At 38.5% G+C, this 72,089-nt stretch overlaps 1 long non-coding RNA gene across 1 annotated transcript; it reads left to right on the forward strand.

Moving 5' to 3' along the window:
* Nucleotides 1–17,996: 17,996 nt before the first annotated feature.
* Gm42397 lies at nt 17,997–35,107 on the forward strand. Its single transcript, XR_882209.1, has 4 exons — nt 17,997–18,130; nt 32,120–32,196; nt 32,897–33,023; nt 35,017–35,107. It is a non-coding gene; the product is annotated as a predicted gene, 42397 (long non-coding RNA).
* Nucleotides 35,108–72,089: the final 36,982 nt, after the last annotated feature.

Consider the following 72,089-nt stretch of genomic DNA (forward strand, 5'->3'; position numbering starts at 1 on the left):
GGAGGGAGGAGAGTCTGGGGAGGGTATTGGGGACTTTTGGGATAGCACTGGAAATGTAAATGAAGAAAATACCTAATTAAAAATAAAATCTATTAAAATTTCCCCTAAGTTTTTAGCTTACGAAAATGAAACACACACACACTTTGAAGTTAAGTTGCATGCCTGAAATACCTTGTAATGGTGAGAACTTGTTAATATCATATATGAGGACTTGTGACTTCTCCAGGATGGTTTCTTTAGTGTGTCTTTCCTATGCAATAACTGTCTTCCTCATTAGCATTTAATTAATATTTATAGGAACTGATAATTTCATTCATTCAAAGTCAATATTATGCTTGGATGTTTGTTAACTATTTTTTAACTTAATGGAAGCTTCTAGTCTTAGAAATTCATGTGAAGCTACGAATTTGGTCAAGGTATTATGACAACATACTCTACTCTAAGCATTATTATCAGAGTAGTGGGTTCAAAGATATATAAGCCCAGAACTAATCTCGAGAACTTTGTTGTCTAAGGCAATGGGTCAGAGGTCAAGTAAGTTAAGGCTAACATGGAGCTGGGAAGAAGATGCTCAAAAAGGTATGGGAAACATTTGTACAAATTGTCTTACTGAAAACATCTCTAGAAAGCTAGGTAGTAGCCGCTGTGTTTAAGGAGATGGGGGTCATTCTAAAGTCAGCATCAGTAAATACTTTCTATGTAGAAACTCTGGAAAACTACACCAGATACTCTTGAGGTTTTAAGAAACTGGTAATTCTATACCACGTGAAAGACTATAAACTCTTTCAAGCTGGATCAGTTTGCTACTTATGAGTTTTAGATATGCCCTGTCTCTAATAATCTACAGCTTGTCTATCATTTCCCTTTAACCCCACTGTATTATTACCAATTATAACTAAAAACTTTACCAAGTCAGTAAAAAAAATATTCCTCATTAACAGTAACTTGTAAAAATAATGAAAAATGATTCCTAATTACACCTGAGAGGAAAGGTTATCCATCCTATGTTAGTCAGAATATATTGAGATGAGATGCCATAACAAAATAGACCATGATTAGCCGCAACAACAGAGCCCATAATTTCAATACTACAATAGTTTTCATACATTCATTTTATTCATCTATTTCGTATTGTAGATATGCTATGTGCTCTAAACTCTTTTCTTTGGCACCAGCACAGTAAGTACATCAGTCTCTCTCTAGGACACTGTTGGCCACCAAAGACAAGACCTTACAATTCTGAGAACATCTCTCAGAATTGACCTCAACACTGAAGCCTATTTCATTAGGCAAAGCAATCCATTTGGCTATGTGCTGGGGAAGTGCAATTCTTAACCCCAAAGATGAGAAGGAACAGTCTGTCATGACCAACATTGTTACTGTAAATGAATTTTGCCTACTTTAGTGTCCTTAGAGGCTGGCCATTTGTGGGTATCTGCTACCTTACTTTTGAAAGAAAAGTATTTAATGCCTTGAAAATGAGCTTCCTTTTTGTGGGTAAACCACTAGATGTGGTCATTTAGGGAAGAAAATAAAAGCAAAGAAGTCAGTTTGCTTTTACAAAGAAATCATGAGAGTCTCCATATTTAATTGAAATTATTGTAGAGATGGATGCTAAATTTACCATTTAGTAATGGGAACATCTTTAAACTTTGTTAATGTTCAGGAAACAGCCCAAAAGAACACCCCTATTGTGGCATTTAATAAAAATTCAACAGCTTAGATTGCAGGTCATCAAGCTAAAATCATAAAGTGAAATGCAGGCTATTTTTTGTTAATGCTATTGGGATGCCGCCAGGACCACTTGCTTACAGACTGACTACCCGTAGCTACTTTCGTATGACAGTGTCCCAGTGAATAATTACAATCACCCTGCCTGAAAGCTGTTTATTATCTGAACTTTAGGGGAGATGTTTGTTAACTCATCATATAGGTTAAATCACATTATGATTATTCGAGTCAACCAATCTATTCATTCATTAAAGAAATATGTTTGTAGTTGTCATTATGTGCCCAATTCTGTTCATAATGCTGATGTATGAAATGGGTGAAATGGAGTCTTTCCCTAATGCAAATTATAGCCTAGTGGAGAAAACAGACATTAAACAAATTATCCTTTAAATAAATCTTAAATTTCATACTAAGTAACGGGAGGCGAAGAGTAAGGGCTGACAACTACATAGAATGAAGAAAATTAATTTGGATCGAGATAAAAAAAAAAAACTTGCATCTTCTTTGAGTGTATGTTTCTACAGCTGAGATTTAAAAATTCAAGCAAGTTAAACTATGAGACCAGCCTATTCGAAGTTCCTGGGGGAAATAAAGAATGGGTACTATTTACAAGGGACTGAAATACATTCAGGGGCCTATTAAGTCATAGTATGGTATGCTGTAAGAGGATAACACAGATAAAACAACGGTTGTAGCACATGATTAGGAGACAATATAAATGAGACTGGTTAATAGAGGAGAAAGAGATGAAAGAAAGGTAGATGCATTTCTGTTTCACCCATCTGATGGAGGTTCTTTGGCATAAGAACATAAAAATGAACTGGATTTAGAAAAATAATTTTTACAAAAGTCCGACAGACATTTAAGGACATTGCAAATATCTTATGAAGATAAGCTTTAGGGTGATAATATGGTCAAAGAAAATATGCACCATAAAACAGAATCTTGGGATTAAAACAGTGGATTTTTAGACACACAACAGGTGAACTGAAGGAGATGAATGTGTCCGTAAGAGGCTAGTATGCTTTTATCCCCCCAGGAAAGAGAGAATTTGAAGGAAGAAGTTGATTCTAGATGTATCATTAGGGAATTAATCCAGAGAGCCATGGGAATGACTGGAGTCACTTTCTCCAGATGTGTTGCTTTGATGGCCACTGGCAACAGTGGTCACCAGTAGGTTTCAAAGGCAACTTTTGAAGTTAGTCTCCACAGAGGGATCAGGTTCTCTTGAAAGCTAACAATGCTTTCTGCAGAGTACACCAACACCATTTTGTTAGTGTCTATCTTTGGGAAGACCTGGAGAGTAATTTGTTTCTAGAAATTCATGGGAACAGACTTAGATTTGCAACAATTTAAACTTGTAATTGACATTGGCATTTAATTTTGCTCCTAGATATTTTATGCCATATTAATGTCTTCACTTACTTATATCGAACAAATAAAAGCGTCTTACAGGCTGTTGAGTTGGTGCAATAGATAAAAGTCTTTACCAGGAAAGCTTGACAACATGAGTTTAATTCCTGAAACTCAGGGTGGAAAGAGAGGACTCTTGAAAGCCCTCCTCTGACCTCCACCCAGTCAGTGACACAGGTGCAGCAACACTTATTAATGTTTCTTAAATGCACAAGAGTCAGTGAGAACAGCCCCAGGAATTTGAGATAATCCATAAATGAAACTGGCTAACATGAAAATAAGAAATATGAAATTCATATAAGACTCCAAATTGGTGATGACTATGGTAATTTTGTCTCTGAAGAATAATTTAGAATTTCAAAAATGGTGGTGGACTTTCCTGTGAAAGTGTCTTGAAGTGTTTGCAAAACTTTTCCTAATTTTATGTTCAAGGCTTACTTAAGCTAGCACTTGCAACTGGGAGAAAATGATTAGATTGGTTTTTTTTGTTTGTTTGTTTGTTTTTTGTTTGGTTGGTTTTTTGTTTGTTTGTTTTTTTGCTGAGGCAAAGGTAGGCACAGTAAATAGAACAGCAGATGTAAAAGATTGTCTTTCATGACTATAGTAGTAAGCTTAAATTTTTTGTGAACGTGAATTTGGGTTGTACAAACTCTGATGAGAATCCACAATAGAGTGGTCTTTGTCTGTTTGCTTCTTTTAAAAACTTAAACTGATGATTCTTGTTTATTCTAGATAGAGTTGTTTCAAGAATTAACTTGCCTTAAAATATGATATCAGTACTATTTTAAGTGCTTGGTTTTATTTCTCCCAGGTTATGTAAGTCCCTGCTTGGTTAACCTTGATGTTGAAATCCTACTTCTGTTCAGAAACTTCTTGTCACAGTTTGGATGGTTTGTAGTACAATGATCCAAAGATAAGAAGGAGTGTGATAGCTGGAGAGATGTCTCAGGGGTTAAGAGCACTTACTTCTCTTGCAGAGGACCCACATTTAGTTCCCAGCATCCATATAGGATGGTACATAACCACCTGAGGATTCAGTACCAGGTTATATGATGCCCTCTTCTGACCTTGGAGGGCACCTACAAGCATATGGTACTCATGCATACACTCAAGACATGCACACATGTGCTAAAAAGACATATTTTTTTCTAAAAGGGAATGTGAATGGGGTCCATAATGGGACTCCTAATGGGAGTCCAAGCTCACATCCTTTAACAGTGCCCCAGGATCTGATTGCTTATCATTTCATGCTAACGTGGCATGAATGATCCTTAATATTGTCTTCTATACCTTCCTCTCATGGTCCAAGACAATTGGTTCTAGCTCTTCGCTTCAGTATTATGATGATAGTTTAACTGAACATCAGTTTATGACTTCTCATTGTTACTAGGTAAAAAGCAAAGCCATCAACATGACCCATGAGGCTTTGCTTTTGTCTCCCTCTAGCCTCTTCTAGGACACACTTTTCCCAATTTTCTCTACTTGACTTGTTTCATTATGCAAACCTGCCTTTGTACATCTTTCTCTCCTTTGCTCAGAGTATACTTATGTTCTTCCTAATCTTTGAAACCAATAAATCCTGTTGCATATGGAACTGAGGGTTTGGGAATTAAGGCATTATCATGGATTATCTACTTGGGCCTCACATAATCAAGACATTGGGTGGGAGATGGAGGCTGGAAGTTCAAAGTGGGAGGCAAGGCATGAGAAGCTGCAAGTTTTGTTTGGAAAAAATAATGAGACACAAAGCAGACAATGCAGATACTGGCTTTGAGAATGAAGGGAGGAGCTATGATCCTACACAGCTCCCAAAGCCTCCAAACACTTGAAAATGCAGGGCAACGGATTATGTCTTAAAGTCTCAAGAAATTATCAGCTCAGTTAGCTCAGTGAGACATATTTTAAACTTACGACCTCCCCAACTATAAATACCAGTGTCACTGTGAGCTGCTAAATTTGACAATGTCCTATGGCAGCAACTTACACAAATTGCATCCAACATCCTTCACCCAAATAGCTGTCTCTTCCTGTACCATGTCTTCAGGACAGTCCTGGTAGATACTCCTCATCAGGTCAGATTCTGCCTCCTGTTATATTCAAACTACTTGGAGGAATGCTTCAGAGCACATGCCCACATGTGGCCTTCTGGGTCCAAGAAATAACAAGGTGTTTATCTGCTACCTTGTGGCTTGTTAAACTTCACTGGGGAAAAATCATGACAAATTCACGGAACAAATGAATAAATGAGTGAATGAATGAATATTGTAGTGTGAATGTTTGGTACTGAAATAAATAGAAGACAAGAAAAGAAGTGAAGGGGTGTGGTATATATTCTGCATGTATCTTTGACCTTTCTCCCCAGAATAAACATCTTAGTAGGACAGCATCCCTTTTCTCTACAGACATTGCAGAGACAACTCATTTTCCCAGCTTTGTTCCAGTTAGGTTCCATGTCCTGGAGCCAGCCAATAGCGTCACTGGACTTAGACTGCAAGCCGGTTATGCTCACAAAGGAAGATTATATAATATATTTATGAATCTATATAATATATTTTACATATTTATATATTTATACATATATTTAAATAGGTTTATTAGTGTGTGTCTGTGTGTATTTCAATGTAAATGGACCATGTTGGGTGTCACTCTTCAATTATAATCTGACTTTTTAAACATATGTCTGAGTGCCTATGGAGGCCAGAAGATGGTGCTGGATATCCTCAACCTGGATGTATACAGGTGTTTGTGAAACACTTGATATGGGTTTTGGGAACTGAACTTGGGTTTTCTGCAAGAACAGTCTATGCACTTTTAATCACTTAGGGATTTAATTTCATCTTTTTGGTTGTTTCTTTGAACACTTTGCCCTGAACAGTGGTCCCAAGATATGATGGAAACTATAGCAAGACAGACATTCCTCTCTCATCGTGACAAAGGATAGGAGGTCTTGAAAACTGTGGGCATAGAGCAATGGGATTTATCCACTACACGCTCTGAACTGTATTTATGTGGGACATTTGGCTTGGCAATTATGGTGCCTTCAATCCATTGTCCAAACTCAAAATACTCATGTTTATCTTGTCCTTCCAAATACTGCTTGATAACATTGAGGAAGGCATAAAAAAATTTAAAGCATCACGAGATCGGACATTTTAGGGACAACAACAAATTACCTCTAGAGAATTTCAACAGGAAACACATTTTTGCCAAAGTTAGAGGATCAGGAAGAATGGAGAAGCAAGGGCAGAAAGCAGAAGCTGTGGGCAGCATCCAGGGTCAGGTGTGGAAGGACACTGTGTCTGTCCCCATGCACACAGACGGCACAGCATACTGCCCCCACATAAACCTCAGGCACTGTCTGTTGTCCCTTGGACACCATTCCTGGCACTACAGTTCCCTCTCCCCTAGGAGACTAGCTGGGACTTCCACTGCCATCTGCTGCCATGGGCATCTATGGTCCTCTGCTTCCCTTGTGAGCATAACTGGCTGGCAGTTTAAGTCCAGTGATGCTACTGTCTGGCTTCAGGACATGGGGCCTCACTGGAACAAAGCTGGGCAAATGAATTGTCTCTGTAATGTCTGTAGAGAAACGGGATGCTGTTCTGCTAAGATGTTTAATCTGGAGAGAAAGGTCAAAGGAGTGTCAATTATAAAATTTTAAAAATAATGAAAACCAACGTTCATTCAGGCGGCCTCTATTTTTGACTCAGTGTAAAGAGGGCAAATTTATCAATTTAGCGGATGAGAGCTTGTGTTGTCAGCTTAGTTAATTAAATAATAATTAATTAATTCTTTCTTTCTTGTGACCTTTAAGCTACTTATGAAACCTTTATCTGCAAACAGCGTGCCAAGCTGGGCCCTGGTTTTCAAAATCTACTATGTAGTATTCTGTAACAATAGCTATGTTCATTCTTTTGGCCAAAAACATTGTTCCATGGGAACCTTCATGCTTTGAGACCTGTTTTGTTGTTGTTGTTGTTTTAGCTCAGGCTCAGTTTTTGTTTTTGTTTGTCTTGGTTTTGGCTTTGTTTTCATGGAGGGAGGGTTTGCCTTACCTTCATCTACTGGCCTTGCCAAGAGTCAGTTTCTGTTGGTATATGCAAATAAGATCCCTAGTGATTTTCAACTCCACCTGGGATTTTTTGAAGCAGCATATAAAAGAGATCTATAGAGTTTCCTAATCAATGTTGGTTTGTTATTGCTTACCCAAGTGTTTAATAAACCCATCCCAGTCCTGGGCGTAGCTAGAAATACTTCATTGACTGTAACAGAGCTGTTCTTTTCTTTCTGACTAAAGTGGCCACATAAACTATAATTATGCACTGATTACAGTTTTGCTGGTCAGATAGCAGGAGGCAACGTGCACTATGCAACCTGCAGAATATCAGAGGAGGATTTGGTTGGAAAAATATAAAAAAGTTCAAGTTTAAAGTTTTGAAGTTCTTGCTTTTTTCAGAAAATGCAATGTTCTGAAGAGAGTTCAGGGGAAATGAAGTCTTGATAATTGTGGGTATGATACTTTAATTGGTAAAGTGCTTTCTTTGGAAGCCTAAGGGCCTGGTTTAACCCCAGGATTCATGTAAAATAGCCATGAATTGGGACTATTCACTCATAATTCAGTGCTGAGACGATGGAGAGAGGCAGGTCCCTGGGGCTAGCTCAACAGCTTAGGTTCTTGGTGAGACTCCAACCCCATTGCTTCAGACCACACATCATACACAGACACACATACATACATATACACACACCACCTACACACACACACACACACACACATCGCACACACATACACACATCTGGCACACACATACCGCTTACACACACACACACACACACACACACACACACACATACCACACCACATCACACATACCATAAACACACTACACACACACCCACACCACACCATATCCCAAAGACCATACAACACACATAGGCCCACATCCCACATATACACATTACCCCCCCCCCTCATATACCCTACATACACATATCATACACACATCATAAACACAAGAACATCATTCCTACCAGTAAGTTTAAATTCAGTCTCTGAATTATAGGAACCACTAAACTGTGCAACATCCATTTCTATTCGAATTTCCAGGTGGAGAAAATGTGATTTGAGAAGCAGGAAAGAGGTGCTGATTCTGATACCCCCCTCCCACGATCACACATGTGAACAGTCACATTCAAGGAAGCCACCTGCACATCAATGTATACAGCTTTCAAATCTCCCTGTGATCTCACCCTGCTGCCTGTCAGAAAGAGTGTCCTGGCCACGGCTGTGCGCATACTTCACAGGAGCTTAGCATAGAGAGGACATATTTAACAGTTTATAACTGTCTCAGTGACAGCGAGTTCTAATTTAAAACTCCTGTGTAATACTTGTTAGGATGTTTTTATATCAAAAGGCCAGCCAAGGTCTTCCATGAAAAATTTCTAGACAGTGAAAGAAAGTAATCCTTTTTAGTGATGTTTGGCTTCTCCTCTGCGGTAGGCGATCTTGGTTTCATATTTTATATTCATGGTTTGTTAGTGAAAGGTACTCCCTCAAAGACCTCACAGAAAAGAGAAGGAAATCACCACACTCTAGAAGGGAAAGGCACACAGAACAACTAAAAATACCCGCAGAAATTCTAAAACGCCTTGAAAAATTGTCTTTTGTTGTCTCAAGGGACTCCTGACTACCAGGCTGTTTGATGTGACTGAGGTGTGGGTTGGCATTGGGTCAGTTTTCAAATTTGTGTCTCATACAAAATAAATAACATGATCTGAAGTCACCTAGTTCCTGTCCCCAGAGGATGTGGCCACCTTCCCGCTGCACCTTTGTCTGGAAAGAATTCACGACTTATTACAGTTCCCTTGGGGTTGTGGTCAGAGGTAAGGGCAAGCTGCCTCTCACGCTTAGTCAGTGCTAACTTGTGTAGTTAGTTCTCTTTCTCCAGTGCTGGCCAGCACATTGCAAGAAATAAGGCATGTGGTGGCCTCTTCCCACTGTTGCTTCAGGGACATTCTTCATTTTCTCGTACAAAATCACGTATGTTGAAGCACAAGTGTACGAGGATTTGTGAACATGTGTAAACATGTGTGAGCATCATGCGTCTATTTGGACTGAATCACATAGAGAGTATCTTGGCTGCCTTGCAATTGTTCTATGCTTTCACAATATTGATGTGGAGTTGTGAAAACTATGTGCAAATGGCCTAAAAGATGGGCAAATGGTTTCCAGAAATTTTCCTATGCATTCAGTCATACCAAGTTACTTGAGAGTTGTAGTATCACAGATCTCTTAAAAGTCACCCATAGAGACTACTTTTAGGCTAGGAGGAAAAAGTAACAGTGACAAGATAGCACCTTACACTAACTGTTCCTGTTATTGTATATATGACAGGCTATTTTTTAACAACCAGACATGTCTTTCTGATTCTCTTATTTATCTATTTTTTGTCTTAATGTGTTGTATGCATATTTTATAAGCTGTGTCAGGAAGCCTTAGGATAAAATTATGTATGTGTATGTGGGTGAAGAATGCCTTGAGAAACGTGGTAAATAAATAAATAATACCTGATTTGTATGGGGCACTTTAATTTTTTTTTTTTTTTTAGACAATACATTTAACATCTTGTTAGTTCAATGGCTGGCATGCATTGAGATGGTTCTCATATTCTTTCTTTTTTAATATAATGAAAAATGGGAATAATGTTTAATACTAATGAGCTAGTGTTTAAAAGCACTATTGATTTCTTTTAGCCGACATTACATTTCTTTATAATTCATGCTTTACTACGATTTATTAACAAATATAGTTGGAAAATGGATATATTTTTTAAGATACCTATTAGGGAGTAGATCACAGCCCTGAAACACACAGGCTTTTCAAGTCTGTGTTAGTAAGAACTATGGGTGATGATTTTGACCCAGGCACGGGTAATGTTCATTTACGAAACTAAAGAATATTTTGGCTGTTTTCACCACTGTCTGCTCCCTAAAGGGTCGTTTGTAGAAGTTGCTACAATGCCCTGTGGCTCTGTCTGATCCACTGTAGTTCATTAAACTCTAGTTTCTTGTGTTGGGCAATGACAAATCTTAGTTCACTTTTATGCTTTCAAACTTTCTCTGTTCTCTATCTTCTCTGACCATTCGATCCCTACCAATTCCTTCATATGTAACTAAAAGAGTTAGAGATGTGTTTGTTCAAATACTAAACATTGGTGATGGAGATACCTGTCTGTGACACCTGAATTATGTTAGTACATTCTGTCAATTCATAAAAATAGAGAGGAATATTTCCTGACTCAAAGAACTCCCCACTAGGACAAGGTTTGTGCTTCATAAAGACTAAAGATAAAATATCTCCCCTGGTACCTGAGAGAACCCAAAGTCTGGACTCACCACATCTCCTCAGGACTATTTACTTCCAGATACTACTGTCCCATTCCCTTGGCAATTGGTGGCCACTATGATTCATTAGCTGTGTTTTGTATGTATACCCCTCACCTCTACTATTCCTGCTGGGCTGTGAGTGCTGCCAGTATAGAAGTGGGACACCATAGCATTTTAATGACTCAGTATCTTGCCCATGACACAGGCAAACTATTATTAGAGAACTATGTTTAAGATTCTCTAGATGAGGAACAAGGCAGGTTTGACACTCTAGAATGCTTATGATTTTCTGGGAAGGTCCCACACATTCTACAAGGGCTCTTTATTATATTCTCAGAATAGTCCTGTGGATAGACAGTCTTCCTCCTAATTTATGGATGGAAACTCTTAAGACTAAAAGTTTGGTACATTAACTAGAGCCAACTAGAGAAGAGTGGGTGGCATGATATAGTCTTTTATTCTGCTTTGCAATCACATTGCAGTGTACAAACAGGAGCTAAGACAGAATTTTATATACCAGTGCTCACTCACAGTCAATTCTTCATGGAGTGGTTAGGGAAATTTAGTAAGGTATAAGACAGAAAACCATGCTGTCAGATTCAAACACATCAGGTTCAAACACATCACTGGCCTCATATTATACTCAGGATAAAGTCCCAATATACAAGATCAGTTCTTCCTTCCTTCCTGGCTTCCCCTACAACTCAGATTCAACCCCACTGACCTGTCTGCCTTTTACCGTGTCTCTCAATCGGAAGTCACAGCGTCCCTTGCGCTAATCCTCTGAAAACCAGGGTGATATATTTTTGCTTCAAACAGATATTTTTCTCTCAAGTCATGCCTGGTCATTCCCTTCTCTGCTTAGCCGTCTCACCTGCTCAGAGGGCTTTTCTGTTCCACCCTGTAGCACCTGCTCCTTTTTCCCATTTCCTCACTATATAATCACCATGTTTTTCTTCTGAGAGTTTCACCATTGGCAGGTACCACTGTATGTGGGTATCTGAGAGTTTCTTTGCTTCTATCCCTAGCATAAGAGCTGAGAAATTCAGTAACTGTCCCTGTTCATGGTATTTCCCCACTGCCTACCTGGCATTCCATAGGTTTGTAATAAACCAAGTAAAAATTTAATGAACTGCTATTCTGTCAGAAGTGCGTGGGCAACTTTGATCTTTCTGCCTCACTGGATTCTTCCTTTCCACTTATGAAAGAGAGAGCATCATGTGGGGTTCAGAACCCCAAAATGATTGAACATTGACATCTGATCCAAGAGAAGGTACCTGTACTGAGTAGGACAGAAGCTCTAAAATAAATCTCCAAAGGCATGCTCAATTCCAAGGTGATTTTTACATTGTTAGAGGGCAGTGGTTTTCAACCTTCCTAATGCTGTTACCCTTTAATACAGTTCTTCATGTTGTGGTGACCCCCAACCACAAGTTATTTCATTGATCCTTCATAACTGAACGTTTGTTGCTGTTATAAATAGTATTGTATATAGCTGATGGGCAGGATACCTGATATGCAACTGCAAAGGGCTCACAACCTGCAGACTGAAAACTCCTGTTCAAAGGAAATTGGTGCTACTTTTAACTATACCAAGAGTAGTCTTATCTGGCCCTAAGATAAAAATTTATTTATAAAGCTAAAAAGATAAACTCCCATATACTAGTTAATAAGTTGTGAGTGTTGTGTACAATGTATACTATGTCATTATATATATATATATATATATAATACCATATATATATAGATGCATATGCCCTCATCTAGTTTCCTTGAGATACAAATTCTTCTCCCGAATCCATGCTGATGTCAAGTGCCTTGTGGTTTTGAAGGATGTGTGCCACGTGAGATGTGCTTAGATGGATAGAAATAACATTTGCAAACAACCGAGCCTAGCTCTGTTGCCTGAGCCAAACAATCAGAGTCAGGTTCAAAGCTACCCATCTCTGTCAGATCTCCCCACTCTCCCCACCCTTCCACAGCTTCATGTCATTCCCAGCACCTCCTCCCTAACACCAATATACAAAGGCACACACACCACAGGGCAACCTCAAATCTATGGAGCACAGCCAAGGATTTGAGGTTGAGGTTTCCTGTGCCAAGTGCTCTCCTGCTAAGCTCCAAATACAACACCCTTTCTTGGCTTTGCTAAAGCTTCCCAACAAATCTTAAACCAGATACACTCCTTTTAATCCTATTGTTACTGTCCTGCATGGTGCCAAAGTAAAGACAAGCTGTGCTTATAAAATGGGGACACTAAGGAGGTATAAGTAGGATACAGAAAACATACTTAGAGCTATTCCCCACAGGGTTAAAGCATGATCTCTCCTAGCCAGGCTTCCTCCTTCCCAGCTCCCCCTTCCTATGCAGTAGTAAGTAAATAAATGAGCCAACAAGGACCCCTCTACTGTGTTTTCTTTTGAGAGGATAGTGTACTGTAAAGGCTTTGTGGTTTCAATTTAATTCACAGAGAAAGCCAAAGCACCTACTATGAACACGACGCCGAGGCTGCACATATATCCTCCGATTTACCATTATCACGCCCCCAGTGAAAGGAGACAAGAGTGAGCCAGGGACCGCAGCTTACAGAAGTTTCATTGATTTACGATCAAACAAACATTTATGGGAATGTGACTGCCATTCAAAATCCAATACCGAGGGCTCAAACATCCAAGCTTTTACTCGCTTGCTTCTAATATTCAAGAATGCAAATAAATTAATAAATACATACATAAATAAGCATGCATGTCCTTCAAGTGATGAAGGAAAGACGCCAACTTTATACATTTGTGTAAGAGTGATGAAACTAAGAAGAAGGAAACCAAAAAAGACAAGAGGCAGGGAGCTGCAAAGATGGCAGAACTGGGCAAACATGATGCCAACATTAGATGTGCTGATATGGCGTGCATCCGATTGCTGAAAGTCACAGGTGTCTGTTTTACCTGCAGCCTGCCCCCTTCATGCAGGTTGAAAGCCTTTGAAGCAATCAAGCAGTAAACTGGTTGATAGGATGTGGCTTCCTTGCTGACCCTACTCTGTTGGGAGAGAGGATTCCTAGTGAGCAAGACCAAGGGCTGATGAATTAGTGCTTTTTACCAGCAGGGGTTCTGCACCCCTTCCTTTCTGAGGTGAAGTCACCCAATATAACCTCCATCTCAAAGGCTGTGACAGCTCTTTGTCACACAGAACTTCTGAGGGGAAAACTAGAAAAAATGGATAGGAAATAAATATGAAAATACAAAGGTAGGGGGAAAGAGTTGATTTTCAGAATTACATAGATTGACTAACAGGGGCCTGAACCTGTGCAAAAGTTGAGAATGTGATCAATTCAATTGCACATATTATTAAATCTGCCGCCTTCGGCAAAGGTGCCACCCAGCTGCCACCAGTATAGCTCTTCCAAGTGGCTGGCATAGCAAGTATAATTCACTGGGTAGCGCGACTGTACCCAACTCAGACAGACATCCTGAAAACATGCCATATAGACACCCATCTCTCAAATTTTAAATGAGGGCTCCTTGAGGCATAACAACAAAACAAACGATCTTTCCTCTCCGTGTGTCTTATAAGATGAGTGACCTTAGTCATGAATCTGAACTTCATTTCGGATACAGAGAACCCACTGGGACCAACTCCATTTCAGAGTCTCTGCTTCCACAGATCCTTGCACGATGCTTCCCATGCGTAAGTGTTAGATACAGTTTGAAGCCTCCTTTTCCCACAACTGTTGCTTCGGAGCAATTTCTTGGATTGACATCTGTGCATTTCTTTCCATCAAATCCAGAGATGCTAAACTGACAACCCTCTGGTCAGATATTAAAATGTACAATCCCTCCTACTCTTGTAACGCTTGGATGATGTGCAGTTATTGTTCTGAAATCCAGTCATTGGAGTTGAAAGATAAATATTATTCCATATCTTATTGAATAAAATATATTATATCACAGGTGATGGAGACAGATTGACTCAATAAATTCTAATAGTGTATGCTGAGAAATAGTGGCAATAAAAACGCTGATGGCCCGACCCGGGGAGAATATTGAATGTCATTAACATGCCATTTCCTCTGTTCTGATCTCCCCATCCTGTTCTTTACACTGTTATAATCTCTGTCGCAGGGTTTTCCTTTGGCTCATCAGCCTGAGAAAAAGAGTGTCCATTTTTTCGCTGCCTTAAATTACCCAGAACTCTGCTGACTGAAGAAATGAAGTAGCAGCATAAAGTGCAGAACACTGGTGTGGAATGTCTTCCTGATAATGCTCCCCAAATGGGATGCTACTGTGTTCTACCGCTTGGGATCACCCCGAAAGTTTGTTCACATTCTCTTTTTATAACTTCATTTTTTCCCCCTAGTATGTGAATCCGTGTGGAAGGATGACTGGGAATTTAAAGACAAAATTTTAAGAGTTTGTTAGGAAGTTTGTTCTAATTCATATTAAGAGGTTATTTTTAAAGATATTAATTACATGACTCTTTTTTACACAAGAAGGCGAAATAATTGTAGTTTAGATGTTTGTGTTGATTCTGATTTTCTGGATATTATCTGGGAGACAATGCATCCCCCCCCCCCCCCACACACACACACTTGTGTGTGCACACAAGGAAGCAGGCATGTAAGCACACATATTGTGTTAATAGTACTTAGGTTTTTAGCTTACGATACTTATATTAATAAGAATTATATTGGGGGAGTAGCAATAGTCAAAGATAACATCTTACAAGACAAGGTCTCACAGGTTTCTAAAGTGTAAGACTCAATTTTAAGTAGTTGGTGCCCATAGAAACTCACTGTCTTCCTCATGTCTGTCCCAAAAGGAAGTTCCTTCCTCTGTCCTCCACATCTGACCAGCACCATCATTCAATCTGCAACCCAAACCAGACATTTACATCATCTATGCCTCCTTTCCTGCTTGTCTCCCCCCAGCCAGCACCCAGCAAGCTTTCAGGTATCCCCTTAGTGTTGTCAGGATCTCTCCAGTTCTCCAGACCCCAATTCTGTTCTCAGTCTACATTGCTAGCACCTCTTCTTCCGATGACTTCAGCAATTTCACAGAACATCCATATCCCAGCATGCTCCAGTCTTGCATCCCCAGGCTCCTCCATCTGGCACAGTGTAGGACATTTGACCACTGTTTGTTCTGCTGGCCATTCCTTCTATGATTCTCATCCCCAGCAGCTTATCCTTGGCTTGCCCCAAAGTTTTCCAAACGGTCCTTACCTATGAAGACTTCATTCAGATATGTTTAAATTTCTACTTTGAATTCATAACGAAAATCTCAAAACTATGACCTCTTTAACGCTAGAATGGTCTCAGAGCTTCCAGTGGTAAATTTCTGAAACTCCCAGGGCGTGATCAGATTGTGTATGGGCAGACTCAACTTTGTGATTTAGACAAACCTAACCCACGATACCTGGGACAATACGGCATCTAAGATAAATGCTCGCTTCTTTGACTTATTTATTTTATTTCTCTAACGATTGGTTGAGGAAAGGACTAATGATTGAGGAAGCCTCCAACATTAACATAACAGACACCTTAATAGGCAGTGACAGACATCTTGATAGGCAGTGTAAATTTAACTGTTCAGTGAGCTTAGATCTCTTCGTCCTATCACAGTATGTGGAAAGTATTGGAAGATGAAGCCAGCTACTCACAACACAGTGCTAGAAAGGGTGATGCAGTAAGGGGACATGCCATCATAGAAGCTATTGCTAGTGCAGGAGGCTTCTCAAAGTGACAAGGCAATAACAGGTATCACCCCTGAAGCATATAAACTCCTGGCCACCATGGGCTTCTCAGATTGTGGCAGCTGTGCTTGGCTATCTCTTAGCATCAAGATGAGAGACATAAGAACTACTCAGGGCTTCCTGAGTTTATTCTCCTCTCCTCACTGATAGAGCTGCTATACCTACATAATGGTCATTGCCAAAGATCCTAGACAATGGGTTTCTGGTCTTTACTTATTTTTTCTCTTGGTATTTCCTCTGACTGTAGATCTATATAGTACTGCCTGACTGTGTCTTGGCCTGAGTGACAAGGTGCCCTCTGGGGGAGGGGCGGAACATAACAAAAGCTTGCAGCCTTTTAGTCACCTGGTAGGTTACACTGACACTTCATCTATTTTACACTCTTGCTACACAGTGGCAGGAATGAGGGGCTAAGAGGAGGCTTTCAGTAGTTAGAATATCAGAGCCAACTGGAGTACCATGTCTAAAAGTTTCCGTGTTGCAGAGTTTCCTTTTGCCACCCAAGTACAGGAATACATTTGTAAATGAACGAAGGAAACTGATATGAGAATATCACGACTATCACAAATTCAATATTATTATGTCTAGTATTATTATGTCTAATCTTTCCCTCAACTGGTTGTCTCTGACGTAAACTGAATCATGTCCAAGAAATGGATGACGAATTGTGACATTTTATTGAAGTTGCCACCCTAAAATCATTCCAAACATTTCCATATATATATATATATATATATATATATATATATATATATATATATATATAGAGTCATTCTATTATTGTTTGCCCATCTTTTCCTAGGAATGCTGGATTCTATTATTCCCATCATGGTCTTCCTGGGGCAGTCACATGCTGCCTACAACATCTTGCGCTTCTAAAGCTCATCATCTCATTCCATCCTTAAACGTATTTCCACATCATCACCTCCCATTATTGTGCTGGTGAGCACTCCTGGATTCCTGTGAGCATCCTGGGGGAAGGATGCCTCTCCTTCAGTGTACTGATGTCAGCTCTGTAAGTAATATGACCTCTGATCCTCTCTTTCTAACTCAGCCATCAGTGGAGGGGTGGGTGGGAGGGTTCAGTCTTATATAGAACAGAACCCTACAAGTCCTGTTTCTTGTGCCTTTATCTCTCTTTTATATTATCTGTGTGATGGTTGTCAACTTGACCACATCTGGAATAAACTAAAACCCAAGTGACTAGGCACACCTGTGAGGAATTTTTTTCTTAATTAAATCATTTGAAGTGGGAATAACTACTTTTAATCTAGACCTTTTGAGGTGGGAAAAAGCATATTTAATCTGGGCCAAATCCTCTGCTGGCAGACTATTTAAAAGACATGAAAAAGGAGGCTTGCTCACTTTGCCTGCTTGCTCTTATACTTGTTAGCAAGTCCATTATTTTACTGGCATTAGAGCCTACTTCTTCAGGATCCAAGTGTGTACTAAAGACCAGCTGAGACATCCATCCATGTAGACTGAACTACGAATAGGTTATCATCAGAACCTCCTTTGATGGGCAGTCATTGTTAGGCTAGTTGGAACACAACCTGTAAACTATCATAATAAATCATATATGAACATATATCTCATACACACACACACACACACACACACACACACACACACACACACACACACAGAGAGAGACACAGAGTGATTTCTGTTCTTCTAGAGAGCCCTGACTTACACAGTCTGTAATGACAATTCTTGTCCTATCATTTCTACTTAAGCTCCTGTGGGTCATTGATTTCCCAAAGCTTCTAAAAGACACCTTGCAGTGCGTTAAAATCACCATCAGGGCTATGCAGAGTGCCATCTCCTGAATTCCTGCAGCATTCTCACTTTGGTAAGATCTCTTTATCCAAACTCATATTTTGCTCCACTTATTTTAGTACCTTTTGAATTCCTCCCATATATAGTCTCTCAACTCTAATGGGCCATGCTGACTACATTTTGTAGCAAATTCTCTTCTCCTTGCAAAAGCTGCAATTTTCCAAATAGGTAATATGGAAGCTGTACTTGGTGGCCAGAGGTGAACCAGGGAGCAGAACTTAATGGAGACACACCCTGATCTGTAAGGCAGAGGACTTCATAGTCTTCACAAAAGAGGGAAGCTTTAACTCATAATGGGAAGGACACAGCCATTTCCAAAGTCATTGAACAGTCCATGGAAATAAAGATTGCAGCATTATGAGTTCAAAACTACATATTTCCTCATCCTATCCATGGGTCTTTCTTCATCTGAGGTGGTCTTTCCTTCTCCTCCTCCTCTTCCTCCTTCCTCCTCCTCCTCCTTCTCCTTCTTCTTCTTCTTCTTCTCCTTCTTCTTCTCCTTCTTCTTCTCCTTCTTCTTCCTCCTCCTCCTATTCCTCCTCCTCTTTCTTCTTCTCCTTGCTCTCCTCCTCTCCCCCTTCTCCTCCTCCTCCTCTTCCCCCTCACCCTCTTCCTTCTTCTGTACATTTTAGTAATATTTCTGTCACAGAGACCCAGCATATAGGGATGCAGGGCTGGAGAATTAGCTCAGTGGTTAAGAGTACTTGTTGTTCTTGCAAGTTCCATACCTGGCACACACATGAATGTAGCAAACAGACATACTTGCAGGCAGACCACTCATCATATAAACTAAAATAAATCTAAAATGAAAAAAATAGAAAATGTTTTTTAAAAATTCAATATTGAGAGCTCTTACTCAGATGGTTAGGTCTCAGTCTAGTTTTCAAATTGTTCCTCCAGCTACAGAAGAAAGCCTCTTTTTCAGTTGCCAAAAGTATATGTTTTTCACTTTAGACCCTTAACTATTCATTAATAACCTTTAGCATCTACAAAGCCTCTATTATCTCCAACCACATCCCTTATTCCTATAATTACAATTTTTCTAGTGCCACCCACTTGACACATTATATTGCTAAAGCATTCATTTTAGTTGGTATGTCACTAAAGGTCTTCACCAGAGTTACGAGTTGCCCATTTCTTACCTATCAAGAAGGGTGGTATTTATAGTCTTATCCAAGAGAACTGTGATCCAGCTCTTAAATCCCATCTGAGAACCTCCTGACTTCAACTATTCCAAGTTCATTTTAGCAGGAACTTTCGAGAGAAAGTTGCATGTTGGAAGTTCATCTGGGAGAACCTTTGAAGTCAACAACTGAATGCAATGAGAAACACAAGATAGATCAGAGAGTAAAACTGATGTATAGCATTACAAAACAATAACAGTTCTACCTGTGTCCAGTAATCATAGCTTTTACTTATATCATTTTACCCCCTTGGGCCCATGGGTACAATGATGTGAGAGCTTCTGGGTATCTTCTGGCTCATCTAAGCTTATCAAGTATGGACCAGGATACTGAAACAATATAGACGACAGTGGCACTTAACTCCTGAATCATGTCCTTAGTTCTAGAGCTGATCTGATGTTGAACCACATGAGTTCATCTTGCAGAAGGAAGGCACTTATTCACCTACCTCCTTGAATATTGATGACTGCAGCTACAGGATATGGTTATATCTTCAGGAAATGACTTCAGTGGAAGAGAAGCACCCAGCTAAGCCCAGAGCCCCTTCCAGCAAGGCAATACAAATCCAGGAACTTGGAATATGCATGAGCAAGCTTTAAGTCCACTCTTTCAGTGCAGATATTCCCAAGTGACACTCTGAAAATCCTCCTGAAATATTTCTAATACCTTTGATGCCTTTTAAGTAGTTTCTCTTCCTAATTACTTCCTTTCCTCTTACTCTGTCCCTAGAATCTGACCTTGGATACTTTTCATGTTGTGTAGTCACTAAATTTATATTAGAGACATCATTAGAAGTCACATTAAGTACATCTATGTTAATGCTAGCAATAGCCTCATCCAAAATGAAATATTTATTTGACTTAAAAGTTATATTATAGCATGTAAATTAAAAACATCATGGACAAAACATCCCAAGAATTTAATAGATTATGTTGCGATGAAAGGAAGCTACAAACCTGAGTAGGCTAGAAATTCTTGTCTATAGGATGGCTTCTGGCTATTCTTCCCTATTCTTGTCTTCCTTGCATCTCAACTTATTTCCCCACAACATGTTCAGTTCCTGTTGGGTGTTCTGAGAGTATTTAATCTTCTCTCTTATTTCACTGAAGAGAGTTAAGTGGAACAGAAGAGGCTCTTCTAGCCGTTCTGTCAAGGTAATTCACATCTCACAGAACCATCTCTTGAACTGGTTAAAGGGATGGTGGCACAGTTTTACAGCCAGTTTTTTTTTTTTTTTTCAGGTTTCCCCTCCTGTTCTAACAGCTGTGCCTTCCCCTAGCCTGACTCCAAACTTCAGTTTGAGAAGTGTTTCCATGATGTTAGAGACACACCAGTGCTAGGCAATTGCTCTGCCTCTGAAGTATGCCACTCAAGTAAACTTGTAAAGGTGCTTAAAGTCATAGGAATTTATGGAATATGGTGTGATAATTTGTATGTAATGTATAAATATTAGATTGGGCATTTATGGTTTCTTTCTCTAAAGGAATTCTTTGTTTTCTGAATCTTTAAGTCCCTTATTAATTGTCTTATTTTATTTTTTTAATTAGGTATTTTCTTCATTTACATTTCAAACGCTATCCCAAAAGTCCCTCAGCCCCCCCCCCCACTCCCCTATCCACCTACTCCCACTTCTTGGCCCTGGTGTTCCCCTGTACTGAGGCATATAAAGTTTGCAAGACCATGGGGCCTCTCTTCCCAATGATGGCCGACTAGGTCATCTTCTGATACATATGCAGCTAGAGACACGAGCTCCGGGGGGTACTGGTTAGTTCATATTGTTGTTCCACCTATAGAGTTGCAGACCCCTTTAGCTCCTTGGGTACTTTCTCTTGATCCTCCATTGGGGGCCCTGTGTTCCATCCAATAGCTGACTGTGAGCATCCACTTCTCTGTTTGCCAGGCACCGGCATAGCCCCTCACAAGAGACAGCTATATCAGGGTCCTTTCAGCAAAATCTTGCTAGTGTATGCAATGGTGTCAGCGTTTGGAGGCTGATTATGGGATGGATCCCTGGGTGTGGCAGTCTCTAGATGGTCCATTCCCTTATTAATTGTTTTAAAAATAAAGTATACAATATGGTGTTGTGACCTCTATTCCCTGAAATTCAGAGTGACAGTGCTTAACTCCTCTATGATGCATGTTTTTATTTGTATCTCTTATCCAGTCTGCATCCATCTCATCTTGTACCCTTCTAGCATCCTCTAGCTGTTGTACACTTGACTTCTGCAAAGTGAAGCTTTTAGCTACCACATGTAAGTGAGCAGATGCCGCATTCCTTTCTGTTCCCTCTTTTGCACTTAGCTTATCTCAAGTTCCAAAGACAGAGAGAGCTTTAACACTGATGATAAGAAACAAATGAGGTAAGAGTAGGGGGCCATGGAGCAGTTATTGTACAAAACACTTCATTGTTGATTCATATGAGTACAGATGTTGAAACCCAGACTTACAATGTCAGCCTAACTTTGTGTCAGTTATTTCAGAATTGTGCCAAGGTCTGTTAACCAGGGTCTTCAGGGTTTCTTGGTGGCCTGTCAATTAGCTTGGAATTTTGATGCACAGGGGTAATTATGTAAACAACTGATTTTTACCAAGAGTAAATGTGCAAACAATGTGGACTTCCTGAATGCCAATGCCTAGTTATGACTTGGTTAAATGTTATGGCTGGTGCAGTGGATTTGAGTGAGGACTAGGTATACTCTTGGTACCCTTAAATCAAATCCAGTAAGAAATTCTTCCCTTCAACTGGTCCTGTCATAATCAATAGTTATTCTAGTAGAATTACCTGTTGTTATTTCCATAATAGCCTTCAACTACTTCTTATTTATAGATTTTACACTATCAGATATAGTTCTAGGGTGTGAATTGTCCAGTGGTTTTAAGAAAGGCATTCCAAGATGTGTGCTATTGTGATGGTTTGTATATCCTTGGACCAGGGAGTGGCACCATCTGGAGGTGTGGCCTTGTTGGAATAGGTGTGACCTGGTTGAAATGGGTGTGTCACTGTGGGTGTGGGCATAAGATCCTCACCCTAGTTACCTGGAAGTCAGTCTTCCACTAGCAGCCTTTTGATGACGACATAGAACTCTCAGCTCCTCCTGTGCCATGCCTGCCTGGATACTGCTATGATCTCACCTTGATGATAATGGACTGAACCTATGAACCTGTAAGCCAGCCCCAATTAAATGTTGTTTTTTATAAGACTTGCCTTGGCCATGGTGTCTGTTCACAGCAGTAAAACCCTAACTAAGACAGCCATATAACACTGTCAGTGTTATATGATAGTTGTTTTCTGGAAGAACAGAATGAGATCCTCACAATATATACTCTTTCTAAGAGGGAAGATATGGGCCAACTATTCCTGCAGAGTGATTGATCATCTCTTCATTGGGTGAATCATTCTTCCCTGGTTGAGTTGGACCCAGGAGGCTTTTTCTTAGGTAATTCCATTCTCTAACCATGCTCTGATCACAATGTTGATTAATAACCAACCTAGGCCTATATTCAAAGACTAACTCTATTATCCTATTACTTGCTCAGAAATGAACCTAAGGCCTAAAGAAGGACAAGGAACAACTCTTGAACTAATCATACTCACTGGAAGATAAAATACCTATTCTACTTGTATGGAGCTATCTTATTATATAAAAGAGATTTTAATCAAACAAAGTGAGTGTCTAGCAATAGAGATAGGGGATAATCCTTGATTATGTGCCCTGAATTTGTGGACTTGACAGGACATTTAGCCTGTTTATTCTCTTGGATAAATGGGCAAAGGATTCTTGTTTAATTCGTTTGAATTGGTGCTCAGGTCATTTTCATCTAAAAATATTCAGGTTAAAAATAGATTATTTACTGAGGAACCGACAGACAGATTTCCAGAGTGGTTGTACCAGCTTGCAATCCCACCAACAATGGAGGAGTGTTCCTCTTTCTCCACATCTTCACCAGCATCTGCTGTCACCTGAGTTTTTTATCTTAGCCATTCTGACTGGTGTGAGGTGGAATCTCCAGGTTGTTTTGGTTTGCATTTCCCTGATGACTAAGGATGTTGAACATTTCTTTAGGTGCTTCTCAGCCATTCAATATTCCTCAGTTGAAAATTCTTTCTTTAGCTTTGTACTCATTTTTTAATGGGTTATTTGATACTCTGGAGTCTTCTTCAGTTCTTTCTACATTTTGGATATTAACCCTCTATCAAATATAGGATTGGTAAAGATCTTTTCCCAATCTGTTGGTTGTTATTTTGTCCTATTGATAGTGTCCTTTGCCTTACAGAAGCTTTGCAATTTTATGAGGTCCCATTTGTCTATTCTTGATCTTAAAGCATAAGCCATTGGTGTTCAGTTTAGGAAATTTTCCCTTGTGCCCATGTGTTTGAGGCTCTTCCCCACTTTCTCTTCTTTTAGTTTCAGTGTATCTGCTTTTATGTGGAGGTCCTTGATCCACTTGTACTTGAGCTTTGTACAAAAAGATAAGAATGGATTGATTTGCATTCTTCTACACGCTAACCACCAGTTGAACCAACACCATTTCTCAGCTATTGAAAACAATGAATTCATGAAATTCTTAGGCAGATGGATGGAACTAGGAAGAACAATAATATCAACCAACCAGACTCCCCAGAACTCCCAGGGACTAAACCACCAACCAAGGAGTACACACGGAGGGACCCATGGCTGGCTCCAGCCGTATATGTAGCAGAGGATGGCCTTGTCAGGGATCAGTGGGAGGAGAGGTCTTTGGTTTTGTGAAGGCTTGATGCTCCAGAGGAATTTGAGGACTGGGAGGCAGGAATGGGTGGGTGAGTGGGGAAACACCCTCTAGAAGCAGGGGGAGGGGGAATGGATTAGGGATTTTCCAGGTGGGGGAAACCAGGAACGAGGATAACATTTAAAATGCAAATAAAGCAAGTATCTAATAAAAAAAGAAATTTAAAAAACACCAATAGATTATTTCAGTAAAATGTGCATACGACATGTCTACTATTGCTTATTTTGTCCCCCTACCTTAAGTTCATCCCTTATTTATGTCACTCTAACGTAGGAACATGACACTTCCCTAAAGATGTGCTTCAGGAAGGTTGTCCTCAGCCTGCTTCTGTTCCTGAAAAATCTGCTGTGAGCAGTGATAAAACCTGACCTCATAGAATTGATAAAGCTCTATCCATTTAATGGCAACATAAAAACACTGTGCATACAATTTTTATTTTTCCCTTTATCCATCTCTCTATCATCTATCTATCTATCTATCTATCTATCTATCTATCTATCTATCTATTCACTTTACATTCCCATTGCTGCCACCTTCTTCCTTTCCCACAATCCCTTTCCTCACCCTCTCCCCTTCCCCTCTGAGAGGGCAGATGCCACCTCTGAGTACATCAAGTCTTTTGGAGGCTAGGCACATCTCCTCCCACTGAGGCCAGACAAGGCAGCCCAGCTAGGGGAATATATCCCAACAGATGGGCAACAGCTTTTGGTATAATCCCTGTTCTTCAGTACATTTAAAAACTTTACATTTTGCTCTGACTGTGTCTAGAAGATTGCTGGCTTCTTTATTAAGATTTCCAGTCTGGGGAGCAAGCAATACCAGATACAATCACCTCCTGGCATCTCCCTTGAAGGTCATCCAGCAAGCACGTGACTCTTGACTCTGCTGATTACTAGGTGTGTGATCCAGGCACCAGTTTTCATTTGCTCATTCTCCATTGCTTAGCATTTAGTGTAGAGCTTAAGATATCCCTTTGAGTAGATTTTTATGAAGCTTGGGTGTTGTAACAGGAATGAATGGCCTGGCTATTCAAAAGTCTCAATAAACATGTCTTACCTCTCCTTCCTATCCATGTAGTAAACTCCTTTTACCTTGATCCATTATTGAGAATTTTTCAGTTTCTGTCTTACCTGCTGTTATGCAGGCATAGTTTTACTAACTAGACACTCTCAGCAGGCCAATGCAAATACCATCTTTGAACCAACAACAAAGCATCATTATAGAAGTTGATGCACATTTACTCTGTCTCATGTCATCTGTGAAATTCCCAAAGTTGAAGCAAAAGAAGGTACCAGAGAGGAAGAAAAATGGCAAAGGCTTTATAAGGCTCTGAATTCCATTTTTAATATTCACATCATAGACACCATCGGATGGTGTTGATGGAAGCAGGTACAAATGTTGTCAGTAGTTCATTAGCAGTGTGTGGCTTGGCTACATTAATCCAAAGAGGAATAAGTCCTAGAAGGGCAGTCTTCAGACTTCAAATGAGTCCCACAGCACTTTTCTACTAAAGTTAAGTTGTGATTTTTTTCATCCTCTCTGGAGCTCCTGCTTTGAGCCAAGGATACTGTTATATGCCTATCCAACTTCTCCTCTATGATGCCCAGTTCTACCCCTTAAAAAAATACCATTTATCTCCTAAAAGGAAAACTGATATTTATGGCAAGGGTTTTGACATATGTGAATATAATGCATATCAGATGAAGATCAATATGGTATGGAAAGAACCGACATGGTATGAAGGGATACAATGTTGATATAAAAGATTAAGTGTGCAGGTTGAAAATCACCACTAAAAATAGCTCATGCAGATTTTACTAAATTACCCATCAACAAATTAGAACATATTTAAGATAACAAATAATTCAAAAGGAGAGAGAAAATGTAAAACATTAAAGCAAATGGGGTAAGAGACCAGAAAAGGTAGATAAAAATTCAACCATTTTAATGATTTATTGTTAATTGCTTACACAGACCAATTTAAGAATAGAGCAAAAGCTAAGTGTTTGAAATTAAGCATCATAGCATCATACGTCTACATAATTTATGGGTGGGGGATGAAATTGTATGAAAAATTAGACAAAAATTTTAATGGAAGTATATAAAAAATTTGTATGTTCAACTAAAACAATGGATAGAAATAATTTGTAGCATATGTAATAAAAGAACAATATTCCTTTTAACATCCTGAAATAAATCAGATAAATAAAGATCTATCTAATTATAAATGCAAAAAGATAGGGCTTTAGGCTGAGAGCCTTAATGTCAGCCACTAAATCAAATATACCAGGAGAAACTAAAAGAAAAAGAATTGCTAGATATATGGATAAACAGGTAGGTTTGCGAACCTTTTGTTAAATGGGCATGGTATTCCCATCAAATTGCCTTTTAATAATTGAATTTATTCCTATAGATTAGTGTTGCTGTCAGCTTTGAGAAAATTTTTTCTCTGCAATAGGAAGCTTTGTGGGGACTCATAACCTGTTAGATAGCTGAGAATACATGGCTGTTGACTGATTAGTCATAACTGGGGAATCTATATCATGCCCTGGAAACCTCAGGGTTAGGGTGAAGTTAGGATTAGGAAACGTTTCAAGATAGATAGATAGATAGATAGATAGATAGACAGATAAGAAGAAGAAGAGGAAGAAGAAGATGAAGAGGATGTAGAAGAAGAGAATGAAGAGGAAGAAGAGGAGGAGGAGAAGGAGAAAGAGGAGGAGGAGGAAGAGGAGGAGGAAGAAGAAGAGAAAGAAGAAGAAGAAGAAGAAGAAGAAGAAGAAGAAGAAGAAGAAGAAGAAGAAGGAAGAAGGAAGTATAGGCTGATGTGTGAGGAAGAGCACTGTACAGCACTGTCTTCCCAGCATGGCATGGTTATGGCTCTCAATTCAGTTAGCTGCACAATACCTGGACCAGATTTGTCTGTCCACGGTATAGACTAAGACATGTTTGCTTACAGAAACTGACTGGACTGGAGTGATACACACATGTTAAGACAACGCAGTTTTCATGAACCTTTGCTTTACTGAATCTAGATTTCTTTTTATTCCTTCTTCATATACAAAATATGAAGAACTTAGGCATGCCACAGAATTTATTAAAATACATCTTGGGTATAAACAAAATTAATGACTGATAATAATTCATTTGTATATAAAATGAACCAGCCAGGCAGTGGTGAGCATGCCTTTAATCCCAGCACTTGGTAGGCAGAGGCAAGTGGATTTCTGAGTTTGAGGCCAGACTGGTAAAAGTGAGTTCCAGGACAGCCAGGGCTATACAGAGAAACCCTGTCTTGAAAAAACAAAAAGCAAAAAACAAAATAAACAAACAAACAAAAAACCCGAAGAGCATCTAGTAAAATGCTGGGATTGGGAATCTAAATTTTGAATTATTCTTATATATGTTGCCAATAAATTACCATTTCATTGTTTCATTATTAGATTTTTGGAAAGAATATGCTGTGATAATAGCATTTTCTTTTAAAAGAGCTTACTTACTTAAGTAGTTATGTTTGTTTGTTTGTTTGTTTGTTTTGGAGAGGAATGAAAGCCACTAAATGGTGAACCTATTGTCATTTTCTCGACAAGAAGATATTTACCACGGGGGAGGATTGTACTGTAAGTGTGGAAGGTGGAAGGAGAACTAGGTGGTACACTGAAGAAATGCTTAGTTGGGTGGAGGGAGGCTCATCGGATGTCATGCACAGAGGGCTTAAAATGGACAATCTCACCTGCAATCCTTTCATGTTCCACAACTGTATAAGTCATCTTTCTGCCACTGTCACAAATACAAAGGAGAGAGACAGAGACAGAGACAGAGACAGAGACAGAGACAGAGAGACAGAGAGAGGCAGAGAGAGACAGGCTGAAGTTCCACTATCTTCTGCAAGACAAGCCTCTAAAGGCTTAACTGTCTCTTGCTAGTTTTCTGTGTTAATCTTTTACAATTTGATGCATATTCTGATCAAACTCATCCCTCTACCTCTCTTATCACCTCCAATTAGGTCCCTCTTCCTGACACTAACTAGTCCCCTTCCCACTACTCTGTCTTTTTCCTTTGTAGCCCATAGAGTTTAACCGGGTCTACCCACATGAATATGAGTGTAGAGCTTTCCAGTAAGGCATGAGTAAGTCACTAGAGGCTACAACATGCAAGACAGTGACTTTGCCTCCCTGCAGGTCTCATCTATTAACGATGTCTTCATCATCTCCCACCGGCTAGCCACCAAGCCTTTGAAACATTGGCCTATGGTTAATACTTCCAATTGAACACGCAGGTGCAATTTGGTTCACAATGTTTCCAGCTCCTATCTTGTGCTCAGGAGCTACAAGAGCTGCAGGCACAGCAGGTGCTTCAGGTACACATTTGATGGAGCGAATGTGCAGAAGTTAAAGTCATGGAGTCGGTCACAGTCATACTGTAAATACAATCCCAGACTGCAGACTGGGGATTGCACATCCCTGGAAGTATTTGATACTTACCTTACTCTTCCTAGTCAGGTGCCCAGGCCTCAGCCAGCACCTTGGTTTAACCCTAACCTCCAACCTAAGTCAGCAAACTCTTAAAAATATCAGTTTCTGGCCTCTGACCTCCTGAGTTTCTGGTTTAATTAAATCGGGGTGCGGCCTCCATTGGTATGTTTTTAAAAGCTCCCCAGGTGTTTTTAATATGCAGGCGAGATTAAGTTTGCAGCTTTGGGACTCCCTGGGTAGGGCCACAGGTTGCCTTAATTTCCAGACCTTCTCTTCATGATTTGAACTCAGCCTTCAGTATTGTAGTTTGCCTGGCTCCCTCTGCACCTCCCTGGAACTCAGAGTGACTGCCTGCCTCTGCTTCCCTATTGTGAAGGTGCACTTCATCCTCTGCCTACCTAGATAAGTCTGCCACGGTAAGCTGTCCTGACAGACAGAGGCTGCCAGCTGGCTCTTGAGTGCTCCATAGTCACTCCATCCATAGCAGTGACCTTGAAGCCCAGAGTGGCCTCTAACCCTACCTGCTTTCAATGCAGACAATAGAAGCGGAGTTGGCCTCTTAGCTCTTCCCTCAGGTTCTGTATTTTCTGTTTACTGGCTCCAAGGCTTAGAGCAATGCCTGGTGAGATTCTACACACATGCGCTCTTTCTTTTCTGCTGCCTCGCTTTCTGTTTCAAAAAAAAAAAAAAGAAAAGAAATCTAATAATAAGGAAGAAAGAAAACAGGGTCAGAGATGGAGATTCCAGAACACATTTCCCCCAAGATTTCCCTTTATTATAAGACATAAATATTTAAATTTAATATATTTTATGGTATGTTTTATGTAAAAATCTAATGTATTATTAGCATTCCATAAAAACTAATGCATTATAAGGATTCTATTAAACATTTAATATTTATTAATCAGAGTTTAATGTAAACTATTTAATTTGACTAACTGCACTACCTATATTTTTGATGAAATTCAAAGAAAAATCCATTACCTTTATGGTACTCCAAGCATTGAGCTTATGATTTTTTGAACTTTGTATCCCCAAGATGCGCTTCATTGTTTGGAATGACTTATACTTCTGCACGCGGGCCTGCTTAGGAGAGGAGAGGGAATAGTCATTTTTCCAAGGCGATGAGAATGAGCAGGCCTACTGTGCGCGTTCTGATGTTCTTATAGCCCTCAGCACTCACCAGTAAGCCATGCTGAAGTTTAATTACGGTGTTTACCAATATTAACATATCAGCCTATTGAATCTCCATTGAGTCTGACTTAATACTTCTGAAATCAGATTCGCTGAAAACAAGAAGTTAGATGTCTGAGAAGGAATGTCTCAGGATCTCAGGATTCGCTTGTTCTTTGCCATCTTGTGGGGAATAGTCAACAGGCAGAAATGTTTCTGTGTTGCCTGTATATTTAATGTCACAAATATACAACAGTTCCAGCATGTTAATGGCTAATACTTAATTAAAATTTCAGGAATAATCTCCATTGACAAGGTTTTGGAAAACAAATCATCCTAGGATAGTTAGTAGGTCAGAATCTTCATAGTTTCTAGATGATGGCCCACAACTTAATCATTTCCTATGGATTGATACTGGGCTGATTTTTCAATAAAAATTGTTATGCTAGTATCAATAACAGTTCAATCAATGACTTTGTTTATGTTATTTCACATGCGCATGAATTAATTAATTGCCATAAATTGGCAGAAATATAAGCACTGGAAATCCACGGACCATTGAACCTTTAGGTCTATGCTATAAACATAACCCAAACACCCAGAGTTTTAGGCCATGTGAGGTGACAGATGTTTGAACACAGGCATGTACATTGATAAGGACAATTCTAGGGGACTGAGGGGTACCTCAAGGATAGAATGCTGGTGTCACATGTGTGAGACCCTGAGTTCAGTCTCTAATGCTCTCCAAAAAACTGAGGAAGAGGAAGCAGGTGAGGAGGAAGAAAAAGAAGAAAAAGAAGGAGGAGGAAGAAGAAAAAAGGAGAAGAAAAAGACAAGGAGGAGGAAGAGAAGGAGGAAGAGGAAGGGGAGGAAAGCAAACAACAATAAAGAGAACATTCAGATTGAATATTAGTGGCTTGGTGCCCTTTATGAAGAACTGTGTCTTTAAATCCACCTGTTCCTCATAGTGTGGACAGCTGAGGTGAAAGTGCAGGTAGGTCCTTTGCTATACAGAAGACTCATTAAGGCATTTAATGATGAGTGACTTTCACAGCCAAATTAATGAATGAAAGAATGAATGTGACAACGAAGAAAGAGGAAATGTGCTGTATGCCCCCATTCCATGTGTAGGGCTAGTTAGGATGTCTCTCTCTATGGCTGCTTATCTCTGGCCTTTCCAACAGGTGTTCTATCCATTCTCAGACTAGTCTTTTCCAGTAGAATGCACAACACACTTTTTTTGACTTTTTTACTACAGACATTGACTTAGTGCAGACACCTGGTTCTGTAACATCATGTGGGGCATCCTTAATGCTTCTATGCCAGGGGAGTATTTGTTGAGTGTTTGAGGTACAGAACTAACATTGTGGCTTATTTCTTTGGGAATGAAGTGAGATTTAACCCAGATAAGATTTATCCCTGTTATGAATTTGTTACCTAATCCAGACCTAATATATTTATCTTTTATTGGGAGGATAGCCCATATTCTAACCACTATAACAAAATAGTCTTGATTTGCTCTTTTTCCCTTTACTTCTTTTTGATTTTAATCTTAGCGCATGAACTTTGTTGAAAAGGGTGGTTTTCTGTGGGTTTGTAAGACTGTCTAGGTAAATGACTGTATCAGGAGGTTTCCCCATCAGTATTGAGTCACTGAGGCTTATTTGGGTGTGGTTATTGCTTCTGCAAATTCTATTCCCTTCTTTTCAAAATAGAGGCTACAGTCACTTAAACTTTCCTCAATCAGGCTCCTCATCACCACAATGACATTTTTCATGCCTAGGGTTGGGGGGTAGGATACTCTTTATTTTCCCTCTCCATAAAGTATGGTCCCAGCTGTGTGGCTTTCTTCATGAATATGCATGAAATCAGATATGACATTGCCCTACTCCCATTAATAATCTTGTCATCTGACTTGAGCTCTAGAAAGCTCCAGGCCATGGCTTGCAGAACAAATGTAGCCTGAAGACAAACGGGAGGAAAGAGCATCTTTTCATGCCTCTCTTTTATTTGATTGGGGTTGAGAATTCCAACATTTGGGCATCCTTCCGAGGGTAGCCAAGGAAGGGTGGAGGGAGAGAAATGGGCAGGGTTGAGTGTGAATGGCCTGGCTTGTTGGGAGCCTGGGGCAGCGGGTGTAATGGTATGCGAAGTGACCCTGCGCATAGGCACTGTGGGTAGCCCCAGCTTTTTTGTAAAAGAAGCATTTGCAGTGGAGGTTTGGGTTTCAGGCCTCCCAGTCATCAATCATCACAGCCCATTCTTCTCTTTGACAGCTCAGTACAAGGCCTGACATTTGACACCCAAGACCCCGGACTTATGTGCAGACACAAGCTGAGGCCCTAAGGGAGGGAAAGGGGGGGGGGCAAGAGAAAAGCTAAGCTGATTTTTTTTTTTTAGATGCTGCAAACAGAGGAAGATACCAAACAAATTGTGACAGCCACAGGAAATGATTCTACAGGAGAGACAGCATCACAGTGAGTTCTGTCCTCTACTTTAGGATGTTTTTGTATCTTCAGGATGCTTTAAATAGCTCTGAGTGGACCCTTTGTAGCACATATCTGATCCTGGCTGGCCACTTTCCATTTGGCCCGATAGAATCCAACCTCAGCATTCACAAATGGATAGGCAGACATGAGGGTTATCACTTTCTGGACAATGGCTCATGACACGGTGACCTGAATGTCATTATATTATACTGTCACCTCAGAGGAAGGCTACCCTTAGGGTACTTTCCGTTTAGAAAATTGAAAAGATTATAAAAAGGAGGGATAATAACTCAGGTTCTGATATGAGCTCACTGGAGTTTGAGGTCAACTAATGCAAGTGTTTTAGGGATCAACTAATGGTAATTGGTGTTAAGAAGAACTGGGTAATTTATGACCCTAACACTGAAAGAGACTAAAAGGTTTACAGCATGCAAGGCCCGGGATTTCATGGGTGAAAGTCCAGGTGATTCTGCCTCGAATCTGTATTCATCTAAGGCCACTTAAACCAACTAGTCTGCTCAGTGTGGGAGTCCAAGGGTGGGGACTGTGTCCTTCCCCAAGTCTAAGGTTTGAGAGATCAATCAATTGAACATTTTATTCTACATCAACCATATGCCTAGAACAGCTCTCCTGCCATCAGAAATGTGATTCGGCTAAGAGATAATTCCAGCCTCTATTGTCACTACAGCCTACTTGCAAAGATAAAGCAAATATGGAGAAAGGAATGAATAATAGAATGGTGAACACAGATATACTCTGAACAATCAGACAGACCATCTTCTGCCTCATTCAATGCTTCTTTCTTCTAGAAACAGGTACATGCTTCACAGATCATAAAGTTCTTCACAGTGGAAATGGGAGAAAAAACCTTGAGTCTGCTAAGAGAAATAATCCTTTTAAAGGACATTTAATGTAACAGACCTTCATATATGAAACTAAATATTAACGTATGTTTAAGGTAAAAAATCACTCAGAGTAAATATCATATATCCGTGTTCATATACTTGTGATAAATGGGTTGGTGGTAAACTAGAAGTGTGTTTTCCTTAATTTTTAATTCATCTGTCACAAATTCACAATGTTTATATATAGCATTACAAATAAGTGATACACATATTTATTTCAATGTACTTAGCTGCTTTTTTGAGTGTCATACAAAATGTTCCATTCTGTAGTTTCCCTCTTCCTGTCTGATAAGATCTATACTATCCTATCACTAATCATTGCCGATGTTCATGGTTTCATAGGATCAAGGCAAAACTAAGCCACATTAAAGTGCCGGCTGCACTAGCATGCCAGCCTAGATTTGACCCTGTAATCCAGATAAAGTGAGAAGGAAAGAACTGACTCAGTTGTCATCTGCAAATATCCCTTGCACACAATTATAACAAATGTCTTTTGAGATGAAAGGTAGAAGTGTTTGGTCCCATAGGATTAGTCTATGGCTGTGACTGAGCCTGTTGCTAGTAGGTTGGGTTCTTTCTGTATCTTCTTTGGACAGGTTAAATAGGCTAGACCGACAAAGGGGAGAAAAACAAAACAAAAACCAAAAACCAAAACAAAACAAAACAAAACTGATAACCCAAATGGTGGCTAGAGACTGAGACAACCTCAGAGCTGGATCCCAGTGGGAAACCATTTGACTACTCAATACAACAAAAGTCACACAAAACTTTGAGACCAACACATCTGGCCATCCTTAGCTGTGTTAACCTTATCTTAGTTGTCTGAAAGTCCCATTCATGGACTGAAAAAGAGAGCAAATCCTATTCTGGGACAATCTCAACCAACGCCTGGGAATCGCTAGCTTCCCTCCATCATACTTAGCTTGTGAATTATTCCCACAGTGTAAACATTGAAAACCAAGATGCTCTTCACAATCGTGGCTATGCATCTCCTTTCAAAAGTGCATACTTAGCCATGTTCACCCTGTTATGAGTTTTCTTCAGATTCCTTGCTTTTCAGAATGCTTTCTCTAGTGGTGAGTGACAAGAACTTGCAAACAAGTCACAAAGCCCTCTCAGGCTATACTCCAGTCCCACAACAAAAGTAACAGTGTCATGACTTGCAGAGCACCAAAAAACCATGAGAACTTTAAAGTAACTTCTCAATGTTGTGTACCGAGGCATGGGCTTCCTGAAGGGCTAGTTTCTGCTTTTGATGTAAATCAGATTATTCATTTAATATTTATCTCTTTGAGGGTAGGTTTTCAAGAAGGAGACAGAGTTCCCTACTGATGGATACATAAATATGTAACAAGGAGCTATCTATGTGCCTGGGGTCTTCAGCTCAGCATTGTTAGCTGGTGTCTCATCTTAGTCTGTAACCTTGTTACTCTGAGATGTCAGTGAATTTATTCCTCTGTTTTTTGAAGACACTCAGGAATAGACTGTCCCCATTCCCTTTCACCTGTTGAAAACTAACTGCTCTGAGATTGTCTACAGGTTTTATGGCTCCTCTTCTCTTGCATTTTGTATTTGCTTGCTTATTTGTTTGTTTCTTTTTGAGATAGGGTTACTCTGTGTAGCCCTGGTGAGCTTGAACTCAGAGACTTATCTGTCTCTGCCTCTGAAAGATAGCACCACACGCCCACCTTTAATTCTAGGTTATTAAAGCTACCTCTTCATGTTCTCTTAGATTCTTAGAATAAAACCATTGCCTCCTTCCAATTCTTTAAAATAAAAACACTTTTTGTCCAAAGTAGCTTCTTTTTGAGTAATTGTACTGATTGTTTTATAGAATTTTATCATTTTATCATGGTCCTCCTTTATATCCAGATAACCCTCTTTTATTCCTTTTCTTTTCCAGATTATTTTTCATCAAAACCTCTACCCATTACCTTCAAGGATTCTAAGTCAATGATAGGGGTCTCCTTCCCCCTTTTGGTGCAAAACAGAATCTGTAACTTTACAAAAAGTGAAATGTCTTCATCTCTGGAAAGCCTTTGATCCATAAAATAAACCTCTTGCTTAGGCATGACTTTTTGAAAAAGAGTACTCTTCATTTTGTGCAAAAGAGCTAGCTATAGTCAGAAGTTTGGAAATGTCACAGTGTGGAAAAGATTTGTTTTAATATAAATAGTATGGAGCCATTGTGTGTGTGTATGTTGGGGGGAGGTGAGGACCTTGAGACAAGGTTTGGTTTAGTTTTAAAACTTAGATGTGTTCAATGATGGCAAAAAACAGGATTACACATTTGTAATTAGCAAAGTTGAATGACATAGTTTTGATGAGATATTAGGTAGATTTCAGCTCATTTAGAGAAAAGAATATATTGTTCTGCCAAAGAATTCTGTGTCCGCTTTTCTGGCCTGGGTTCATTGTGTGTCACGCTACAGAACTGGTATTCAAGAAAGGAGCCTGGATTTCTAATCATGTTGATATTTCCCATGTAGCTTTTTTTCTCAGCTCCTTGGACTCTTCACACAAAACTATAAAAGGTCATTAATTATAGGGTCCTTATGTAAATACTGGCCTGTTTTGTGATTCTATTCTGAGCAACGGTTATATACATCTGCTCAAATAAATTAATTTTCTTGTCCCAAATGACTCATTCACTGGAACTAGAAGTTCCCATGCCAGATCAAATAGAGAAAGGGAGAGAGGACACAGCACAATGCTGCGGATGGGAACTTATTCTGCCCTATACCAATTTATGAGTACTGGCACAAAATTTTAACGGGAAAAGCTCTAAGGGAATATGTTTGTGTGTTTGTGTATGTGTGTAGGAGAGAGAAGGGGAGAGAGAGAATTATGAATCTTGTCTTCTCATGTGTAATACAGCCATGTTTGAGATATGAATGTAATTCAGACATACTTGCCTTTGAGTATTTTCTCTATATTTAATGAGCTGTTCTGTTTGGTTTGGTTTTTGCTTTATAACCATTAACATCTACATTTCCCATATCCCTAGTGCAGAATCCTAAGACAAGATTTCAAATTGTAATAACAGCTTACAAAATTGCAGGGTTTACATTTTCTCTCAGTGTCGTGGATCTTCACACAGAGAGTGGATGTAGAGAGTGTTGCCAACGTCGCTTGATAACATTTCAGACTAAGGTAGACCACCTAGAAAAGCCCTTTTCCCCTGTCTGGTGCCTGGCCTCATGGCAGAAGTCCTGGCTTCTAAGAAAGAGCATTTCTTTACCAAACTTCTATCATGTCTTCAATAACCCCTTGCAGTACATCACATTGATTGGCTACTTCCGAACTCATGTAGACTTACCATAACTTTTCTTTTTGAGTCCAATCAATTTTCTTACTTGAAGTTTATGCTTTGCAAACAACTTCTGGCATCAAATATAGGATTTTGGTTAGTAAGAACAATCTCTGACTCCACCATTGCAAACCTAAATGCCTCCTCTTTCACATGACATGACACTATAATCCTTTCAACCTTGGTCCTGAGTCTCCATCATCTGTTTGCAATTTCATTTCTTCAAATTCAAGCTCATCTCTCTTCCCTGACGAGCTCTTCCTGAGTTGAACTAATGTGCTTTGAACTGTGGACTCATATTATTTTCTAACTTATATGCACAATACCTGCTTCTGGGTTTTGATACCATGTTTATTTCTAGTGACTTATATGAGTTCCTTTTCTTTTCTATTTACAGTGGAAGCTATTCAGAAGACAGCTCTTTAAATATTTGCTTTGTATTAATTATACCCCTGAGCAGAAAAAAAAAACCTTATATATGGTTAAGATCTTCAAAATGTATTCTGCAGTAAAATTAGGATGCTTTCAATGGTTTTATAAACTCCTCACTCCTTTGCATTACATCTACTTTTCTATCTATTAGTGGTGGATATATTGATCATCAATTGATTTGGATAACAGTGTTGCTGGCTGTGTATCTGTAGTTTTAGCTATGGTGATAGAAACAACATTCCTTGAAATAACCAATTATTTTAATAGCTCTGATCCCTTGGTCCTAGATTTTATTTTATTTTATTTTATTTTTGTATCTATAAAACATGTAAAGTAGCATATGATTGATGGAAACTAATTTTCCAATCATGATAGCACATTTCACTTCATTGTTTTCAAGGTCTGGTGCCATGGTTTGATGCACCATTTATCATACCTAACAAGACATGTAGGTTCAAGAGACAAAATGAAGACACACCATTTCAGTTACATCATTAAGGTTAAGATCATGCTGCTGTCATATGGAGTCATGAACGAGTCTCACCCTGCTGAATACCATGGGCAGTTGGCTATCTTACACAAGATGGTATGTTGCTTAGTCCTTGCTGGTCCTATAGTGCGTGATGTGTAAACACAAGAGTAGCAAAGGTGATTGTTCTATGTTGTGGCAAGAAAAGGAGTGTGTATATGTTAGAAAGGGTGGTGGGTTAGAAAAAATAGAAAGATCTGAAGGTATGAGTTCAGAATTTTAAAATGCATATTCAATAGCAATCTACTACTTCTGTTGTGTAGGCTTTCTGTGCCCCAGGATTCTTGCTTATAAATAGGAACAAAGGAGCCTTATATATTCATAGTGTACTAAAGCATCTATCAACTTATGAATTTCCAACATTAATATTATTTTATGGATAGTGAATTTATTAGCTTATGTTTGTCTTGTGTTACTCCACTGTGGATTATGTCATAGGCAAGTTTACACACACACACACGCACACACACATCTATATATATACACACATATATAATTTTTTTTTACAAACAGAGCTGTCAAGTATCTAGCCAATGTGTTTTTAAGTTACATTTCTATGTGCCGAGTAAGATGGAGAAGAGCAAAGTGGGAGAGGAGAAGAGAGAGAGAGAAAAAAAAGCCCATGAGCATCAAGCGAAGACTATTCCCAGTGCCTCCTCTATGAGATTAAAGGAAGGCGTTCAGGCAATGCTTCAGACTGGCTAATTTATATGGATATCAAGGATTCGACTGGAGAATGTGTTTAAAAGGAGCTAGGGGAAAATATGATGCTCTCAGAGTCCCAGTGGTGTTGCCACGTTCATTTTAGCCGAGCGTTGGTTCTTTAGTACTTTCCTGGATTGACATGAGGGAGGAATTCTCATGTCATGGGAGATAACATCTCAGTGTTGCCAAAGGACTCTATTCAGACATGCATGTTAGTGGGTTGATAACTTATTCGCTATTGCAGAGGACTCAAAGATAGACATTTTGCCTTTTATCTCCATCTCTGTGCTCCCTGCATACTAAAGAGAGTGCAGGACAGCCAGCTACATCTTAAGTAAGCAAAGCAGCAAAGAGGGGCTGTGGCTAGCCTGCTGCAAGATCTGCGAAGTTAAAGGAACAAGGTGTCTCATGGCCCAATGACAAATGAATTATACATGCTTATGCCTAGCTTGGGCAGTCTGTGGATCTTATTTTCCAGCATGAATCTACTAATAATTGGATACAAAGAGATTGAAAATAAGTAGAATTTAAACATTTTGGCTTCTGTCCAGTGGAGAATGAAGCAAAGAGCCAGTAATAAGGATGCCAGCACTTTCTTAATAAACTCCTAAATGAATATTCTCCTGAGTTAGCAAATATTTTGAGGTAAAAAGAAATATAACCAATGAGAAATTCAAACAATAGCAGTAATATGTATTAGTATAGAATATTCTAATTCCATATGTAGTCTCTGTGCACTTTGTAGCATATATTCTCCACCATTAATTGAGAACTTATCCTTACTTTAAACAGAATAGTTTCTTCCTCATAACTACCTAGGAATGAGAACAAGTGTGATAATTTATTAATCAGTGCAAGATCCATTTCTGATACGCAAGTTGAACTTTACCAGGAAAATGTACCAAGTTATTTGTAAGGAAAATTGCACTAATATTGATAAGATCTGAAAACTAAAAACAAAAAAAGTATTTGGGGTCAAAATATCAACTTGGCCTTTTGTATTTCATTAGAATTTGTAATGTGCTAACCATATAAAATATAATAAAATAATATTTAGTTCTTACAAAACTTGGCAATTTAGTATTGTCTTCAAAGTAAATTTTTGATGGTCAGCATTACTCTGTTTAAAATAAAAGGAGATTGGATGGGTAGAAATGAAAGAGATGAAACTGAATTGTGAAGTTTGAAGTGGTCTTCATTTTGTGCTTCCTATTTTTTGTCTCAGAAATTACTAAATACTTGTTAACTTTATATACCTAAAGTAGATGTGTGTTTTTATAACCAATAGTATTTGAAGTACTAGCTAGAACAATAAGACAACAAAAAGAAATCAAGGGGATACAAATTGGCAAAAAAAAAAATGGTACCACTATTTTCAGATGATATGGTAGTTTATATAAGCGACCCCAATAATTCTATCAGAGAACTCCTCCAATGATAAACATCTTCAGCCAAGTGGCTGGACATAATATTAACTCAAATAGATCTGTGCCCTTCCTTTATACAAATGATAAACAGTCTGGGAAAAAAATTAGAGAAACAACACCCTTCACAATAGCCACAAATAATATAAAATAGCTTGGGGTAACTCTAACAAACAAGTGAAAGACCTGTATGAGAAGAACTTCAAGTCTCTCAAGAAAGAAATCAAAGATGTCAGAAAACGGAGAGATCTCCCATGCTCATGAATTGGCAGAATTAGCGTAGTAAAAATGATCATCCTACCAAAGGCAATCTATAGATTCAATGCAATCCCCATCAAAATCCCAACACAATTCTTCAATACATGGAAAGAGCAATTTCTCAAATTCATCTGGAAAGGCAAAAAAACCAGAATAGCGAAAACAATTCTTAACAATAAAAGAATAGCCAGGAGAATCACCATCCCTGACTTCAAGCTTTACTACAGAGCAAGAGTGATAAAATCTACATGGTATTGATACAGAGACAGACATGTTGATCAATGGAATAGAACTGAAGACGCAGAAACAATACCACAAACTTGCTGACACTTGATCTTTGACAAAGTCGCCAAAAATATACAATGGAAAAGAGAAAGCATATTCACTAAATGGTGCTGGTCCAACTGGCTATCTGTATGTAGAAAAATGAAAATAGACCCATATTTGTCACCTTGCACAAAGCTCAAGTTTAAGTGGCTCAAGGACCTCAACATAAAACCAGCAACACTGAATCTAATAGAAGGGAAAGTGGGAAAGAGCCTTGAACTCACTGGCATAGGGGGGAATTTCCTAAACAGAACTCCAATGGCTCATGCTCTAAGATCAAGAATTGATAAATGGGACCTCATAAAATTGGAAAGCTTCTATAAGACAAAGGACATAGTTAATAAGACAAATAGGCAACCAACAGATTGGGAAAAAAATCTTCACTAACCTCACATTAGAGGACTAATATCCAAAATACATAAAGAAATCAAAAAGCTAATCAACAAAAAACCCCAAACAACCCAATCAAAAACTGGGATAGAGCTAAACTAAGATTTCCTAAATGAGGAATCTTGAATGGCTGAGAAGCACCTAAAGAAGTGTTCAAAAGCCCTTAGTGATCAGAAAAATGCAAATCAAAACAACCCTGAGATTCCACCTTACACCAGTCAGAATGTCTAAGAGCAAAACCACAGGTGACAACACTTATTGGGGAGGATGTGGAGAAAAAGGAACTCTCTTTCATTGCTGGTGGGATTGCAAACTGATACAACCACTCTGGAAATCAATCTGGAGGTTTCTCAGAAAATTGGAAATAGATTTACATGAAGACCCAGCTATACCACTCTTGGGAATATACCCAAAAGATGTCTCACAATGCCACCAGGGCATGTGTTCCACTATGTTCACAATGGCCTTATTTATGATAGCCAGAAGCTGGAAACAACCCATGACAGAAGAATGGACACAGAAAATATGGTTCATTTTACACAATGGAGTACTTCTCAGCTATTAAGAATGAGGATATCCTGAGTTTTGCAGACAAATGGATGGAACTAGAAAATATCATCCTGAGTGAAGAAATTCAGACCCAAGAGAGCATGCATGGTATATACTCACTAATAAGTGGATGTTAGAAAAAAAAGTGCAGAATACTTTTACAGACCACAGAACTCAAAAAAGTCAACAAGCTGAAGTGCCCAAGTGAGGATGCGTCAGTCCTCCTTGAGAGGGAGAAGAAAGCAATCAAAAGTGGGAAGGCAGGGACCTGGGAGAGGAAGTGGACAGGGGGGGGAGCGGAAGGAGTGGGGGGGAAGGAGAACCTAATCTGGTATTGGGTGAGGGAAAAAGACTGAAGTCCTGAGGGCCAGCAGAAAGAATGTAAACAGGCAACCTCAGGAAATAGGAGGTTGGGGGGACACACCCCCTCCCAGAATGCACCAGAGACTTGAGAGGTGAGCTACTCTCAGGACTCAAAGGGAGGGACCTTAGATGAAATGCCTGACAGTAGGGAGAGGAAACTTATAGAGCCCACCTCCAGCAGGAAGACAGGACATCAAGTGAGGGATGTGGTTGCCATCCCACTGTCACATCTCTGACCCATAATTGGTCCTGTCTGAAAGATTTACAGATATGGAAATGGAGAAGAGACTGAGAAAAAGAGGGTCCAGTGACAGGCCAAAGTGGAATCCGGCTCAAGGGGAGGTCCCAAGGCCTGACACTATTACTGAGGCTATGGAACAGTCACAAAAAGGGACCTAGCATGACCTCACTCCAGAAGATCCAACAAGCAGCTATAAGAGTCAGATGCAGATATTTGCACCCAACCACTGGACAGAAGCAACTGACCCCTGTTGTTGAATTAGGGAAGGCTGAAAGAAGCTGAGGAGAATGGCAATATTGTCGGAGGACCAGCAGTCTTAATTAATTTGGATCCCCAAGATCTCTTAAACACTGGACCACCAAACAGGCAGCATATATCAGCTGATATGAGGTCCCTAACACAATACAGGTCTGTGTTCATTCAGAGATGATGCACCTAACTCTCAAGAGACTGGAGGTCCCAGAGAGTTTTGAGGTCAGATGACGTGGAAGGGGGGGACATCCACATGGAGACAGGAGTATGGGGAGGAGGTATGGGATGTGGAACAGTCAGAGGGTGGATGGAGGAGTGAAATAAAATATGGAGTGTAAAGAAATAAAATAAAAGAATAGGAAGAAATTCTTCATTGATAACAGTTATTTAAAAAATAAATTGTTAAGTGTAATACTTTATAATATTTATTGATAGGCTGCCATTGCACAGGACCTATAGCATCTTTTGAGACTGAGTTGTCTCCACATCCCACCTAGAAGGATTTGACTTCGAAAATTGCTTTAGCAGCACCTATGAGGTTGAAAAATTACATCACTGCAAAGGAATTTATCTGTTTCCTATTCTGAAAATGCCTGTGCATCTTCCAATGTTGCAAAACCTCTGAGCATACACCGTCTAATTATAAGCTTGATAAGCAAAAGTATGTGAACTTAGACAGAGCCATACAATTGCAATCTATCTGCTTGTGTGGATACTGAATGAAAATCTTGAAAATGTGGACCTCTTAAACACAAGAAAATATAGTAATATAAATGCAGAAGTCTGTAAATAATCTTTGTTATCACAAATTTTCTTTGATTTTTCAAGCGCATTTGTGTGGTTGAATTCTGCCTGTATATTTGATATTTTAGATATTTTTTCTATAGAATCGGTGTTGCAACTCCATAAAAACATAACATCAGGAACAGTATAACATGTACTTCTGTTTCTAGGTTGTTTTCCCTAGAAAATCAATTATATGGGAATTTCTTTGCTATATATTAAAAGATCCAAGCATATTTCAGGCCTCTGGTTATGGATTCAGGATGAGACTAGCCTCTGTTATGGCCAACTTCACATCCAATGGATTGTGTCCCTAAATTTACACGTCTTTAATACCCCTGGCTATAGATTTGAATCTGACAGATGTTACACCATTGGAGGTCCATTAAAAATGTGACTGTGTTAGATACATCCATTAGGTGATGTTTTACTCATTGACCTCTTATAGTTACTTGTTTCTCATCTCCTTTGTCTATGCTTGAACCAGTAAACATGCCAGTAGTACCGATATAAACTCTCGTTTCTGTGGGTGCTTAGAGTTGTAAAATATTCTTTAATGAAACAATATGAAGTACTTCAATCTACTAAGACAAGAGCTCCAACTGTAATCTTTGTGCAGCTTATTTCTAGCTGTCAGCCTTTAAAGGCCAACTATTTTTGTTGTTGTTGTTGTTGTTGTTGTTTTACATCCCAAATGAAGTTTGCCTTCCCTCCTCTTCTCCGAGTCCCTCCCTGACAACTCCCCCATCCTCACCTATCCTTGTCTCTTCCTGCTCCTCCCCTTCCTCCATTTCTCTTCAGAAAAGGGCAGGCCTCCCATGGTTTTCAACCAGTCATGGCATATCAAGTTGCAGTAAGACTAGGCATCTCCTCTCCTTTTAAGGCTGGACAAGGCATCTTAGTCAGAGGAAAGGACTCCAAAAGCAGACAATAGACCCAGAGACAGTCTCTGTTCCCACTGTTAAAAATCTCACAAGAAGACAACTTCTTGTTATATATTTATATATTTTGATGTGTTTATATATTCTTACTACACATGTGTATATATACATATATATATACACACATATATGTATATATTTATATGTGTTGTATATTTTATATTATTTGTTTATATAAATGTATTATAAATATTTATATATTCTTGTTATATATTTATATATTACAACTGTAACATATGTGCAGAGGGCCTAGGTCAGTCTCAGGCAGGCTCCCTGGTTGCTAATTCAGTCTCTGAATTTCCTGTGAGCCCAGGTTAATTGATTCTGTGGGGGCTTTGTGGTGTCCTTGATTCCTGTGGCTCCTATATTCCTTCCTCTCCATCTTCCACAGAATCCCCAAGCTCCCCCAAATGTCTTAGCTGCCAACATGTTAATGAGTGCTTCAGCCTAGCAACCTTACACCCATCCCAGGATTTTGCCTTCTATCTTCTGCCTTATTTCTGTGGAAGTTGCACAGCTTCTGCCTCTACAGCCCTTTGAAACATTTGAGTCTACACTGGTTTCTCTCTCTGTCTTCTCTTCTTCCCACAGGTCATGGGTTCTGGTTGAGCTGGTCCACTCTTAGTAGTAGTTCTTTTGTTTGAGCCTGTGCTTTCTCATCTTCCTTCAGGCATGTGCAAATCAATCATCAATATTTACTGTAGCAACACCAGCGACTTCCCAGTTCCTCTTTCCACTCTTTCTCTCTTGAACTTCCTAAGGCTCTTGAATTAATGAATGATTTGGCTTTCCTCTGCTTTAAGAAGGCCTTCCCTACTTCAGTGGTTCTCAAATCCAGACTTCTTGTTTATTAACTGCCATTGTTTTTAGTTTTTAGACTTTGTATGGACTTTTGCTCCTAACATCAGTGGACAATGGGTTTACATATCAGCAAACCCTCTTCATGTGTAACAAGATAAAGCTGGACAGAGAAAATCAACTGCATTTCTTAGGCCCCTCAGAAGATTCATATAGACTGTGAATTTCCTTCCACAGACACAATCCAAGTCTAAAGTACCAAGTGTAGAAACTGCTTACCCAGAGCAGACACCTGGGAACAGCAGCTGCTAGGAATGTTGGAATGTTCCTGTTAGTGAATTGCTGTTAAGCTCATCTCACATTGGTTTGGTATAGAAGGGAAAAGGTAAGAATCGAGTCTTGGAGGACCACACACCTTTTGAGGTTTCTTTAAAGAATTCTCACCAAGTTCTCACCAAAGATACCAGGTACCAAAGTTAAATCAGGATCAAGTTAACAATCTAAACAGTCCCATATCCCCTAAGGAAATAGAAGCAGTCATTAATAGTCTCCCAACCAAAAAAAGCCCAGGACCAGATGGGTTTAGTGCAGAGTTCTACCAGACCTTCAAAGAAGATCTAATCCCAGTTCTGCACAAACTATTCCACAAAATAGAAGTAGAGGGAACTCTACCCAACTCATTCTATAAAGCCACAATTACTCTGATACCTAAACAGAAAGATGCAACAAAGATAGAGTACTTCAGATCAATTTCCCTTATGAATATCGATGCAAAGATCCTCAATAAAATTCTTGCTAACCGAATCCAAGAACACATTAAAGCAATCATCCATCCTGACCAAGTAGGTTTTATTCCAGGGATGCAGGAATGGTTTAATATATGAAAATCCATCAATGTAATCCATTATATAAACAAACTCAAAGACAAAAACCACATGATCATCTCCTTAGATGCGGAAAAAGCATTCGACAAGATCCAACACCCATTCATGATAAAAGTCTTGGAAAGATCAGGAATTCAAGGCCCATACCTAAACATGATAAAAGCAATCTACAGCAAACCAATAGCCAACATCAAAGTAAATGGTGAGAAGCTGGAAGCAATCCCACTAAAATCAGGGACTAGACAAGGCTGCCCACTTTCTCCCTATCTCTTCAACATAGTACTTGAAGTCCTAGCCGGAGCAATTCGACAACAAAAGGAGATCAAGGGGATACAAATTGGAAAAGATGAAGTCAAAATATCACTTTTTGCAGATGATATGATAGTATATATAAGTGACCCTAAAAATTCCACCAGAGAACTTCTAAACCTGATAAACAGCTTCGGTGAAGTAGCTGGATATAAAATTAACTCAAACAAGTCAATGGCCTTTCTCTACACAAAGAATAAACAGGCTGAGAAAGAAATTAGGGAAACAACACCTTTCTCAATAGTCACAAATAATATAAAATATCTCGGCGTGACTCTAACTAAGGAAGTGAAAGATCTGTATGATAAAAACTTCAAGTCTCTGAAGAAAGAAATTAAAGAAGATCTCAGAAGATGGAAAGATCTCCCATGCTCATGGATTGGCAGGATCAACATTGTAAAAATGGCTATCTTGCCAAAAGCAATCTACAGATTCAATGCAATCCCCATCAAAATTCCAGCTCAATTCTTCAACGAATTAGAAAGAGCAATCTGCAAATTCATCTGGAATAACAAAAAACCTAGGATAGCAAAAGCTCTTCTCAAGGATAAAAGTACCTCTGGTGGAATCACCATGCCTGACCTAAAGCTTTACTACAGAGCAATTGTGATAAAAACTGCATGGTACTGGTATAGTGACAGACAAGTAGACCAATGGAATAGAATTGAAGACCCAGAAATGAACCCACACACCTATGGTCACTTGATCTTCGACAAGGGAGCTAAAACCATCCAGTGGAAAAAAGACAGCATTTTCAACAAATGGTGCTGGCACAACTGGTTGTTATCATGTAGAAGAATGCGAATCAACACATTCCTCTCTCCTTGTACTAAGGTCAAATCTAAGGTCAAGGAACTCCACATAAAACCAGAGACACTGAAACTTATAGAGGAGAAAGTGGGGAAAAGTCTCAAAGATATGGGCACAGGGAAAAAATTCCTGAATAGAACAGCAATGGCTTGTGCTTTAAGATCGAGGATTGACAAATGGGACCTCATGAAACTGCAAAGCTTCTGCAAGGCAAAAGACACCGTCAATAAGACAAAAAGACCACCAACAGATTGGGAAAGGATCTTTACCTATCCTAAATCAGATAGGGGACTAATATCCAATATATATAAAGAACTCAAGAGTGTGGACTCCAGAAAATCAAATAGCCCCCTTAAAAGATGGGGCTCAGAGCTGAACAAAGAATTCTCACCCGAGGAATACCGAAAGGCTGAGAAACACCTGAAAAAATGTTCAACATCCTTAATCATCAGAGAAAGGCAAATCAAAACAACCCTGAGATTCCATCTCACACCAGTCAGAATGGCTAAGATCAAAAATTCAGGTGACAGCAGATGCTGGCGAGGATGTGGAGAAAGAGGAACACTCCTCCATTGTTGGTGGGATTGCAAGCTTGTACAACCACTCTGTAAATCAGTCTGGCGGTTCCTCAGAAAATTGGACATAGTACTACCGGAGGATCCCACAATACCTCTCCTGGGCATATATCCAGAAGATGTCCCAAACGGTAAGAAGGACACGTGTTCCACTATGTTCATAGCAGCCTTATTTATAATAGCCAGAAGCTGGAAAGAACCCAGATTCCCCTCAACAGAGGAATGGATACAAAAAATGTGGTACATTTACACAATGGAGTACTACTCAGCTATTAAAAAGAATGAATTTATGAAATTTCTAGGCAAATGGTTGGACCTGGAGGGCATCATCCTGAGTGAGGTAACCCAATCACAAAAGAACTCAAATGAAATGTACTCACTGATAAGTGGATATTAACCCAGAAACTTAGTATAGCGAGATATAAGGTACAATATGTAAAACATATGAAACTGAAGAAGAACGAAGACCAAAGTGTGGACACTTTGCTCATTCTTAGAATTGGAAACAATCACCCATGGAAGGAGTTACAGAGACAAAGTTTGGAGCTGAGACAAAAGGATGGTCCATCTAGAGACTGCCATATCCAGGGATCCATCCCATAATTAGCCTCCAAGCGATGATACCATTGCATACACTAGCAAGCCTTTGTTGCAAGGACGGTGATATAGCTGTCCCTTGTGAGACTAGGCTGGGGCCTAGCCAACACAGAAGTGGATGCTCACAGTCAACTATTGGATGGAGCACAGGGCCCCCAATGGAGGAGCTAGAGAAAGTATCCAAGGAGCTAAAGAGATCTGCAACCCTATCAGAGGAACAACATTATGAACTAACCAGTACCCCAGAGCTCTTGACTCTAGCTGCATATGTATCAAGAGATGACCCAGTCGGCCATCACTGGAAAGTGAGGCCCATTGGTCAGGCAAACGTTATATGCCCCAGTACAGGGGAATGCCAGGGCCAAAAAATGGGAATGGGTTGGTAGGGGAGTGGGGCGGGGGGGGGGGGGGCTTTTGGGATAGAATTGGAAATGTAATTGAAGAAAATACGTAATAAAAAAGAAAGAAAAAAAAGATAGTTTGAAAAATTAGTCTTTTTTTCAATTTTTATTAGATATTTTCTTCATTTACATTTCAAATGCTATCCCGAAAGTTCCCTATACCCTCCCCCAGCCCTGCTCCTCTACCAACCCACTCCCACTTCTTGGCCCTGGTGTTCCCCTGTACTGGGGCATATAAAGTTTGCAAGACCAAGGGGCCTATCTTCCCAATGATGGCCTACTGGGCCATCTTCTGCTACATATTCAGCTTGAGACACAAGCTCTGGGGGTACTGGTTAGTTCACTTTGTTGTTCCATGTATAGGGTTGTAGACCCCTTCATAAATCAATGATACAAATCAGATTTTATTTGTTTTCAAATAGCATTTGTATTAATATCTTGGAAATTTCACACAGTATATTCTGATCACATTTACCCACTTCTCAAATTCTCTCAGATCTATCCCTGTCTATGCACCCACCAATTCTCTCTCTCTCTCTCTCTCTCTCTCTCTCTCTCTCTCTCTCTCTCAAGTCCAGTTTGTGTTGCCTAATTATTCTTTAGTGTCGTGCTCACCATAGGATTAGTCAATATACCAGTAAATAAAAACCCTCTATTCCTCTTTCAGCAACTATCAAATGCCAATAACTAGCTATACAACTTGGGATGAAAGTTACACCCACCTTCTGCTTGCTGGAGATTTGTCTGTATTGAGCTTGCAGAGAGATGCACACTGTCATCATCACTGTGAGTACATATGTACAGCTGCCTTATTGTGTCAAGGAAACATTGTTGCCTTGGCTACACCTATCATCTCTGGCTCTTGTAATACTCTCTTCTGTGAAAATCTGGAGGATTTCCATTCAGGGCTGAATACGCCACAGTCTTTTATTTTCTACAGGCTAAATAAGAAGCTTCTATGATAAGGATTGAGCAATATATATATACTGATATATAGGCATAGAGATATGTCATTAGGAGTTATGTTAACACTATACTAGCTTAGGAGAATAATAGTAATAGATTCTCCCTGATGGCTTATGACTTATCTATCTCTAGATCTTTGACCCCCAAATCATTGTCAGGTATGGGTTTCATTCAATGGAGCAGACCTTAAATCCTATCAGAAAGCTGTTACATATTCCCAGTGGGCACATCTTCCCAGACAAGTCATTATTGCATCTCCCAGTATTCAAAGATGCCTGAGACCAGGGAGTACCCTTTTGTTGTTGTTTTTTTTTTTGTTTTGTTTTGTTTGGTTTGGTTTTGTTTTGTGTTTTCAAGACAGAGTTTCTCTGTGTAGCCCTGGCTGACCTGGAACTCACTTTGTAGACCAGGCTGGCGTCAAACTCAGAAATCCTCCTGCCTCTGCCTCCCAAGTGCTGGGATTAAAGGCGTGTGCCACCACTGCCCGGCGACCAGTGAGTACCTTTCTCCTCTTGTATCATTCCAACCGACTTCCAGAAACACGACAGCTAGGCAGTAGAGATAAAGTGTCCAGATCAGGAGCACCTTGGCTTCTCATGTTTATAACACCAGCAAGTGATTTCTCTACACTGGCATCTCACTGTCATGTTATGGAGGGTAACCAAGAACAGCAGCTTGTAACCCAATCAGATTTTAGATTTTGTGAAAGACAACAAACGAGCTAAGCCACATCTGTGGTGACTTAAAGCAGTTCTCACACATATCTCATGAAAGAGCCAACCAAGTTCAAAGATAGTGGTCACTTTTTTTATTCAGAACACAACAAAATCTTTATTACAGAAATTCTTAGTATACAATGAACAAAAGTGACACAAAATAAATTTTTCCTAAAGAACAAAACCAAAATTGAGTTAAAAGCACAGCCATTGGGAAAGTTGTGGTCTCTAGCTTTTTAAGTAGAGAGATATTTAAAGCAGCTAGAAATTTTTAGCAATAGCATTTCAGTGAATCTAAGTAAAGGAACATGAAGATATTCAGAATGAAAGTGTTAATATATAGTGACAAATTGAGACAACTACATCACTAAATTAACTATTCCACTATTTGATCATTTAAAAAATTATCTCAATCTATTATTAATAAATTTTAAAGTCATAATCAAATTAAAAACCTTGAGTGGCATTTTGGACTCAGAATAGAATCAAGTGCAGACACTTTATAAGATGAGGTTTCTGCATTTTTTGGGTGATAAGACGCTGAAGTCTTTTGTAAAGACTGAATTATAAAAAGGTATTTCCCAAATCATCTCTTATTGCTTCCACTTTTTTTCCATCTTTAGTGGCTATAAAGAGGAAGTTATTATATTTACAAACTAGACTCCTTAAAAGAAAGTCAGTCACTTCTAGTACTCCCCATGCTGGAAAGCACTTTTCATGCTACTAGATAAGAGAAACAATCTTCAATGTTACCCCACTACAAATTCTGATCTACAACAGTGATTGACCTGTCTTCAAGTTATCCTGCTGCAGTAATGGCACAGATGCTATGGTAGCAACCAACCATTTTTTTTTTTTCAAATTGGGAATAAAGCCCAATGCATGAGCTAGAACTCGTACCTGACAATGCTAAGGTGACCAAGACCCTGAGATTAGATAGGTCATGGGCCCAAAGTGAAAATCTAATAATATTTTTCTGCTAAAAATAAATGCATAGCAATAAGATGACTTCTAATGACTAGTTACTACACCCATCAAATAGTGCATTAAAAAAATCATGAGGTTCTTCTTGCCATAGTACTTAAAACAGAGATTCACAAACTGTTAGGGAAGGTAAAATCAATTTTATCCAATGGCATGTCACTGGATATATCAACTACCTTCCAGTGCAGGCCTTATATCCTGGATGTAGTTGGAAATGTTTTTTGGGGGGGCACTTTTTGCCTTATTGTGTTGGATTTTTTTGTATGTATGTATGCTTATTTGTTTAGTTTAGTTTGTTTTACTTCTGGAGAGAGAGAAAAAGCATGAATTTGGATGGTCAGGGATGTGCAGAATAAATGGAATAAGCTGAAGGAATAGAAAGATATAATCAAATGTATTATGTAAAAAATGTATTTTTAATATAGCTTCACCTGCTGGGTCATCCTTTCAGATACACTTCAAAATATTAGCAAAAGACTTTATTTAAGTTTGGTATATATTTTTCCTCCATTCTCCCTTCATAATGAGCTATTATGACTAAGCAGGCAGCTTGGGCCAAAGAGATGTTAGGGGAGCAAGGCAGGACAATAGAACCATGTGATTTGAAAGGAGACAGGATGTAACTGGGAGTGGAAGGATCAACTAAAACACACACATGTTAGAAAACTCCACAGTCAAGCCTAATGCTTTGTGAATTAAAATACAAACAGACGTTTTAGGAAAATATTTAGTCTTTGTACTAATGAATGAATATAAAATTTTATCTTCAGGGCTAATAGCCCCTTTTAAATGTACTGTGCTACATACAAATCATGGATGATATCCTTGCAAAAGGATGCCTACAAACCTATGGAATAAGTATGGATTCAAATGGATTTATTTAAAAGGACAGATGTACTGGATTAATAAGCATTTAGGGGGAAACACATTCTTCTAAGGTTAAGACTTAGATCAATATGGGCCAGCTAGATGGTTCAGTGGGTAAAGTATCAAACTTAATAACTTAAGTTCAAATCTAGGAACCCACATGGGAGAAGGTGGAAACCAACTCCCTCAAGTTGTTCTCTACCCTGACACTGACATGTGTTCACACCCCCTGACTACAATAAGGAAATAAACAAATAGAAAGTAGAGTTAGGTCAATAAGCACAAAAAGACCTCTTGTCAGTATCAATTGAAGCTTGAATGTATATCTACAAAATTTGTCATGTGACATGCATGTGTAGTAATAATGGAACACAATTGTTGACAAGCTTCCATTTTCACGGTCCAGTTTTGCTTTGTGAACTGCCATGAGCAGTAATTTCCTGTAACATCCAAGACTGCAAGTGTAATTGTGTCATGTCTTACAGTTTTCAACTCTTTGTTTTGTGTGTATATGTCACACACCTATGATCTGTGTACATGTGTATGCCTCTGCTTAGAATCCAGACGATTAGGTGTCCTGATCTAATACTCCCCACCTTATTCACTCTGTCATAATCTATTGCAGAACCTGGAGCAAGGTCAGCACCCAGCAGGCCTGAGAGATCCTCTTGTCTTTACTCCTCCCAGAACTGAGACACTCAGACACATGGTCAACTCTCAGCCACATTTGGCTTTCTCCACTATTGTAAGGGTTTCAAACTTAGGACCTCTTCCTTAAGCACATGATTCTTCCAAAATCTTCTCCGAGCCCAGAAAGTAAACTCTCAAAGATTCCACCAAATGAATGACTAGAGCCCTGGGTCCATATTCCTTAAAAAGATACGCACAGTCCAAGTTCAGATCAAACTCATCAAGTGTGTAAGAAACACTAAGACTGCAGAGAAAAGAGTCCTACTGATGCTGAGTTAAGATTTTGCTGGTCAGGTGGAAGAATTTATTTACCTACAACATCTTGGCAGAATCAAAGTATTACATATTTTCAAAGGAAAAATAAAAGAATGGAAAATGATAAAGGCTTTTTAATGCAGAAGTTTATTTTTATAACTCTACCTATTATACTTTTTGTCTTCTAAATAGGTTACTATGTTTAGCCTTTCTTTTGGTAAAAGATTCTCTTGCCTTAAAAAAAAACAAAACTCAGTATAATCACCAGGAACTTAAATAATTAATTATTTACATTTTAAATTGCAATTGAAACGAGAAAGTAAATTTCAGAAAACATAATAGTAAAAAAGAGAACGTAATGTGGAAACAGTTTCACCTGACCTGATTCTATACTATTAATTTTAAATCTCTTAAAACTCCATTGGAATCCCTCAATCCCACTCCCTGGCCCTACCAGGGTATCCTACAATTTCCTTCTATAATTTAAAGAATTAGAAGATTCCGAGGTCTATGGAATCATTTCATCCACATTCTTCCCCAGCAAGGAAACAAATGCTGAGCTACTGTGGGAATGTAAACAGATTGATGCTGCTACCCATTGCAAGACGGTGAGCTTTATCTGTGAATAGCAGATACAGATGTGTGAGGTGCCTGATAACAAGGATACAAGATGGATAGGACTGCTATAGGGATGCATTGGGAATGGGGCATGAACAGCTGCCAAAGGACATACATACAAAATGTGTTCTTCCATGATGTTGGTTAAGCCAAACTCAGGGTTTCTTCCAGGTGTTTAACCATCTTTTAGAGTTGTCCCTTTCAAACTCTGGTGAGCTCATTAGAAGTGCCTGTCCTGGTCCAGTAGATCTGCAGGAGAGCCCAAGCATTTGTAATTCTAACTCTTGCCCAGGGGATGCAGATCCTTTCTGAGGACTACACTTTGGATTGTCAAGGGGGTATAGAACTAGGCCTCAGCCTTCAAGAAGCCCAGCAATGCAGATAATGTCATCTTATTTTCACTAAATACTATATTGGGGCCATCTTAATGTATAATGAAGTTCCCAATTACCCTCTGATCTGTCTTAATGGCTTATGCTACTCTGAAGATGTGTTTGCTATGAGGATTCAAGGTGCGATGCCAATCAAATTGGATTGCCAAAGAGCTAAAAAGTTTGTAGTACATACTGTGTGTGTGTGTGTGTGTGTGTGTGTGTGTGTGTGTGTGTTTCCAGAAACAATTGGAAATTAGGTCAGAGAACTGAGAAGTACTGTTCTTAGGGATATGGGAGAGGGGAGGGGAGGGGAGGGGCTGAGATGAATGGGAAAGAGGAAATGAGACAAACAGTTTAAGAAAGAGAAAGAAATCTAGCAATTGCTACATTTTCAGTGTATGTGTATTTTTCTTCTTGCACTAGCCTACAGACATAGGCTCCGGGTTCTTCAGTAGCTCTTAGTGGACTCTCACCAACACCTGTCATGATGACTTCCAATCCTTGAACATGGTACTGGGGCAGCATCATTGCTTCCTCTTACTCCAGCTTTGTAGATTGAGCAGAACTGTTTCCCCAAGGTCTTCAATGGGACTCTGTGAACTTTGATTATAACCCAGGCTGATAAATCCCCTCTTATACTACATTCCATCAGTTTCTGCCTCTAGAGAACCTTAAGGACAATGGTTATGTCAAGAGAATGAACATTTCTTTCCGTATTGGGCTTTGTTTCATCTGTCTTTTCTGTATGCAATCAGCTTCCATTCTAGGTGGCAAACACAAAACCCTAGAAACAGTAGGAACTTGTAACCACCACCCTGGATACAATACTAATCTCTCTCTCTCTCTCACACACACACACACAGAGGGGGGAGGGAGGGGGGAAGAGAAAGAGAGAGACAGAGAGAGAAAAAGAGAGAAAAAGAGAGAGAAAGAGAGAGAAAAGAGAAAGGGGGGATTTTCCTTGGCTTTATGGAGAAAAGCTATATTAAAAAATAATTTTAGCATGGTCACTTAAATATTGGAGGAAATGTGTAGACTATGTGAGGAGACAAGTAGGCTAATAGTTGTAGGGAATCACAGAAACAAAAGTATTGTAAGAGAGTGATGGTGATGGAGTATGGCTCACATCCCAGGGTGCCGAGGAGAAATCAATGGCTATACAGGATGACAGTGACACCAGCACAGAAATCTGGGTAGCTCTCTTTGTCAATGTCTAGCTGACTTTACCTAGCTCAAGACATACGGCACTGAGGGAGGGGCCAGGAGGACAGGTGTGAAATGTGATGTAGGAGCAGCCTTCTGAATTTGTGTTAAGATGGCTACTCATTCATATTTCACCTGGGTGTGTGGTGACACCAGTGAATGTCAGAGAAGGTAGTCACATCACAGCATTATTATTCCCGTAAGTCCCTTATCTACCGTCTCATCAAGGTTGTCGAGGAAAAATCACTTCTACAATATATTCATCTGGTTAACAATTTTTCATTCATTTGTTGGATTCTCTCATACACATATGTTTTGTGCCTGCGTTCATATGCACATATGAGGGTACATAGGGGTTAGATGTTGACTCAGGGATCTTCCTCAATTTCTCTTGGCCTTACTTTGGGAGAGGGCCAATTACTGAACCTGGAGCTTACTAATTTAGACTGTTTGGGCAGTGAGCCGCACACATCTCTTGTCTCTGCCTCTCTCTATTGGGAATCTAAGCATGCATCAACACTCCTGGCACTTATGTAAGTTCTGGGGATCAAACTCAGGTCCATCTTCCTTGCGAACGCCCACCTAATACACATTGACAAAAATACATGTTTGACACTACTTTCTGCCTCTGCGGTTAGAATGTTTTTTAAAGGAGCTACAATGAATAATTTTACTCTCATTATTTTTCTGTTTTTTTGGGTTTTTTTTTTTGGTTTGTGTTTACTTCAGTAACACAACTGTAATAAAAAATATGACAGGTACATATTTAAAGTGAGTATTTGCTTTTAGGAGATGCATTCTGAAATATTAAGAAATAAATACATTCAGATGCATCTGACTTATGCTCAAATTTATCAGCCTGCTCTAACCATAAAGAATGAAACATATGTGAAAATGTATAAGTAGTTTCTCTGTCTGAAGGCTATTATAGTATTAAAAATGTGACTATCTTTATGGGTTCTGCAGGTTCAAGTTTATTTGGAGATTTTCCCCTCATGTGTTATTTGTAGGATCAAGTGCTTGCATCTTTATAATTAATATGAACAATTTCTAAATAACATAATTTATTATTCCTTACATCATTTATTATTCTTTACAAATTAATGAAGTTTAAAAAGGATTTTTAGAAGATTTATGATTTGATATAAAGAAATGACCTGTGAATTATAACTTGAGAGAAAATGGGGTCTTAACAAGCCATGGGTAGAATTTTGCACTTAGTACAGGGTTGCAAGGGCTTCCATAAAGTTAACAGCATTTGGGTTTTTTTTTTTTTAAATTGCTGTTGTTTGGTTAGTGTATGTGTGTTTACTGAAGTAAACATGACCCCCCCAAAAAAACCCAGAAAAATAATGAGAGTAAAGTTATTCATTGTAGTTCCTTTAAAAAACATTCTAACCACAGAGGCAGAAAGTATAAAGTTCAGTGTCAAACATGTATTTTTGTCAATGTGTATTAGGTGGGCGTTCGCAAGGAAGATGGACCTGAGTTTGATCCCCAGAACTTACATAAGTGCCAGGAGTGTTGATGCATGCTTAGATTCCCAATATGGAGAGGCAGAGACATACTTATTATTATTTATATTAGTACTGGTAATACTATAAAACCATAATAATACTATTCAGCATACAGACCAGGGTGTATTTTTGTATTTAACTTAAATTTTATAGCATTGAACAATTAAGACAATAGCATGATGAGTTTTCTTTTTGTGTATTATTTTACTTTCTAAAATGTATATGTCCCCAATGTATTTCTTTCTTTTGTAAAAGCCAACAGTATTCTCTGTATTTAATTGTCTCATTTTAAGGTGACAATGCTAGACTTACCTATCATGTTCAATATTTACATATTTATGTATTTTTGTATATATTCTTCAAGTACTTAACACACATATACATACGCATACACATACGCATATGCATATGCATACACATATACATATACATACACATATGCATACACATATACATCATATAATGCAGTAATGTGTACAGGAGAGAGAACCGAACTTAATCACCCTCACCCTGGGTTACTTCCTGTGGCAGTGGGCTTCGTTATGACTGAGTTTATGTTAGGAGAGGCAATAATCACCTTTTTACTCAACAGTGATCCAAGTATTGTGCAAAATACAGCAGAAGTTTACCGATGGAGGATTACTCTGCTGCAATTGTATGCAGGAACTGATAAAATGTTAAGGTGAACATAGGACAGCATCCTCCTAAGCGCTCTGTTAAACATGAAGTAATAATCTTCCATTGGGCCCCATGACTCAACTTTTGTCTTAGGCAGGCTTGCTCCAAGCCAGTCAATAATACAGAATGTGCCAATGAATGTGCTGGTCTCAGGTCCAACCTAACTCTCAGCATTGCCTGTGAGTACAAAGTGCAGAGTTTCCTCGAGTCTAATGATCACAGTTATTCTTAGCATTCTATAATGCCCTGAGGAATATAGGGAAAAGGGTCAATCTGGCTTCTTGTATGTCACTGCACGATCAGAGGAAACACATCATCAGCTAGGGTCCTGGGTACTTTCGACCTTATTTTTATTTCAAATTTTTAAAATTTACAGATAGTATTTGTTATTGAATGAAAATTATGAGACATATGAACAATACAAGGGAAAATGCAATTAAACAATGCACAAGAAGTTCAAATACTTGAGAATCTCAATGTCACATAGAAATATAGAATTCTATTAATTGTTTAGTAGATGACTAGAGACATATAATGAATGAGAAGATTAGCTAACTTAACTTAAAACTGCCAAACAGAGTTACATGTAGGGATTAGAAAGAGAAAAATCAAGAATCATTTGATACAACCATTGTATTGAGGTATATACAGAAATGCAATCGTCTATCTGAAGAGAAATAAGGAAAGTACTTGCCAGAGAAAATATTTATCAAAGAAAAAGCTAAAAGTTTTTTTTAATTAATAAAATGTCTAAACTATATATTAAATAATATTAGAAGACCCAAGGCACTATAAACATACAATAGGAAAAAAATGTCCAAGAAAATTGACAATTCATAGTCAAGTTGAGAAAAATCAAAGCTAATATGAAAATCAGCCATATAGACAAAAATACTCCTTATGTGAGGAATGTATACACATTACAGCAGACATCTCATCATGCATTATGCAAGCAAAAGGGCAATGGAGCAGCATATTCGCTGTATTAAGAGAAAAAAACAAAATTATATAGTCTCATAATAAGAAATCACATGCATAATTTAATGTAAGCAAAATGCTGTGGCCAACTCTCATAGTTACAATAAAAATATCTGCCCAAGATCAAGGCAAAATAAATAGTTTTAGATCAAGGAAATATGGAAAATCCTGAGAACAATTTGAGAAAATACAATGGACTTATAAAAAGTATCTAATCAAAACAAAATTAAAAAATAGAAATTTAAAAGTTGACTAACAAGAGAGGAGAGAGTAAACCCCAAACTCACGAAACAGAAAAGTAAAATTTAGTTCCACCAATAATTGTACTGAATATTAATGTTTCACATGTTGCAAATTTGAATGAAGAGGGTGTAATATTAAATTTGTAAAGATAAGGACAATTCTCTACAAGGATGCTGAGACACATTATTGGAAGACTGTGTTCACCTGAAATGCTCTGCATTATGCATATGCAATTTATTGTAATGCGTGTATTATGTTGTAGACCATTTGAGCCTCATTCACGTTTCTCTTACTGTTTCCCCTCCAATCCTGAAACACCATCATTCTGTACTAACTGTACCATTCATAAAGTTGTAAAAGTTTGCTTGGAATTTAGATTACACGAAATTCCCTTCCTTTGGCGTGCTAGTGTGTGTCTGACTAGTGGTAAGGTAACTCCACCACAACCACATCCAGGTACTGAGCTAGTCCCACTGGTATCTTCCAACCACTGCTCATTGTCATGGAGTCAGCCCATTACCCTCTTTCCCACTGTCCCTTAGTGGATATTCTCCATCTTAAAATTCTGTGTGGTTAAGATGTTACACAAATCCAGTCATCCAGGAGCACTTGAGATCAATCCGTCTTGTCACAAGTATTGATATTTCAGTCATTTTAAGTACTAGACACAATTTCTCTTCATGGACATAACAGTTTATCTATTCCCAAGCTGAGTGGCTTAGAGGTTGTTTCTAGATAACTACAGATAAATCTAAAAACACTTCATAAACATTTTCAAGTATGTTGTCAGTTTGTCAACCTTGACTAAATAAGTAGTATCTTGGTGTAGCAAATTTATATTAAACTTTATTAAATTTATTATTACCTTCATAAAAATAAGTAGATTATCAAATCTATTGGTAAGTGAGATGCTTCGAATGAGAGACATATTTGTTATGGGTCTGTTGAAATTTAGCAGAATAATAGGAATAGATTATTCCAAAGGTTCCATAACCTACACAGTCTCAGGTTCTTGGCCCCTTTAGCAATATCAGGTATGGGTTTCATTTCATGAAGTAAGCCTAAAATCTAATATTTAGAAAGGGAACTGGTTAGTCCATTACATGTGCTCCACTATGGCACCAGTATGTCTGACAGACTTGAAGTAACTGATTGCAGGCTTAGTAGCTAGGTTATTTTGATGATTCTTTTTCTCCTCATGTAGGATGCATAGACTATTAACAGCTACTTGAATGCTAGTTGCTCGGGGTGAAACTTCTAGTTGTACTCCAAAAGTCTCTTTGGTAATAAGGTTTTTTTCTCTGGTTTTAAAAAATGTTTTTTCTTTGACATTCAGGTTGAATAATTTGTATATGTCTGCCTTCAATTTTATTGAATCTTTGAATCTTCATTCTTTAATTTCCAACACATTATTAAGCCTATATAGAACTGTTTTGTAAAAAAAAAAAAATCAGGTATTATTTTTGAATTCTATTACTGTCCTTTCTAAATAAGATTTTTTCTGATCAAAATTAAGTTTTCCCTTCATTTTAAACTTATACTTTTTAATTTTAGAGAATATTTATGAAATTATAATAAATTATTTGTTTCAGTTTTTCAAAATCTAGGTCGTTTGTAGTTTGTTAATTATCTTTCATTTGTGGCTTGTCCCATTTTTCCTGGTTCTGTAAGTACTGAAGAACTTAGCACTGTGAGAACTATTATCACCCAAATTTCTCTGGAGAATTTTGAATATTTTAAAATAATCTAAAATGTAGGATTTATACCATGTATTATTTTACCTTTCACAGATGGTAGTTTCTGTACCCAGTCAATTTTAAAAGGCTTTTCACATGCAATTTGTGACTGTTTCCTTGAATATATGACATTAAGTTTTAACGAGCTATAGTATTTTATATCACAGTTGATCTCTCAAAGTGCTTGCTCTATACTCCTTGGGAATCTCTCTCTCTCTCTCTCTCTCTCCCCCCTAGGAAGCAACTCACATTGATTTATAATTATAATTTTAGTAGTGTTTTCTTACCCAGCATTTCCTACATATTTCCTAGTCATAGATATTCTATTTACTCATCTCTAACTAATTATTCTCCCCATGTTCATGACACAAATTCTTTTCCTACTTACTGTGTGAAAGATAGGTTTTTTTCAAGACTACCAACTTCCTTATCAACTATTTCACCCAAGAAAATGTGTGCTGGTAGGATTAGTTAGTATGGGAACTGGTACAAGTTTAAATATATTATATATATATGTATATATGTAGATAGATAGATAGATAGATAGATAGATAGATAGATAGATAGATAGATTGATAGATAGATAGATAGATAGATCTTTTCCTACCTAAAAAGGTAGAGAACTTGAAAGAATATGTATAGTCATGAGTTCCATGAAGGGATCCCTACTCATTTCCCACCTAAATTCTCAATATGTGCATGAATGTTTAGTAAGATTGTCTTCTATAAAAAAAAAATCTAGAAATGTATAAAATTGAAGGAAACCATTGAGAATTACTTCCAATGCATTTAGTTTTAGGTGGTGTGAAGATCAATATACTGGTTGAGTGAGCTGTTCATATAATGCTAAAGATTTTCCATCATGCATTTCTTATGTTAATATTTAGTTTTGCTAATGTAGTGAAAAGGCTGCCCCGAAGACCAAGTGTGGAGCTCTTATCTACCGCACTAGAGTGATAGCAGGGCACTTTTCTCTGCTACTAAAATTAAAATGTCTTATTACAGTGTATTTATGTTATGAGTGTTCTTAGGAAAGTGGAATTTTTATATTGTCATTAAGGTGAATATTAAAATGATACAATGGCAAAATATAGATTTTTATATTTCTTTAGCATGGATAAATTTTAGTGTAAAATACATGTCTTAGAAAAGAATGATATACATTGAAGCCTGTGACTTTAAAAGCAAAGCCCGAGGGTTTGAAAGTTGTAGCTTAAGTTTCCTTAAATCTCTTAGCAGAGTTGCTACAGAAATGGCATGAGTTTCCAACATAGTATTTTATTCCCTCACATATCATATTCATGAATAAAATAGATTGTCTGATTGCTGAGATCTTAAATGAGAGATCTGATGTGATATTATCCTCTGATTTATGAATATATATGTATATGTATATGTATACACACACACACACACACACATCGCATATATATATTCAGCTAGCCATTCTCTATTCTTGTCCTTTCCTGTCAAATGCCATTCATAGCTCTGGGAAGAACCGGTGCTCACTTTTTGGTATGACTTGACATCCATTTGGAAGGTTATTTTGAAGCTTTAAGCAGAGCAAAATCTCCTAAGAGTATCTGTTAAGAGCAGCCAATCAGACTTGGGCCATGATTTTTCTCACTCAGCAGGTCCTAGGTCGGAATTGAGGATATGCATGTCTCTCATGATGGTATGGATACTGTGAATCTTTCAGGTGATGCTATACTGCAGTCCACAGACAAGAATTGAGGAAAGACGATGACAGGTTAGTCGCTTTAAGTTCTCTATCTAGTAGAACCCTCTAGTCTTGTCAGTATGCTCCATGTTAACTCAGAAGAATATACCACATACTGAGGATTTGACACCAGCATGTTGAAATATGGGTGCCTATTGGTTAGAAGGCAAAACTTAATCAGTGGTCAAAAATTCACTGAAACCTTTGATGCAATTCAATGTCTAAATAAGTAAAAGAATATATTGTTTTCTTTTAAAAAAGAAACAAGGTGGGGGAGGTGGGAATCAGAAGTTCTCTCTTCACCCAGACATCATTTCAGTCCTCAGTTATCAGGGTGGGTACCTTGGCCTCCAGGAAGTCTTCTTGATTTTTCTTTTCCTGCTCATGTCATTTTATATATATAGATGTCACCAAGTTTTGCTTTTTTTTTTTTTTGAAAGAAAAGGCAATTTCTTTGGACCATGATGGTTTGAACAGAAAGAATATTTTAAAAAGAAATTATTCTATGGGTGTTTTATACCCACTAAAGGTTTTGTTAAATCAAAGCAACTGTGGCTAATTCATGATGGATGACATGTGCAAAGGAAAGTGATGAAATGTCACATCCTGCAGAGTGTACTGGACTTGTGGTTGTTATATCTGGGTGAAGGTATTGTCACTATAATCCTTGACTCTTTTAAAGGAAATATCCACACTCTTGCCACTTGTACAGAGAATGACAAATAAAATTCTCAAGGGGATAAAAGGTGATAGACTGGAAAATGTCAGCTCTAGTTGGAAAGACAAGCAGAAGGGAATCACATCTAAAGTTGAAAATTTATTGAATGCATGCATGAAGGAAGGTATGTTTATTTAAGTCAAAGTAACATAAATCAGAATTGGATGCTTCCATGGGGATCTAAGAAGTGTCATCAGGATTTTTATAAGGAAATACTACTTTGCATAAAGATCAATAAAGGGTGAACCCATTCCCTATATTCATTTTTATATCCCCCTTTAAATTCTAAGCCAATCTAAAATCATTCATGGTAAGCCATATACCTGGATTTACTTTGTTCCTGTTCTAATCATCAGGGATATTTTTCAAAATTATCCAAAACTGCCTTGGTAAAACATTTGTGCAGCACATCCTATCTCCAACTTGATGGAAAGGTCCTTGGTGGCACATATCGAGAAAGTCACACAGCATATTGCTTCTCACCAAATAGAATTGGCTGCTAGAAGTCCTGTGGAGAGAGAGATGCTAAGAGCATGTCTGAGCTTGATGGGAAAGTGCATAATGGTGGCAAGGTACATCCCGCATATAATATTGTCACTTGTCTTGTAGCTCCACTTGCAGGGGATGATTAGGCTCATGAAAGAACATTGAGATGATTAATGAGATAATGAATATTTAAATTGGATTGCATTGTTTCTATGAAACTTAGAGTAAAATTCATGTTTTTAAAAAACTTCAAATATATGTTAGAATTATTTATACATAATAATCTTATGTTGTAATATATTTTGTATGTATACTGTATATAATGTGATAATGTACAGAAATACATGAAATACATAATACTAATGAGATGATGAGAATGTATATCTAAGTTTTAAAAATATGTCTTTCGCCATGTTCTGAAACTTCAATCGTCTTTAAAAGTTCAGTGTCGATTACTTGCTCCGCAGACATTTGAGGGGCTTGGTGTTTTTGGAACCTTGGAAAGTTTAGCAAGTAGAGCTTCCTCTAAAGTAGTTAGGGTACTGTAAGCATGACGCTGATAGAGATCCTGGGATCCCAGCTCCCTCCTTTACCTTTGCTTCCTGGACACCATGAATTCAGCGGCTCCTCTTACATGTTCCCAATGGCCTCCCCAGAGACCCAGAGTGACAGGACCAAGGGACAGTGAACTGAACTAGGACCTTTAAAAATGTCAGTCAAGATAAACCTCTCCTTCCTTTTACAGGGTTCTCCCAGGTATTGTGTCACAAAAAGCTAATGGTTCTCTTCCAATGTATTCTGGTGTTTTGGGGCCCAAAATAGAGTTATTACATCTTATGTTATATATAGAGTTATTACATCCTTCTTATGTTCCCCCTTAGCTAAGAAAATTAACTCCACAATCATAATCATTTAATACTGAATCTCTGGATTATGTTTTTCTTTAAGTATGGAGTTTTTATTGGGTAGCATGCAGTCTAAAGCCCCTTTCCATTGAGAAATTGATGTTATAATTATAGACGGTCAGGGATTAAAACTTGAATAAATACCTTATCTTTCATATTATTTCTGTATTCATGTAGGCATTCACCTCTTCATCAAATTTGAATCCATCCACTTTATATCTCTTAAACACGGGATGGTATTTGACTAGTAACGCAATTCTTAATTCTTTTCCTTTCCTTCAGTAAAATTAATCCAAATTGCTCTTGCAGCAGTAATATCTTATTTTTTATTCATTTTCAGTAATGAAAATCCCTGGTTCTTACAGATTTCAATAATACCTCAGTTAAAATATGTATGGCATATGCTTTTAACTGTCTTCTCCACTCAGGTGAGAAAGGCCTGTCTGTTCTCCAACTTGAACTTTCAAACCTTACACTTTTCAAGTCTGTAGTATTTATATAATAGATGCCTTTGGTGGTCTTTTTAAAAAATATTTATCTATGTATTTTATGTATAGGAGTACACCATAGTTGTCTTCAGACACACCAGAAGAGGGCATCAGATCCCATTACAGATGGTTGTGAGCCACCATGTGGTTACTGGGAATTGAACTCAGGACCTCTGGAAGAGCAGTCAGTGCTCTTAACCGCTGAGCCATCTCTCCAGCCCGCCTTTGGTGTTTTAACTTCTTCTGGATAGTATATTTTTGTTTCCTTGTCTTCATTATGTTTGATCCATAAACTGTGATTCCAATCTTCATTTATTACCTTTTATCTCTGTGCCAACTATTATATCTTCACTCTCTCTATGCCAAATACTACATCTTGTCTGTGTATGTTTATGCGTATGTGTGTGTACATGTACATATGTATAGTCTATATACTGACTACATGTAAGAAATTAATGAGCTAAAATTGAATAAATAAACAAATAATTCAACTCTGATAAAAGTGCTATAGAAATAAGATAATTTCTAACCCTGTGATATTATTAGTTGAGTTTATCAGTATTTATACTGATGTTAGCACTATCTCTACTTTTGAATAATTTTCTTAATTCCTGTCTCAATATTTTTCTTTATTGTGTTTCACTGCACTCCCTTGTTAATGAGAGATTCGGTGGTGAAGAGGTTGTGTTTTGTAATCATGAGGAGTTTGACTTAGAACCTGTAGCACCATATAAAAGCTTCACCTGTAAATACATGATTACTCTATGCATCTATGAGGCCCTATTTTCTATCCTCAGCTTCTATCATGCAGAAGCCGATACCTTCCTGCATGGAACAGATACTGAACAGGAAATGGGACAGACGTGTCAGGTCAAAGCTGTAGGCCTTGTTAGGTGTCTGTGTCACCAGACAAAGAACAGATTAACTACTGGTTATTTGTTCTATTTCAACTCTATTGGCTTTATAGCTAATAGAAATTCTTCCAAAGTACTGCAAAAAAATATTCTTTAGTTCACTTTTAATATATTCATCCGTCTGAGGTCATCTCTTTTTCACTCCTAGCATAGTAAGGATATTTTACTTTTATAATTATTTACCTTTTTAAAACTAAAGTTTAGGCTCTATGAAATTCTAAACTATGTTTATTTTTTTGTTTGTCACTGTTTCTTTGCATAGTGTAGATGTGCCATATAATTTTTGAAGGAATAAATAAAGAAAACATACAAATATTACTGTAAAATTTTGAGAGAATGAATCTATAATAGCTAGCCACATGTAATTGCGTTTTATAAGTTATGTCGCCAACATATAGTATAACGTAGGGTATATTTGGGTTCTGTTTTGGGTTAGGCAATGTGCACATTATTAGATTATTATTAGATTAATGACTACATAGTGATATGAACTGGACCACTAAAAACACTGAGAAGGTATTTTTACATATTAGAAGGTATAAAGCCATCAAAATAATTTTTATCAGTAGTCCTCTTGTTTTAAGCTATATTTCAGGGAGAATTAATTCAATCTATTGTATACCTATGTGTATGCCATGGATTATGATTAAGCAGAGTAGTTAATATTCAAACTGCTAAGAGGGATTAAAATGATGGTTTAATGTTAAGACCACTTGCTACTCCTGCAGAGGACATGGTTTTGATTTCTAGCATGAACATTGTGGCTCATAACAGTATGTAAGCCTAGTTCTAGGGTATCTGGTGCCCTTTTCTGGCCTCTGTAGGCATCACACACACACACACACACACACACACACACACACACACACACACACACACACACCTGGTAGACATACATACATGCAGACAAATCAACCATATAACATAAAATAAAAACTAAAATCAACACTTGTGAGAAAGAAATGCTATGGACAAATATGAAGCAAGTTGTATGCAATTAAGTAGAGGGTGAGAAAAAGGAGGCAAAATTGCTCTTGAGAGATCACGGAGACTTTAGGATGTGCTATGGGGGGGGGGGCGGTCCATCCCAATTTCCTGCTGGTATGTGTGTTCACTGTTAGGGAACTTCCTCCTTGGGGTTCTTTTAAACATTGTTCTGTTCTTTTTTCATGTTTTCACTGGACATGGTACTAGACTATGTAATGTCTTTCAGCACGTCGCTCATACGCTCCGGCCCATTCCCGTTTCCACTCCTCTCCTCCCACTGTTCTCTCTTTTTTTAAAATTTTATTTTCTTTCTAATTTATTTTTTACACTCTGTATTCCATTCCCCTCCTCCTACCATGCACCCTCTGACTGATCCACACCCCATACCTGCTCCCCACCCCACCCTGTCTCCATACTGGTGACCTTAGCCCTACCCAAACGCCCAGGGACCTCCAGTCTCTTGAGGGTTAGGTGCATCATCTCTGAATGAACACAAACCTGGAAGTTTGCTGCTGTGTATGTGTTGGGGGCCTCATATCAGCTGGTATATGCTGCCTGTTTGGTGGTCCAGTGTTTGAGAGATCTTGAGAGTCCAGATTAATTGAGACTGCTGGTCCTCTTACAGGATCACCCTTTTCCTCAGCTTCTTTCAGCCTTCCCTAACTCAACAACAGGTGTCAGCTGCTTCTGTCCAGTGGTTGGGTGCAAATATCTGCATCTGACTCTTACAGCTGCTTGTTGGGTCTTCTAGAGTGTGGTCATGCTAGGTCCCTTTTTCTGACTGCCCCATAGCCTCAGTAATAGTGTCAGGCCTTGGGACCTCCCCTTGAGCGGAATTCCACTTTGGGCCTGTTGCTGGGCCTTCTTTTTCTCAGTCTCTTATCCATTTCCATCCCTGTAATTCTTTTAGACAGGAACAATTATGGGTCAGAGATGTGACTGTGGGGTGCCAACCCCATCCCTCACTTGATGTCCTGTCTTCCTGCTGGAGTTAGGCTCTATAAGTTCCCTCTCCCTACTGTCAGGCATTTCATCTAAGGTCCCTCCCTTTGAGTCTCTCACCACCCAGGTCTCTGGTGCATTCTGGGGGTGTATCCCCCCAACCTCCTATTTCCTAAGGTTGCCTGTTTACATTCTTTCTGCTGGCCCTCAGGGCTTCAGTCTTTTTCCCTCACCCAATACCAGATCAGGTTTCCTTCCCCCCCACCGCACCCCCTACACTGTCCACTTTCCCTCCCAGGTTCCTCCCTCCCTTCCCACTTGTGATTCTGTTCTTCTCTCTCCCAAGTAGGACTGAGGCTTCCTCAATTGGGCACTTGTTGAGTTTTTTGAGTTCTTTAGACTGTATCTTGGGTATTCTGTACAGATACTTTTGTCTAATATCCACTTATTGACCCTGAGATTCCACTTTAGACCAATCAGGATGGCTAAGATCAAATCCTCAGGTGACAACACATGTAGGAGAGGATGTTGAGAAAGAGGAACACTCCTCCATTGCTGGTGGGATTGTAAACTGGTACAACAATCTGGAGGTTCCTCAGAAAATTGGGAATAGATCTACCTGAAGACACAGCTATACCACTCTTGGGAATATACCTAAAAGATGCCCCCACCATGCCACAGGGGCACGTGTTCCACTATGTTCATAGTGGCCTTATTTGTGATAGCCAGAAGCTGGAAACAACCTAGAAGTCCCATGACAGAAGAATGGATACAGAAAATGTTGTTCATTTATACAGTGGAGTACTATATTAAGAATGAGGACATCCTAATTTTGCAAGTAAATGGATGGAACTAGAAAATATCATCCTGAGTGAGGATACTCAGACCCAAAAGGACATGCATGGTATGTACCCACTATTCTCTTTTGTTTCTCTAGAGAGTTTTACTCTCCCTTTTAGGTCACATGACTGTATATGTATATGGCTTACAAATGAGAGAACATGTGATGTGTCTTTATGACAATGACTTTAGTCATTTAATATACTTATCTCCAGTTGTATCCCCTTCTGTAGACAACAGAAGTTTGTCCTTTAGGATTAAAAACCAACTCTACTGTATACATGCCACCGTTTCTTTATCCATGTCTCTCCTGTTTGATCCCCAAAGTTAGGTTTGGAGGACAGCTCTGGTGATGAATACATCAGTAAGCATAGAAGCACAAGGTCTTCTTTTACTCTTATCTTTCGCTTCTTCTCTCCAGTCTATCCTTTTCTTTCACTGTTTTGGTTGTATCCTTCCTCTCCATCTGCTTCCTTGCTCATTTCATTGTTTAGTTTTCTCATCCATTTCCCACCATAAGAAATCACTTTAGGACTGTTGTCCACTCATCTTTCAACAATGACTTAACAATTCATGAAAAGTGAACTGATTATGTTTGTATTACACCATTTTCATTCATTATTGTGTCTACATGGATGACTCCAAATCTTGTTCCAGGACATTTCATCATCGCTAAGTTGTATTTATTAATTCACCTGTAATTTCTTCACTAAAGATACATAGTTGGATAACATGTTCAAGAAATTCAAAGATTGATATTAGAATATTTAAAACACTTCTATTGTTTATCAAGACAAGATTAGTAAGTACATTTCACACTGTTAATACTGATTACCAAAAGAACAAGACTGGAGATGGGGGGGGGGCGAGAAGAGCTTATGTCCCAATATAGAACATAGTTTCTTCAATGAAAAGATATATTACCTTATAACCAAACAAAATAACCAATAAAATAGTTCCAAATATGCTATTATAATTTTGGGGGGGGAGGTTTCAAGACAGGGTTTCTCTGTGTAGCCCTGGATGTCCTGGAACTCACTCTGTAGACCAGGCTGGCCTCAAACTCAGAAATCCGCTTGCCTCTGCCTCCCAAGTGCTGGGATTAAAGGCGTGTGCCACCATGCCCGGCTAACTATTATAATTTTTTATTAGTTCATGTTATAGTTTTCAAAATTCTTCATAATAAGTACTCTTAATTATTTTATTTCTACTGATATAATTTACTGTGTCATTTGATTTGAAACCATGAAAACTAGAAAAGAATATTTTCCCAAGCTATTATATTATTCTACTACTACACCAATTCAAAAAGCATATTATGTAAACAAAGTTCTCAAACCACACATCTAAATTCTTATGCATTTTATTAAAAATTTCAAAGTAAACAATTTTTGGGCGAAGTAGCCAACTTTATTACTTAATCTTTAAAATTATCTAAAGTCGATGTTCATTGTTAGATATTTTATCAATAATTAATAGTATTTTGTTATTCACTGAAGTCTGACAATCCAGTATCACTAATCACTCCCCCACCTCTCACACACACACATAAGGTACCATAATCATATTGCTTACAATTCCTTTGTATTCTCTTGAAGTCCAAGGTGTATCTTGACACACTTAAGCTCTTGACGATTAACCTCAGCTGAAAGTCCTCTCCCTTCCACCACAGCTTTCATTTTGTAAAATCAATTTTATCAGAGTTACTGAAATACCAACCTGATGTAAGAGGAGAATACATCTTCAAGTTTAAGTGGACTTTAGGGACAAAGAGCATTTACCAGTGCAGTTCCTTGAATGACAGTGTCTCCCCACCAGTCACATCTGAATATTTCTCTGCCTCTGTCATCCTCCCCACCACCACCACTAGTAATGGCTAGAGAGTCAAGCATAAGGTGTTTGCTGCCAAAGTGACAGTGTACTGGTTTTCTTTAGTTTGAGGGATGAGCTAAGCATGCCAAGTCAATTTACAACAGATCTATCAACAGTTTTTTGATCCCATTCCAAAGTTCTTGGATATCAGATGATGATGACCAGTATATGTGTACTTCAGTTTCTCAGAATCCCTAAAACTGAAGAGGTGTCATTAGCTTTTGAACTTTAATCTTAGGGCTGTCTATACAATGTCCATCAATTCCCTGAGATTACATCTTACACCAATCAGAATGGCTGAGATCAAAAACTCAGGTAAGGATGTGGAGAAAGAGGAACACTCCTCCATTGCTGGTGGGAATGTAAACTGGTACAACCACTCTGGAAATCAATCTGGTTGTTCCTCAGAAAACTGGAAATAGATTTACCTAAAGACCCAGCTACACCACTCTTGTGCATATACCTAAAAAGTGTTCCACCATATCACAAAGATACATGCTCCACTATGTTCATAGCAGCCTTATATGTAATAGCCAGAAGCTGGAAACACCCTAGATGTCCCACAAATGAAGGTGGTTTATTTACACAATGGTATACTATTCAACTATTAAGAAGGAGGACATCATGAGTTTTGCAGGCAAATGGATGGAACTAGAAAATATGCTGAATGAGGTAACTCAGACCTAAAACTATTCCTTAAAAAATCAAGTTTTCTCCAAAACAGCCACACAACAGGTATTTGAATCAAATGTTTGTGTTTTTATCATCCTTTCTCATTGCTAACATATTTCCAAATCATGATCATTTTTTGTTAAAGAACACTCTACATATGTTGACATATCCCTGGCTCTTGATAATGTCAGTCATCCTTTTAATATGTGTGTGGACATTTGTGGGTTTTTTTAGAGTGTTTTTTTTCATATATATATATATATATATATATATATATATATATATATATATATAATCTGCATATGAGTTAGGGGAAGGTAAAATGTGATTTTCTTATTAATTTTGAGTGTACTTTGATATTTTGTATATTATTTTACTGTTAGCTGTGTAACAAGTACTATATTTCCATTTATTGATCCTTGGCTTCTGAAATTTAAGTCTCTGTTTCGAACTGGAACTAAGACAATGCCTGGGATATATAACTTATAGTAAAATAATATTATGGTATTGAAATGGGAAAAGGAGGCTGGGGAAAGGGGCTGTGTTATTTGCCTTCAATTTCTCAGGGCCCTCTGATCATCAGGTGAGTGATTTCTGTTCACTTTCCTCACAAAATAAATTGGGAGCTCTTTCATTTTCTTCTTCAGCTGTCTGCAGAAAAAAAATTTCATTTCATTTGTCTGTCACCTAACCATGAACACTCTCTTATTCAGATATCCTCATTCAGAGCTCTTGTCTTCCATGTTTGATGCTCTATAAAGGGCTGTGTACACTGATGGCTCTCTATAAATAATTGAAGAAGTAATAATTTGCATATACAGTGGTCTGTAATTGGTTGTGATAGGCTTACTAGTAATTTTGCATGAGGGATGCTCCGGTAAAATAAATTGTGCTTGTCTGTGTTTACTTTAGACAGGTAAAGTACCACGAGGCGTGCTAAATTTTTATAGCGAGTTTTAATTAGGTCATCCTGCTTGAGTTACCAAAATAACCTGCTCTTCCCAATAACAAGAATCAGATTTATTTAGAAATGAGTATGGATGGCTCGCCTCTACATTTCAGAATATGAACAAACTCTTCTCTGTAATATATGCAAGTTAAATATTTTGCATCCTAATCTAGTCAGGCTTCCCCATTGATTCCTAGCCAAGTAGAGCCTCCACCAAGCCAGAGAGTAGAATTATTGAAGTCGGGGTCTCACTGCACACCCTAGAAAGCACTTGTAACTCAGTGTTTGGGGAGAGAAACCTCCTCCCTTCCTGGGATACTTTTTCCAGGCAAAAGCTGGTTAGCCTGGTCCCATCTCACCTCTCTTCCATTTGGGTCTGCATACATTCATGCTAGGAGAGCCCTAACTTTTAAATTAGGAAGGTGGGAAGTTCTGCTTATAAAGACACATACACAGAAAGAGAGAGAGAGACAGAGAGAGAGAGAGAGAGAGAGAGAGAGAGAGAGAGAGAGAGAGAGAAAGAGAGAAAGAGAGAGAGAGAGAAAGAGAGAGAGACACAGAGAGAGAGACAGAGAGAGACAGAGAGAGACAGAGAGAGACAGAGACACAGAGAGAGATACAGAGAGAGACACAGAGAGACACAGAGAGACAGAGAGAGATACTAAATTGACTCTTCTAAGGCAGGAACATTTTCACATTGGTCAAAGTCAAAACATAGAAAGAAAGAGAAGAAAATATAGATTGGGTCTTGATTATGCTTTTTAGCATCTGGAAGGATTA

Source organism: Mus musculus, chromosome 7, assembly GCF_000001635.26.
Source record: "Mus musculus strain C57BL/6J chromosome 7, GRCm38.p6 C57BL/6J".
Classification (NCBI taxonomy): Eukaryota; Metazoa; Chordata; class Mammalia; order Rodentia; family Muridae; genus Mus; species Mus musculus.